Source organism: Castor canadensis, chromosome 7, assembly GCF_047511655.1.
Source record: "Castor canadensis chromosome 7, mCasCan1.hap1v2, whole genome shotgun sequence".
Classification (NCBI taxonomy): Eukaryota; Metazoa; Chordata; class Mammalia; order Rodentia; family Castoridae; genus Castor; species Castor canadensis.
The window spans coordinates 41,209,743-41,281,831 of record NC_133392.1 but is presented as its reverse complement, the minus strand read 5'-3'; the positions used below and the strand labels follow the sequence as shown (position 1 = coordinate 41,281,831).

The 72,089-nt window shown below is 36.8% G+C and overlaps 1 protein-coding gene across 5 annotated transcripts; it reads left to right on the top strand.

The window, feature by feature from the left end:
* The first annotated feature begins 18,022 nt into the window (after positions 1-18,022).
* Positions 18,023-46,857, top strand: Fas (Fas cell surface death receptor). Of its 5 annotated transcripts, XM_020170934.2 has the most exons (10): positions 18,050-18,157; positions 31,806-31,938; positions 32,283-32,445; positions 36,988-37,125; positions 38,249-38,357; positions 39,681-39,742; positions 39,902-39,958; positions 40,914-40,978; positions 41,959-41,983; positions 42,781-46,857. In XM_020170934.2, the coding sequence occupies exons 2-10, from the start codon at positions 31,894-31,896 to the stop codon at positions 43,110-43,112; spliced, it is 996 nt and encodes a 331-aa protein (XP_020026523.1). In that variant the 5' UTR covers positions 18,050-18,157; positions 31,806-31,893; the 3' UTR covers positions 43,113-46,857. The 5 variants fall into 5 exon arrangements, with proteins under 5 accessions (XP_020026524.1, XP_020026523.1, XP_020026525.1 ...); XM_020170935.2 differs by lacking the exon at positions 31,806-31,938 and having other exon boundaries at positions 18,023-18,157; XM_020170936.2 differs by lacking the exon at positions 39,902-39,958.
* Positions 46,858-72,089: the final 25,232 nt, after the last annotated feature.

The following is a 72,089-nucleotide window of genomic DNA, read 5'->3' as shown; positions in this document are numbered from 1 at the left end:
CTGCAAACTTATATTTTATCCAGAATTCAAACTTTAGTGTTCAGATAAACACTGGGTTGTTTTCTTTTTGCTGTAACATATAACAATAATTGGGATTTCATTGTGACCTTAAGGTGTGCCATGCCTTAACATTTATTCAGAAGTTTACTATTCAATTCTGTAGTTTCTGTGTTCATTGTTACTTGTATTTAGCTTGCATTTTGTATATTTAATTTGTATTTAGTCTTTGAAAACTGGACTTAGGTATAGCCGTCCTCATTTAATTGTTGCTTTTATGTTGGCAGTACTGGCATTTGAACTCAGGGCTTTGTGCTTGCTAGGCAGGAGCTCTACCACTTGAGCTATACCTCCAGCCCTTAGCCATCCTCATTTAACTAGAATATTTGACAAGCCAGAATATCTATTTGTGTGTGTGTGTGTGCGTGTTTTGTTTTGTTTTGTTTTTTGTATTGGGGTTTGAACTCAGGGCCTACATCTTGAGCCACTCCACCAGCCCATTTTTGTGATCAGTTTTTTCTAGATAGGGTCTCATGAACTATTCGCCTGGGGTGGCTTCAAACCGTGATCCTCCTGATCTTTGCCTCCTGAATAGCTAGGATTTCAGGCGTGAGCCACCAGCACCTACTTGTGTTTTTAAGTGGTCCCATCTATTCATTTAGTGAATGCTCACATTTTACAGTAAAGACAAATATTAATGATGGTTCCATGCAGGGACAGGACCCCAACAAATGTACATGTAGATATTTGGTTACCTTGGGTTTCAAACTCGTATTGAAACAATTGAAAACTATTTGTTTTTCTGAATCCATGACAACAAGAACTTTATCCAAAACTCAGCTGTGAAAGTTGGTAACACAGGCACACCACTGGTCTGAAAATATGTAGGCATGGACTGCATTTTGAACACATATTTGACTTTTTTGGTAGAGAGGAACAGAAAATTCTGGCTTCCTTAAAGAACTGAATGTAGGCAACCCCACCTCCCAAAGTAGTCAAAATACCACTGCATAGAAGCTTGACTTTATAAGGGAAGGCAGCTTCTGAATCATAGGCTTTTCCGGCTCAATTCTTGCTGGCTGCCTGGAATGAGGCTCTGCTAAAAATATTCCAGGCAACCACTGATTTAGGCATTTGTCTTTTTTTTCTAGAAGCATAATTTGTAAATGTTGAAAAGATTCTACAGGTTCCTTATGCCTCACTCACTCGTTTCAAAGCCTTCTTGGAAAGTAGTTGTAGGAGGATTTCTCAGAATTAGAAAAGTTTCTGTTTGTCAGAACTTTGTGTGAGTTTATTATTTTGGGTAACATGTTACATTATTTAATTCTCCATCCTAAGACTAGAGATGGATAATATCTCTATCCTTTTATGTGAGAATGGGTAGAAGACCCATCTGAAGAAGGAGAAATACTTTAGGAAATGTAAGATATTAAGAGTTCGGAAAGCTATAATGTGTGTTGTATTAGAACTTAGTATTTTTTTTTCTCTCTCTCTCATTCTGAATTGTGGTCAGAAGAAGCACTTTTATAAATAGAATCTTAATTGTTGAGCCAAAAAGTATAGTCCTGAGTGATCAGGGAAATCAGAATGCATTGTTATTTCCCTAGAACTGACATAATCGTGCTCATCTGCTTCTCTCAGTCCCCTTCCCTGCAAAAGGTCTTTAGTGTCAATGTTCCTCCTAAAAAATCCTTGGCAAGAAATTAGTATTTCTAGTTACTGCTATGTCCTGTGCCATCAGCTGGGCCCCCATGCTTGTAAGACTGAGTAGTCACTGTCTTTGGAGTTTCTAAATGAAGGAGCCTATAAAGAAAATCATGGCATATTCTGTATGTCTAAAAGAGATGTTCAGAGCTATCATCTCCATCTTTTTTAAAGCAGTCTTATGTTGATATAGCATCTTTATCATTTTTTGTCCTGTTTTACTCCTACTCAAAAATTTTAAATCTCTATGATGGCCGGTTTGTCAAGGAAAGAAGCTTCCTTTGGCCACCTTTGTTTAACAAACAGATCATTCAATTATTTTATTTTTTCCCACTTTTTTTCTGTTTCTTTGAGTCATAGTCTTGTTTCTCTGTATTGCTCAAGCTGGCTTCAAACTCCTGGTACCAAGTGGATTCTCCTGCCTCAGCCTCCGGAATAGCTCAGAAAACAGGTGTGTGCTGCCATGCCCAGTCTAGATCTTCTAATAGTCTTGGACGGCACTCTATCTCCCTCATATACTTACAATATTCTATATGTGTCACCATTTCATTAGTCCCTCCCTTCCTCACTAGGCTAGGGCAGGAACTCTGATTGTTCACCACTACATCCCAGTATCTGTCACAGTGCTAGCAGGATAGGTTTTAGTAAACATTGCGCACATAGATGTTAAACTAGAAAATCCACCTGAGCTTTCAAGGTGAATGAGTGAGTAAGTGAATGAATGAATGCCTCTAACTCTTCTAGGAACGGGTGTATTTTAAAAAATATGCTGGTGGTGGATTCAGATTAGTTGCACTGCTACCTGGAACAGAATGTGAATTTACATGAGGTTTTAGAAATAGAGCAGTTTCCAATATTCAGGCATTCCATAATTCCTTATTTTAATGCTAAACACTCAGGATATGATGCTTAGGAGTAAGTGTTTGATGTTCCCACATCAAGATTCTATCAATGTTTTCTTTACTGAAAGGCAAAGTCATTGCCCTGTTCAAGTGGATCCATCTCTCCAAGAAGCATCTCTCCAAACTCTGCTTCCTGTTTTACCCTCCAGAAGCACCTTGAAATCCCAGGAAAATCTTATTTACCTGATTGTCAGAAAGCAAAGGTAACAATACTAATCACTTGCACAGTATTTTTATTGTTCTTAAGTTAATAGGAAAAAGCATATTTAAAAGTAGACTGGTTATTTTTTAAATTATAGAACTGTATTCCTAATTAATGAGCTATGGTAGAAATGAAGCAATAGAATTTCTTGAAAATGTTTTTCATTAAATAAAGGAAAATATAAATAAGTGTATGGTGTTGGGTAGAATTGAGGCTTGAAAATTGAGTTGAATAATTCTTTCTTTCATCAAACACTATTATACCTTCTTAGAAGCTTAAGGCAATACCACTGTCTATAAGAAAGTTCTCTTGTGTTTGAGATGCTTAACTCTGGCTAAGGAAATTTTTGCCTATGTCCTCCAGATTCCTTTGGATAATGTATTTTAGCAGAATGTATTTTAGGGATCCATAGAGGGAGCATATTCTCTGCTCCTTTAGCATTTGATGAATTATTGCTTTCTTGAACTGAATTGTTAAAAAAGATAAACTCTTGATTTTCCCTTTCACATAAACAGATGGAGGAGAGAAAACAGCTCTGAAAATGTTTGCTCTTGAAAATCTATACAAGCTTCTATTTCACCTGCTTCAATCTGTCCAAAAGGGACAAGAGAAAGGAAAGTTTGAAACCCAACCTCAAGAGAAGAAATATCTAGGCAGGCTTTTGTTGAATGCTTGGTCTAGAAATAGTAGGCTCAGTCCATTACCATCAGTGCACCAGCTCATCTGACTGCCAAAGAAGACAGGAAGTCTACCCTGAATAGAGGATTTTTCGAATTCAATCTTCTCTGCTACTAACTCATACTAAATCATTGCACATCTAGTGGTAGCATCTCCAAAAAGTCCTCTATGATGCTTAAAACTAAACAAAATTCTTCCTCCCTTTTGCTGTTTTAGGATTTTACTTCTTCTATGTTACTATTGTTAATAGGAACTAACATTCATCAAGAACTTACTGTCTAGTATTATGTAGAAACTTTTAAATGAATTACCTCATACTACTCATTTCTAATTACCTTCATTAGAAGCACATAAAGCTCATTATTTTATCATTCAGTTTACAGAACACAAAACTAAAAACTAAGAAAAACTGAGTACTGATGGCTCTGACTTATGAGGGTCGACTTAGGATCTTTTAACTTGATGATGGTGCTGAAGCATACTCACACAATGATCTGGTTTTCTTCTCATTATAGTATTTAATAAATTACATGAGATATTCAAGACTAGTATAAAATAGGCTTTGTGAGGACAGGCATGGTAGCATGCAGTCCTGTAACCTCAGCACTTGGAAGGCTGAGGCAGGAAGATTGCAAGTTCAAGGAGAGCGTGGGATGCATATTATGTTCAAGACCAGCCTGGGTTACTCAGAAAGACCCTATCTCAAAAAAAAGTTTTATTTTAAATGATTTTTTCCAGTTATAGGCTGAGCTAAACTATGGTGTTTGGTAAGTTAGGTATAGCAAATGCATTTCAACTTGTGATATTTTCAACTGGGGTTTATCAGGATGCAGCCCCCATTGTAAATTGAGGAGCACCTGAAACACCCACATAACTAACATAGATGGAGTCAGACTTGATTTCAGGGCTCATGGTGTTAGCTCAGGGATTATATTGGCCTGCTTTGTGTTCATCTAAGGGACCCACATCCTTCCCATCTCTTTATCCTAATGTTCCTTTTCTCTTGTCACTGCAAAAATAGCAATATGCCCCAAATTTAATAAATACTTTTGGAATTCAAGTCCAGAATTGAATTGATCTTAAGCTTCACTCCTAGGCCATGGCAGACTGGCCATATGAAATTATTCCAGCCTATCTCTAGGGAATATGGAAGTACCAAATAGCTCTAGGTGCCACTTAGATACAGGACTGATAATTTTAAAAAGTTGTCTCCATAGATGGTTTTCAGATTATCCTAGAAAGTTCCTCTTCTCTCTCACCTTATTTAAGATGGAAAGTCAGTTTCACTCAGTCATGTACTGTATAAACACAGAATCCTACCATCTTCCATAGATAAAGAACAATCCTTAATACAAGGAAGACTTTGAAAGCAGGACATGTACAAAAATGCGTCTCTTCTGGAGAGAAGGTTTGGACCTAAAAGGATCCTGGCACTTGCTCGTCCCTCAGAGTTGATGTTGCCTGCAATATTTTATGATCTGATTTACATCTATATGATCAAGTTGTCCTGTCTCTTCTATAAACCAAAGATAAAAGTAGGGTGACCAAACGCAACGAGAAAGAGGAAGTAATGAATTAATTAAAAAATGGGCAAAACCTGGGCATTGGTGAGGAAAAATATCAGTGCCATTTTGGTTTATATTTTAAAACATTGTTCACTGCTGGAAACACTGAAAAATAGAGACTTTTTTAAAAAGGGAAAATTCAAATAATGGATTTCTTAGCAAGTTCTAACAGGTTACAATGATATTATGAATATGTGAGGGAGGTAGAGTAGAGCAAAGGGGAGAGATGAGAGCTAAGGGAAAAGGAAGAAAAATATGGATCTCAAGTTTCCAGACTCTGTAGCCAAGTGTTTTGCTAGACTTAGCTCCTAGGAAGTGAGGCCTTGTGATTTACCACAGACTAGATTCTTGTTGGCTTCAAAGAATGGCATTAGCAAGGAGAAGATGCCAGCATTCAGGAGGGTAAGAGTCTGGCCAAATACTTGTCAGAATCCTTACAATGCAGGTTATTCAGCGTGGGATGATTAGACTAGTAGGAGTAGGTGGCAAAGCTCTAATGATGTAGGAAGGGAGAACATGAGCCCGGCACCGAGGCTAACCTCTCTCTCTCTTTCTCTCTCTCTTCTTTACTGCTCCCTCCCTCCTTCCCTACATCTACCTTTTAATTGTTGATGGTAACATTTGAAGGTAACATTTTTCTTAACGTGTAAATCTTGAAAGATGGGAAAAGGTCAACATGGATGTAGGGATGTAATAGAGTCACAGCAAAGGTGATTTCAAGTGTCAGTGTCCTCCTCTAAAAGCTGGTTGTGGGCCCCAGAAATGTGCAGCAATAGAAGATATAGTTCCTGTTTTCAAGGTACTTTCAAGACACAAAAAAGGCAGCCCATTGACAAAGTCTCTGGGTTCACAACATGTCCAGGTGGACAAACAACTAAAGTAGACTTCTTTCTTCTTGAAATTTTATTTTATATTTTATTCATTGTTTCTAATTTTCCACTCTTTTGAACTGGATGAAAATATAGTTCAGTTTTAGCCATAGTAAGCATTTGAGGTGATGAACAGAAAGTGAGTGGGAATGAAGCATAATGTAGCTAAAATGTAAAACTAAGAAATGAAAGCATGAGGTACAGATTTGAACGTCTCCTGAGAAGAGGTAATTGTTGTTGCTTTAAGCACCTTTGAAATGAGAGGAGCATGAAACTGCATAGTGTGCTCTAGTAAGAAGCAGAACACTGTGTTCTGCTTAAATAGTGGGAAAGCAACAACCAGGGCAGGATAAGAACCAGAGCAAGAGGTCACCTGCACCAAATAGATTTCCAGAGGCAAAGAGAAGTCAGACCATCAAAGAAACTGTGGAGTCGGTTATTAAGTTTGGAGCCTCCATATCTGTGTCCCAACTCTAGCTGCAGCACTTACCAGTCATGTGTAAATTACTTAAACTCACCAAACCTAAGTTTCTTAATTTAAAAAGTGAGGCTTTTCTAGTATAGTTAGGCCCTTGATAAATATTAGCCATGTATTAATCACTAGGCTGGAAGAGAAATGGCTGTTTGTGAAGGAATTGGCCATTGTTTTCTCCTTCATCATTGTGGTTTATGGTCCTTACCTGTATTCAGAACTATAGGTAGATTGAGAACATATAAGCAGATAGTACAGTCTATTTTGAGTGAGGTCTAGACTAGCAGCCAGAGAAAGCAAGAAACAAATGAAGAGACGTAATCTTAGGACATGGGGTAAAGCCAAGGTTATGGCAGGACAGACACTTCCCTATTCATCTGATATCCACTTCTTTAAAAGATCTGGGGAGGGACATGATTGATGTCATAGGAAGAGAGAACTTTGGAGGAAGTGGGAAAGATGAGATGGGGGTGTGTGAAAAGTGGGAAAAATGTTAGGCAACATATTGTAAATCCTCCAAAAGAAAGTTTCTCAGTCCCAGATACTGTGTGTTTCAGTCTGAGCTTGGGAGCATGAGAAGGTTTCAGATGAGCTTGTTATATGAAAGAAAAAGAAAATAGCATGAGGCAAACAGCTTCATTCACAAAAAAGGCAGGAAATAGCATGCTATGATACAAAGAACACAGGCCTTATTCAGTCAAACCTACCTATTTATATGAATCAGAAAAGCTATTCTTTAAACATGGGGGTATGAGAATTAAATGAAATAATATTTGTAAAAGGGTTTGCAAGTAGTAATGCTCAGTTAACTACTATGTGTTAATTTAAGGTGATAGAACATTGCTGAGTGCAGGAAGCTATTGCCATGGTTCAATCTCAACTCTATAACGATTAGTGCAAGGCCCTTGACTACTTGGGATCCAGATTATTTCTCCTACACAGTGAGCATCATAAGAAGTTTATCTCACAGGATTTCTATGAGCATTAAATGCTATCATATTTATAAAAGCCCTTTGAATGGTACTTGACTCATATTAAGTACTCTAAATGTGTTAGGTATAATTATTAAGAAAATCAAAAGCTGCATTTTAATAGCTTTTAACATAAGAGACAATAGATTTTTAGAGCGAACCCAGTGAACTTAAATGTTCTTTTGAGAAGAGGAAAAAGTAAGACATAAAAGGCAGAGTATGTGGCACAGAAATGTAAGATACATGTCCCCAAGACAGAAATAAAAAAGACAGAGATTTACTGAGGGGGGAATTCATGGACATTTATGGTCACATTATTCTGATTGGCTAAGGGAACCCTCAGGCGTCTAGCCAGTTTTCTTTCTGTTCACAGAAATAAAAGCTCAGTGTGTTTGAAAATGAACTGAGTTTTTATTTTTCCTTTTTCTTGATAGGAAAAATTTATTTGTGTAGTGAAGGCAAATTTGTTTCTGTTAAGTGAAAATATGGCCTCAGTAGTACAATATTAAGCTAAATGGAAAAATGGATAAAAATATGCTTGTTATGAGCTTATTGAGTTTGTTGGTTTTCATGTTTTTCTCATATAATACTACTACAGAAATAATAGAATAATAATGCAACCAACAAAAATGTTAAGAGTAGAGGTAAAGTCGGTTTGTATTTCTCTGAATGAGATCTAATGACTGGACTGTGGGATAGTTTCGCTGAGCTAGTTAGACTCTTGCCATCTCTTGGGTCCTTCCAGATGGTAGCATCATGGGAGCTCCCTCTCACAGACTTAGTTAGTGAATCTGAATTTTGATAATATTCCTAGGTGACTTGTTTTCTTCTTGAGACTTGTAAGCCTCAGAGTGTGGAGTTATAGCCACACCATCTTAATTATACTGTCTTCATTTCTACCCAATTTATGTGACTGTGTGACCTATGATTCTTACAAACAAAAAGAGATATAAACAGCAAAATTTCTTACTCAGTGGATATATTCAGTGCAACAAAGTGGTCCCTTATCTCATTATGTTATGATCTTGGTTAATAAAGCCTGGATTTTAAGAATATGGTAAAAGGATGTTCTTATTAACAGGAAACCCTGTATTCAAAAGAACAACAAACAACTGGGTGTTGTACTTCCGTTGTGTGTGTGGGTTAATATCTCGATCAAAAGGTCAGTAATGTAACATTGTTGAAGAGGAAGTGGGTTCAGCATGGAGTAAAAGTTCACTTTTGAAGTCAACCTAGAGATTGTATGACCTTGTACAAGCTATTACAAGTTTCTTGTCTATAAAATAAGACCTACTTATTGGGGAACTGTAAAACTCTGATGAGTTGATGGGTATGAAAGGCATGTACACGTGCTCATGTCACTGTATGAGCACTCTGAGCTATACATGGTATCTATAGTGACTAACTCTAAACTACCTATTTAGACATATTTTCATAGTTTAAATAAAAATAAATTTGAAGATTTTTTTTTGTGACCTTGAGGGCTGAACTCAAAGCCTTGTGCTTGATAGGCAGGTGCCCTACCACTTGAGTCAGTCCATCAGCCCTTTTTGCATTGGTTATTTTTGTGATAGAGTCTTACTTTATTCCCTGACCAGGCTGGATGCTGATCCTCCAATTTTGCTTCCCTTCATAGCTGGGATGACAGGCAAAGGCCACCATGCCCAGCTATTGGTTGAGATGAGTCTTAGAAAATTTTTGCCTGGTGTGGTCTCAAACCTTTATCCTCCTGATCTCAGCCTCCCAAGTAACTAGGATTATAAGCTTGAGCCCATCCCCAGCATGAAGAAATTTTTAGAAAAAAAAATTGGATGACTTACCAGGTGGAGGTATGCTTTCCTAGTACCTTTTCTCAGTGTGGAAGTTGCTTTTAAAAAATCTCAATTTCCCTCTTAGTTTCTTATGATCAGAGAGTCAGGCTGTCTAGTTATCCTTGTCTAGATGAAAGATCAGGACTGCGCAGGGCTTGGAAGAACGCTTCAGATAGTAAAATGCCTCTTCCTACCTTGGACGTTATGGAGAGGCTGCTATCATCCAATTTTTATGGAGCAATTCCAGTTCTGTTTATATGTGGTGTTCTTTGCATAGTGATTGTTGAATAAACACTTGTCAAGCTACAGAAAGTTATAGCACCAGAGAGAATTTCTAAGCACTGGAAGATATTCTAAAGTAGAATAAAATGCCATGGAAAATGGTAAGAGCCAGTGCTGGCAGAATTCAAGCCAAGACAGCAACCAACTCCCAGGGCCATAGTAGAGGAGGCAGCCAACCCCCAGTGCTGGTTTACAGTAGGAGGTGTTAATTTTATGGTCTCAAAGGCCTTTCTCCACAGACTTCCTGCCTATTTAGCAAAGACTGTCAGGAGGGGAGAGGAAGATGTGCTGCCCAGGCCTCACATCTTTCAAGAGCCTTAAATGATACTACAGCACTAACATCATCTGTCAAATGACACTAACACCATGACACTAGCCCCAAATGTGATTCTGCACTGAAAATTTAAGTGTTAAAAGCATCAGTGTACTGCATGGAAAGACTCAAGACATCTCATAGTTTTTTTAATCCATTTCAATATTTGTGTTGATGTGTGTTTTACTAAGAGAACTTCAAAAAGCACATGTGATCCAAGTCCTCTGTGCCACACCTCTCTCAATTTCTAATAAATCTTGTCCTTCCATTTAGTTATTCACTAGGTTTGTATCAATAGACAAGTCACATATGGTGGAGGGGATTTTTTCTCATCTTCTGACCTGATCAGAGGCAACAATGGGCAAAGACCCTGATGTAATTATTCCTTTTTAATTCTTGCTATGTTTTGAATGCATTCCCCTAAAAGTTCATGTGTTGGAAATTCAAATCTCAAGTGCAAATATTGATGTTATTTGGAGGTAGGGTCTTTGAGAAGTTACAAGATTTGGATGAGGTCATGAGGATGGAGCTCTGTGACATTAGTGGTTTTGTAAGAAGAGGAAGAGAGACCTGAGTTTGCATGCTCTTGCTCTCTCACCACGGAATGCCTCTGCCCTGTTATGATGCAGCAACATTGTCTCACCAGCTGAGGCCCCTAGATGTTAGATTTCCTGACTTTCAGAACTATAAGTAAAACATTGTTTTCTTTTTAAATTACTCAGTCCATGTATTCTATGTAACATAAGATAGCCTAAGACAGTTCTTTGCTGGAAAGTTTAAAAATAGTTTCCTTTGTGGAAAAGCCACCATGATAGGCCATTGGCAATACTCTCTCTGCTAGTGAGGAGGAAAGCAGTACAACTAAATACAAGGGCACCAGTGTTGGTAACTGTGGGCAAGACCTACATAAATTGTCATCTATGAAAAGGTTCGGAAGCCACCTGGTCTTGACAAGATCATTTGGAAATTGCAGTAATAAAATAAAATGACAAAAATATAAGATGCAAATCATTATTGTTAAAAAGACTAATGTTTATCAGGTGAGAAAATGGAGACTGAGAGAGGATAAATATTATGTATAGTTAGTGAAATAATTGAAGTAAAACTTAAATCCCTGAGGTCTATCCTTCAAAAAAAAAAAAATCCTCATGTGGGGTGTTCTAAGGAAGAGAAAAACGTCTCCATGAGCAGTACTCAGATATTCTATTCAGACCAAAGCTCTCTATCTTCTACCTTCCCTCTCTCACCTGTCTATATTAGGTGACCGAAGCTGCCTTCTGCAAAAAAAAATCATCTACCTCTTCCTTTGACCCAAGTGGTCTTTGCTATAAATTGGCTTTTAGCTCCCCTATCCTTTCCCCCAAACCCCAACTCCATGATTTCTCTCTAGCTCTGCAGAACTCACTGTGGTCCTCCCCTCTTTTGCCCATCCACCACCTCCCTTCAGCTGTCACTCAACATGTTGTAATAGGAAAATGCTAGAGGTGACTCCATCCTATTCCACTGGTACTAGAAGGGGTTTGAGAGAAAAATCCTTCACTCCCCTGATGCTTTGACATCTTCTCATGCTCATTCACAATTCTTACCAGCAGTCTCCTGGGGAGGATCTGGGACCATAATTACCAGTTTTTCCTCTAAAGTCTTGGGACCAGGAAAGGCTACTATAGAGGGCAAGCACTACCATGACTGCCTTAAGCCAACATTTCCAGAAGCAGAATGCTCTTTACCAGTGGTAGTTTGGGAAACAATTTTTAGTGGTATGCAGGCAAATATTTTATTTCGATAGTGTATTTATTTCTATGGATACCCTTTATTTTTGGCAAGGAATGTTGACTTTCCATTTATGGTAATAATATAATGTTTTATTTTAAAAATTAAATTGACTGAAAAAACTAGGTTGACTTAAAAAGTATATATTACTGAAAGGTATATCTGATATATGCAAATGAATCACAGAAATGGCGAAAGGATGACTGAGGTTTAAGGAACATTCTCTTGAACTAGCACTCAACCTCACTCACACCAGGTCAGTAATCTTAAGGAGTGGTTCCTATCCCACCATATGTCAGTTCTTAGTACCTGGACTAGGCACATTTCTCTTGTGAGGAGTCTTGTAATTTCTATGCTTTCAAGGCACTCCTAAAGCAGAAATGATAGGGGAAGGGAGCCTGCTTGGATTATGAAACCATGTTCTAAAAAACAGCTATTTTTCTCTCTTACCTGTTAACTCAAATGCCACCAATATCCTAGTTGCTACGGTCTGAATGTTCTTTAGCACATTGTGTTTTCCAGGTTATTGCTCAAGATGTAGACTGGTCTCCCACCAGTTTTCATGGTGGACAAAGTTGGAAAATTAAATAGCTTTCTCCACATCTCAGTGGCCTGACATTCTAGCCCTGACCAGGAGGGTTCCCGGGCACTTTTCTTCAGTCTATGCTGTCCCTTCTTGCATACAAACATGCTCACACAGGAGGAAGTTCAGGAAAGGAGAATTTAATCCACTTGTCTTTCTTTCCATTTGAACTGTGACCTCAAATTAGAACTTTGTCCTTTGAAGCCACCTCATTAGGAAGATCACTGTGAAAGTAGGAACTAGTATTTATTAAGTAGACTGGGTTCTTTGCAAAAATAATTTCTTTACCCTGTAAGAAATAGTATGTTCCCCAGGAGATGACAATGTACACACGATCAGGATCCAGATTCCTATAAAATAAAAGCTCTCTTTTCTTTCTATTCCTTTTCAAAGAACTTAAATATATTTTAAGTTATAGAAGTGGTAGAAATAAAGTTTAAGGGCTGGCGGAGTGGCTTAAGTAGTACAGTGCCTGCTTAGCAAGCACGAAGTCCTGAGTTCAAACCATAGTACCATCAAAAAAAATTTCAATTTATCAGTTGGCTGGTATGGGCTCTGATGCCCTCTAGTGACAGAAAAAGAAAAGCTTTAGTAGAAATAAAGTCTCTCCCTAGATATTCATCTCTCTGTAGGATTGTGAAGGCAATTATCCTTATTTGAGCTTGAAAACAGAATAGCTAATTTGTAGCAATTAAATTTTGGTAACAAAGTATTTCTTGTGATAATCATAATCCTGATTACAATCAAGTAGGATCCTTTCAGTTGTAATAATTTGACTTAAGCAAAAATCAGAGAATTTTCTGAGTTGGCTAACTGTGGGATAGTACAAGTTTCAGTTTTAGGACCAAATCCATCCAGGACTCAGGTGATACCACTTTTGTGGATTCTTCTCAGTGTGAACAAACTCTGTTTTTAGCTCTGGCAGATCCATGAACTTCCTTCACAACAAACCACATCAGTTCTACCCTTCTATTTGCACTTCAAATGCAATGGAAAAGAGAAGTAGTTTGTGTTCTAGTGTTTGCAGCACTGATCCTAATGTTTACTCCAATTGTATATGATGAGTTTGTTGGTGTAGACCAAGTGGATTTCCCTGTCTCCTTCCTCCAACCCCTACATATAACCTGGCTCTGAGATTCCAATGCTAGCTACTGTGATGGCTAATTTTATGTGTCAATGTGGGTAGGCTCTGGTGCCAAGATATTAATCAAACACTATTCTAGATGTTTCTGTGAAGCTGTGTTTTTGAGAGGGTTAAATACCTAGACTTTGAGTAAAGTTGTTGCCCTCCATAAATGTAATGAGTCTCATTTGACCAGTTTCAACTTTTAAGAAAAAGACTGCCCTCAAGAGAATGAGCATTCTACCCCTAGGATGCCTTTGGATTTGAACTACAACTCTTTCTTGGGTTTCCAGCTGACTGGCCTACACTGGAGATTTTGAATTTACCAGTCTCTAGAATCATGTGAGCCAATTCCTTAAGATGGATCTATCTATCTATCTACCTACCTACCTATGTATCTGTTGATTCACATTAATTCCCTATTTCCTGGAGAGCCCTGGCTAAAGAGAGCAGAGGGAAATTTTTCAAAGCCAGTGTGGAAGTACTGTTACTGGGAAGAAAGAAAAAAGATGTAGGATAAGCAGTCATGAATGTCTACTGCAGTTGAGAATTATTAAAATCTATTTACTGCTATTTAGTAAAGACAGTTTGGTTGACAACAATTTTTTAAAATATTAGATCCATGGGGGAAAAGAAAAAAAACCAGTCTTGGTTGTGAAAAAGGTGTTGAAGTTTTTTTTTTTTTTTTCCCTCTCTTAAGATCAATGTATGCACATATGAATAAATGAATAAAGAAAAGAAAAGAAAAAAGATTTTATGTAGTTAGATATGTGTTTGAATTATATTCAGGGATAAACATATCTTTTAGAGTAGAAAAAAATGAGCTTTAATTTATATGGTAGAGTTTGAGTAAAATCAGCATGGTTGTCCAAAACATCTTCCCACAGCTGATAGAGTACTGAAATTCTATTATTAAAATTCATTTCTTTGCCAGTGAAGGCCTGGGGACCCTTAAGAATGTATTAGTAAAATAAAAATTACCTTTAGAAATGCCCTTTAGTTTCCATAAAATATCAGCATTCAGGAGGCATTCAATAGATGTTCTCCAGAGGATTTCATAGACAAAGGGAATTTGAGAGCTGTCATTATTTCTTCTTAGATATTTATAAGGCACATTAGCATACTAAAACCTCCAAAAAGTCCTGGGTTAAAAGACTTGTTTAAACTAACCCAGAATTTCCTAAACTCTTTTCATTTGACAAGAAGCCACATTTCTCCCCAAAAGCACCTCTACCCATCTCATTGAACTCAAGATGTGTGGGTGTGCACAGAAAAATCCTGGCATTGGGAGCAAGAATGTCTAAGTTCAGTTTCTGACTCTGTTATTTATTAACTAACCAACTTTGCCAATGCCTCTTAAAGTGTTTTGGGCTACAATTCTTTATTTGTAAGGTAAAGTAAGCTCAATAATCACTCACCTAGCCATAATGACACATATTTAGTAAGAAGGGGCTTATAATTCATACTCAAGAAATGTTGATTTTGCCAATTGTTCTCTTTCTTTCTCTCTCTTCTCTCTCTTCTTTCTTCTCTTCAGTCCATTTTCCATCCCTCTTTTCTTGGTATTTTTAAATTTTAAACAATTTTTTTAAATTTTAGAATAGTTCTAGATTTACAGAGAAGTTGCAAAGATAATATATAAGGTTTGCCATGTTTATTGCAGCACTATTCAAATAGCCAAGTTATGGAAACAGCCAAGATGTCCCACTACTGATGAATGGATTAAGAAAAATGTGGTATTTATATACAATGGAATTTTATGCAGCCATGAAGAAGAATGAAATGTTATCATTCGGTGGTAAATGGATAGAATTGGAGAACATCATTCTGAGTGAGGTTAGCCTGGCCCAAAAGACCAAAAATCGTATGTTCTCCTTCATATGCAGACATTAGATCAAGGGCAAACACAACAAGGGGATTGGACTTTGATCACATGATAAAGCGAGAGCACACAAGGGAGGTATGAGGGTAGGTAAGACACCTCAAAAACTAGATAACATTTGTTGCCCTCAATGCAGAGAAACTAAAACAGATACTTTAAAGCAACTGAGGCCAATAGGAGAAGAGGACCAGGAACTAGAGAAAAGGTTAGTTTAAGAAGAATTAACTTAGAAGGTAACACACATGCACAGAAATCAATACGAGTCAACTCCCTATATAGCTATCCTTATCTCAACTAGCAAAAACCCTTGTTCCTTCCTATTATTGCTTTTACTCTCTCTTCAACAAAATTAGAAATAAGGGCAGAATAGTTTCTGCCAGGTAGTGAAGGGTAAGGGAGGACAGGGAGGGGCTGGGGGGAGGGGTAAGGGAAGGGGTGGGAGAAGAGGGGAGAAATGACCCAAACATTGTATGCACATATGAATAAAATAAAAATTTTAAATATATATATATAGGGTTTGCATGAACCATCTTCCCTCCTGTACTCACTTCTCTTTGTGTCTGTTACATGACCAGACTGTGAGCAAGATGGACACAGTGAGGGGCTTCTTCATGGCACTACCCGTGTATTGGAAGGTGAGGCAGAAACAAGCAAATCAGTAACTACAAGACTGGGTGGTAAGTGCAGAGACAGATGCAAAACAGAGTGAGTGAAATTCAGGAATGCAACCTAACCCAGATTTGGGGGCCTGCACAGGCTTCCAGAAGAAAATATCAAAGAAAATGCCTGAAGGATGAAGAGTGAGTAGGTGCAGGGTGGGGTGCTTAATGAGATAAGTCCAGTTGGAGAGGAAAAGAAGTGAAAATGCAAGGTGAGCACTTAATGGAGGTTGCTAAGAAATACCCAGACAGCTTTGGTGAAGACTTCAGACTGCTTCCAGGCTCAGGCTCATTAATGATGTCTTTTTAAAATTTTTATTTTTTTAATAGGATATATTCGTTGTAAGGTGGAATCATAGTGACAATTCTGATTAGGCTTATATTGCATATTGCTTAGATCACCCCCATGCTCTCTCCCCCTCAACCTCCTCCCTGCCCCCACTTAAAGCAATTGCAGGAGGTTTTTTGCTCCATTTCATATGAATGTATGAAGTCCATCAATCATATATCCTCACCCTCCCTTTCCCAATAGTACCCTCCCCCACACACACTGTACCTATTTTACAGTCTTGGCTTTCATTAATAATATTTAAGTCAGATGTTCAAAGGGGTTTCTCAGTGTATCCCTGCTTTGAGTATATATTAATTTAGGTCAGTTCAACTCCTTCCATTACTCTCCCTTACCTCTTTACCTCCCACCCCTATTTTTCAACGGCTTTCAGTACACATCCTTATATCTTCTACCTTCACAGATGGTAAGTTTTACAATATTACTGATGCTATTTCTCTTTTCCTCTCCCTCTTTCCCCGAATTCCATAGTAGTTCCACTATTACAAACATGTTCCACATAGTGAGTTTCTATATAATCATGCTTGTTTTTGTGCATATGTTCATCTTTTGTATTTGTCTTCCACCTATGACTAAAAGTATGCTGTCTTTGTCTTTCTGAGCCTGGCTGACTTTGCTTAACATGATGTCTTCCAATTGCATCTATTTACCTTCAAACCACATGTCATTATGTGGTTGAGTAAAACTCAATGGCTGAGTAATACTCCATTGTGTATATATACATTTTCTTGATCCTTTAATTAGTTGTAAGACATCTGGGTTGTTTCTGTAGCTTGGATGTTGTGAATAGGGTTGCGATGAACATCAGTGTACAGGTGTGTCTATTGTATCCTGATTTAACGTTTCTTTGGGTAGATGTCCAGGAGGTGTATCACTGGATCATATGGCAGTTCTATCTTTAGCTTTTTAAGGAATCTCCATACTACTTTCCATAATGGTTGTACTAATTTGCATTCCCACCAACAGTGTCTAAGGATTCCTGCTTCAATGCATCCTCTGAGCATTTGTTGTTGTTATTGCCCTAGATTAATTAATTATGTCTTATACAAGCTTCTCTTCTGTAACATTCAGGCAAAACTATCTCAAGAGCTATTTACCTTTCCAAAACCAATAGCAATTTTTAGCACTGTTAACCATACCACTAAAGAATTACAAGATTTTTTTTTTTTTTAAAGAAAATCAGTCAGGAAACAATGAGTAATGAAGGAGAGGAAGTAATTGTGAATCTTAATTCAGCTGGGGCTGTGTGATTCCTTCTGTTGAGAAATACAGCCTCCCTCTTCAGAATCCCACAACGCAGTATCTGTACTTTTGCATATGATAATTGCCAATGCAGACACTATTCATGGCTCCAGTGAACCTCTGGTTGTAGACACAAACGCAGGAGCTAAATTGAAGTGCTGGTGGTCTGTGATTGTTCCAAGCAACTAGCCAAGGTTTCTGAACTCAGGCAGGATCTCACCGTTCTGACCTCCAGATCAGATTCAAGTCCTCCCCAACCTTTCCAGGTTGAACCACAGCAGACGTAGAGGAAGCACAGTAATCTGGCTCTCAAGGTCCTCACCTGTACTGAGCTTGCCAGCTCCGCTAAAACGTTCCAGGTTGGGGAATGCCCATTTGTGCAACAAACCCTGACTCTTTCCTCCACACGGGCTTTCCCCTTCTCTCCTCCCATTCACCACCTCGGGCTGAATCTTTGGGGTTCTCCTCCCCTCCCCCATCCCCGGGCATCCCCCAGAGACGCTTCCTCCAGGGGCTTTTCTTTAGGTGTGTCTGCACACACAGGTATTCAAAGACTCTTCTGGGGAAAGAGAGGAAAGCTATTGAACGCATAACTTTGTGGGATCGCTGAGGGCGGGCCCTCGCAAAAGACACACCCAGAGGCCAGCGGGAGCGCTAGGTGGGGCGGGCGGGACTGTCACTTCGGCTGGGTGGGTGACTCAATCGGCTGTGAATTGAAGAGGATCTTCCACCTCGGCGGATTGCTCCGCAGCCATGCTCAGGACCTGGGCTGTCCTGCCTCTGGTGAGCCCTGTACCGCCCTAGAAGGGCTTCTCTCTGCCTGGCCCGGGGCGGGCGCGGCGGGGTAGGCGCGCGACGAGCTCCGGGGTTGCGGACCACGGATGAGCGCGTGGGAAGCGGGGCGCGGCGGGTCCGCTGTGGCGCGATGTGACACACCAACTCCGGGGGCTGCTAGGACTTTCCCTTCCGCCTGGATGCTCTGGAAGCCGGGTGACTACTTTTTGGGGGGCTGCATGAGAAGTGCTGACCCCGCGAGGCAGGTGGGGCAGCGCCAGAGCTTTGGGGAGACGACTGTGCCCGACGAAGAGAAGAGGTGTGTGGGGAGCGGCCAGAGATTGGCAGAGTCCAGGGTGGCTTTGGGGCAGGTGGAGGGGGACTCCAGGGGAGAGAGGAGGGGATCTTCAGTACTTGTCCTTACATGTCAAGTCAAAGTTCCGCTTTGCTGTGGGTGAGGGTGATCGCCAGGGGAGTGAGGAACCTCAGGTCTTTGGAACAGACACCGCTTTTTTTTTTGTCCTGACAGTTCCCAAACTTAGGAAGTAAGTCCGCTCTAGGCAGCTGAGGCTTCGGAAGGAACCGTTTCTTTTTTGAGAAAGTTATCTTGGGCCAAATGCGCCTCTGTCTTGTTTACCTTCTTACCGCCGCATAGAAAAAGAAACTATTTTACTTCCCTTCCGGGAATTCCTCTCCTTAAGGCTGCAAGTCGCTGCTGCCTCAGTGGGTTTTTGGTTGTGTTGCTCTGCTCTTCTTTTTGCCTCTCTTACCCTTTCTCAGTTTGCTCTCACCGGAGACTGAATTTTGGCCTGGGCGCCAGCAGTGACTTCTGCTTCCACAGCACACCCACTCTGGCACCTGCACTTGGCCACAGGCTCCAGTGGCATCTTTTGGAGAGTCTCTCTCTCAGAAATGCCAGCTTGATGATGACTAATCAAAAGAACTGGGCCCTAAGAAGTTCATTTGAGTTTTGAGATTGAATGGATTCTTTTCTTGGGCCCCAATGAAGTCCTAGGCACAGTGATAGGTGTGTTTAAAAATGTGATCTCAAGTCAGTTCTCACAGTGGCGGTGTAGGGAGGAAGACATCCTCTTCATTTCATAGGGGCAAAATGTGCTTCAGAGAGTTTAAGTACTTCAGCTGATCACACAGCTAGTAAAGCAGCATGGTTGGGCTGGAACCCAAATCTAATTCCAAGGCCCAATTTTCTGGTTGCTCCTGATTTCCGGAATAGGCTGGGATGCCTGGGACAGTTTCATGACTTAGAAAAAAAAAAAATTCCAGGGTTCTTTCAGAAATATTGTGCAATATTGGACTCCTTTAGAAATTTCTTTAGGGGAAAATTTAAGAACAATATTGAGAAATTACCTCTACAACCTCAGCACACTCTTCCTTCTTGTTGACCTCTCTATTATTGCAGGGTGAGACAGCAGTGTTAGTGAAGTGTAACAAAATTGTTAAGGCCAGTAGTTGTGCAGTGTTTAACTTCTGTATCTTTTCTGGAGAATGCCTATTTAAAAGCACCAAGGAAACTGATTTTCTAAAAGTATGCCACACAGGCATGCAAAGATGTACACATGCATGTATTTTATATATATATATGTATATACACACACATACATATTATATAATATTAAGAAATAAGATTTAGTGTATTAATTTTTGCTACATGGCCTAGGAAATGACCATTTATTAATTAATGTTATAAATGCAGATGAGTGCAATTTAAAAATCAGATACAATCTTCTCACCTGGATAATTATTGTTTGCATTTTGCAATATGTCTTCCATTTTTTCCCCCTCTCAAATAACTTTTAAATTTAGTTACACAGACCCAGCCTTGTGCCAACCACTTGCCCAACAGCATGCCTCTGTTTTTCAAGAAATTTCCCTGGTGGAGTGGCTCAAGTAGTAAAGCGCCTGCTTAGCAAGCTTGAGGCTCTGAGTTCAAGTCCCAGTGCCATAAATAAATAAACAGATAAATAAGTACATAAAAATTTTAAATATATAAAATTTGTGGAGGTGTGCCTCAGTGGTATAGCAATAGCACAAGCCTAGTAACTGTAAAGCCCTGAGATCAAACCCTGGTACTGCAAAAAAAAAAAAAAAAAAGAGATTTCCACATTGTTGTGTCCCATTCTGTGTCTTGGAAATGCTTGCTTTTATGCCTCCCCACTTAATATTGCTTCTTCAGTAGGAGCAATAAATAAAATGAAGGCAGACTGTGAGTTACCTGGAACACAGAAGCAAATTTTGTTTATGTTAATTATGTTGGAGTATATGCAAGGGATGCTGCTTTATTTTCTCTCTTCCCTTAGTCCTCTTGTCTCTCGTACTAGTATAGATAAAGCAAATATCTCTTTTTCTTTGCCTCTCTTCCCTTTCTCTACCTTCTTGTAGCTAATTTCTAGGTTTTTTCTCCCCTATTTTCTTGATATTTTTTCCATGGCACTTAAGTTTGAAGTTCCAAAATAGTCACAGATTTTTAAAGAAGACTGAAAAAGAGTCAAATTTAATTTACATTTTTTTGAGAAATACCTGTGTATATTTCTGGGTTTTTTTTTTTGTTTGTTTGTTTGTGTGTTTGTTTGCTGTTGTTGTTGTTATGTGTTTGCTTTGTTAATAGTGCATGATCTTTACAACTTTTATCTTGTACTATTCAAAAATATGGCCAATTACTAGGCAGACAGTTTCCTCTCTCCTATTTCTTGGAACAACTGTTTCAAAATTATGGTTGGAGAGAAGGAGAGGTTATTTGGGAAAGAAATTGTATTTACAATTGCATTTGCGATTATAAAGAATGGTTTGGAGATGTAGATAAGGAACCAGTGCTTACTTTATAATTTAATCATTTTCTTTAAAACACTAGAAGTATAACACAGATTATAATGTTTGTATTTATTTATGTTATTATTATTACGTATTTATTTATTTATTTTTGTCTGTACTAGGATTTGAGCTCAGGGCTTTGTGTGTGCTTGCTAGGTAGGTACTCTACAGTTTGAGCCATGCCTCCAGCCCTTTTTGCTCTGGATATTGTGGACAGAGGGTCTTGCCTTTTCCCCAGACCCGCCCAGATCCCTATCCTCCTGTTTTACACTTCCTGCCCTCACTGGGATGACAGGCGTGTGCCGCTGCACTTGACTTTTTCCCATTGAGATGGGGGTCTCCAAAGTTGTTAACCTAGGCTGACCTGAAACATGGATCCTCCAGATCTCAGCCTCCCAAGTAGCTAGGATTACAGGCCTGAGCCACCAGTGTCTGGCTATAGACTTGAAAAGTTTTCTCAATGCAATGTAATGATGAAATAAAAATGTTAACAACCAAGATGGGAAAACATAATGTTTCTAAATGATGGCAAGACTGGGAGGCAAAATTTAAATTGATATTTGCAGACCCCATCAAGGCCCTCATTACTAGCTATAGTTGGACAAATGAGAAGTCCTCTACTTCCCATGCCTGAGATACACAGAAAACAATTTTATTTACTGCACTGAGCTTAGAGGGAGAAAAGGTGAAACAGAAGCAAAGAACCAGTATTTAGATACTGCCTCTGAGTAAGACTCTTTGGAACCGTGGAAGAGTAATTTACTCCTAAATAGTCTTAGCGTGGAAGTGTTAATATTTCAAGGAATCTCTCTGAAGGCTGTATGGGGATGTTTTAAGGGGAAGCTGACCACCATACCACAACTGTCAGTTGGAGAGAATCTCTGTTTTCTGAGGTAATCAGAAACTTGAGTAAGGAAATTCCCCCCTTGAAAGCCCCTTCTAACTTAAGTGATTTTGGTGAATTATCTTGGGTTCCAAAAGTCCCTTCCTGAGCACATGTTTTATAATAGGTACTAAAGACTGCTTACTTATAATAAAAAGTAATAAAAGGACATAACAAAACTTGATCCAAATTTAGAACAGTAAATCCATTTCTTTCCTTTTTTTTAAAGTAGGTAATTACTGAAAAATTAACCTGATGAAGTGAAACAAAAATTATTGAAAAAAATAAAGTCACTCAATATTTTTATCATTATTTTAGTTGTGGCCTTCTACCCCTCTCTATACCTATACATAATTGCATGTTTGATCAGTGCTATTTATACTCTACTTTTTGTCATTTTGCAAGTATTACAAACCTGTTTATGTTGCTATGTAATTTCCATCTTACAAGTTTTGTTTGATGTATTATAGAGAAGGCATTTACTAAATTAACTGAGATTAACATAATTTTAGTTGTATTTAATTTTTATTACTATCTTTATAATATACTGCTGTATATCTGTATACACATATTCATGTACATAATCTTTTCTTATTATGAAAATCATTTGTAGTACTATTGTATAAGTACTTTAGGGTACATTTTCCTATTCTTTTATAAACATACATGTATCACAAAAGTAGGATAACAACACTAAGTTACCTTTTTCTTTGAAGTGACACTGTGAGTAGTGAGGCCCAAATTAGAAAGAAGATGATGAATGTAAGATTGATCAACTTTGCCTTCCTTTTCAGAAAGGAAATGAGCTGGTTCTCCCCTTTAATCACAACTCCCTTTTTGATTTGAACTGTAGCACAACCAATAGCCCCATCTACGGGCATTTAGAAACCAGAGTCTTAGTTCTATTAGACAACTTGTCCAAGTCCTACTCAGTGAAGATAAGAGTGAAGATGACATTTTATATATTTTGAGCAAATCTTATAAATAAGCAAATTTGATTACCAATTCAATCAACAGATCTACTTGGCCCATCCAGGTGAATGACCTTTCTATAGTCAGTATTAAGCCGTGGACTGGGATAAACTTGCAAAATTAGGATAAACTTAGCATTGGCTTTATTAATGACATGCTGTACGTTGGAGTAGTCATGCAGCATTACATATTTAGTCACCTCTGTTTTCTGTGAGACCAGTGCTGTTTCAAAGGCAAAGATCTCAAACAAACAAACCAACCAACCCCAAAGAGAAAGAGAATGAGCTTAGAGTATGCGGTTAAGGTTCTTAACCTCTTGCTGAATATCAAGTCTTGTTATTTCCTCACCCTCACAAAAGAATCTTTGGTACTTGTAAACTGCTTTTTCACATGAATGTCTATAAGAATTCAGACTCAATTTTAAAAGCTGGGCCTATACCAATAAAATGTCACTTACATGTGAAATCATAAACACTTGAACTTACAGATGTACAGAGTATAATGGTGGACACCAGGTAGTTATCTTTTTAGAGGGAGAACAGGTAGAGATATGTTGGCAAAACGATTCCAAATTCCAGTTAGACAAGACAAATAAATTTGAGTGATCTATCATGCAACATGGTGACCATATTTAATAATAATGTATTTGTATGCCTGAAAATCAGAGAGTACATTTTATATGTTCCCACCACAAAGAAAAGTTGGTAAGCATGTGAAATAATACAGATGCTAATTAGCTTACTGTAGCTATTCCACAGTGTATACATATTTCAAAGATCATGTTGTACACCAAAAATATGTAAATTTTTGTGAGTTAAATTTTTTTTAAAGAACAAGATCTATACTGCCCCAGATGTTTTGTTTCACTTACATGGTGTTGACACAAAAAGTATATAGGTATGTGTAATGGTTTGAATATGAATTATCTACCACAGACTCATGTTTTGAACCTTATTGTAGTGCTATTTGGTAGGTTCTGGAAACTTTGGAAGGAAATAGTCACTGGAGGCATGCTTTTGAAGTTTATGCCAGGTGCCTTGTCTCCTCCTCTCTTTTTGACTCTTGTTTGCCAACTTTCCTCCACCACACTCTCCCACCCACCTCCATGATTTCCTGCCAAAGTGCATGAGGCCAACCAACCATGGACTGAATCCTCCAAAATCATGAGCCAAATAAATCCTTCCTCTCTTAAGTTGTTTGTCAGGTATTATGGTTGCAGCAATGCAAAAGTTACTAACACAGTATGAATTCTTTTCCTCCTTTCTTGACTTATTTATTTTTATTAGTTGCCACCATTTAAATATTGACGATTTGGTTTTCTTTCCAAAACAAAAGATCTGGGATGAGAGAACACATGGAGCTCTTCCCCTGATGCTCAGTAATGGCTGCCCCTTGGGTCCAGGTAGAATGCTCCAGTCTGGCAGGGCCCTCCCAGTCTTTATTGTTTATTACAGCCAACTGCTTTACTCTTGTGTTACCTATGTGGCATCTCTTGGCATTTAAGAGCTCTGGAGCTCTAGTTTAGGACTTGTAGCCTCACGTCACTCATTTCCTCTACCAAAAGTGATTTTTCAGGCTCATTTTTGGAAAGATCACTATTTCTCCATGAAAATTCAAGTGGTGATTTGCACATACAGAACACGGATTTTTTTTTTTAAAAAGTCTTATCTTCTCATATATAAATGTTGTAACCCACTACCCTCAGATTTTGCTTCCTATAGCCCAGTTGTTCTCAAGCATGTAAAAATCACTGTGGGTATTTGTTAAAAGTAAGTATGACAAGTACTCTATTCTCAGAGATCCTGATTCTCTGAGTCTGTGGTAGGGTCTAAGAATTTTTTTTATCCTAAATGCACTATGTATTATTCTGATGTCTGTTAGAATTTCATGCATCACTATATGATTCTGATGTCTGTCTGAGTTTGGATAACTATTTTTCTAGGGTGTTGTTTTGTTTTTGTTTTTGTTTTCATTTTCTTTCCTGGGAATTGAAGCCAGGTCCTTGTACAGGCTAGGCAAGCACTCTACTACTGAGCTATATCCCCAGCCCTGAAAACTATTTTTATAATTCTGGCATTAAACTCAAATTCTAATCCCAGGTGGAATGTCCTATGCTCTTCCATTTTATTTTATTTATTACCTGATCAGTTGTAGACATAACCAGTCAGTTATTCCTGCTGCTTCAATTAATTTTCTCCTGCATTCTCCACAGACTGGCCTTCAGAAAGAAAGAGGACTTTCCTGGGATACAATTAACTTGTATACTTTCATTTATATATTTTGAAAATAATAAAACAAGTGCAATTCTCACCTATCTCTTTCATGAAAAAAAAATTTGTTTTACTTTTATCTTAATCTTTCAAAAGCATAGTCATATAAAATGTTATTACTATTTTATACAAGAATATCAGAGATCTACTAGAACCCTGAGAGATATGAGAATCATGCAAAGGTACATTTTTTTAAAATAATAACTACTTATAGACTTTTTAAGAACTTTTCCCCTCAGGTATTAATAAGTAACTTAAAGTCTAATGAGCAGATAAGCAGAATCATTCAGTGGAACTTCATCTCTTCATCTTTTTTCGTCAACAGTAGAGGACAGTGAGATTTCAACCAGCCTAGCAGAGCCAATGGACCTAAGAAGAAGCAGTTCTGGTTCCTCATGGCTCCTGATTCCATTTCTCATGGTCACTCAAGGGATCACTTGAGATGAGAAATCCTAGGAATCAGCTTTACAGGAAGCCAAGTTTGTATGTACCATGGACTGCCCTCAAATTAAGAATCTGAGGGATGGGAAGGCTGTACTTGGATTCTTGTATCAGCGTGTGAGGGTTGCCACAATGAAGCCAGCCTGGGTGGCTTAAAAAAAACCTTTATTTTCTCACATTTGTGGAGGCTGGAAGTCTGAGATCAGCTTGCCAGCAGGGTTGGTTCCTTTGAGGGCTGAGAAAGAAGAATCTGTTGCAGACCTCTCTCCTTGGCTTCTAGATGACCTTCTTCTCTTCAGTCTTCACATCATCTTCCTCGTGGTGTCCATGTGTGTCCTATTAATTCTTCTTAAAAGGCCACCAGTCATATTGTATCAGGGCTCACTACTAACCTCATTTAATTCATTCGCCTCTGTAAGGCACATTTCAAGTTCTGGGTAGTTAGGACATCGGCATGTACACGTAGGGATGGGGACACAGTTCAGCCCATAACAATTTTGAACCTCTTGAGCTAGCTGCATGACTGTAGGCCAGTTACTGCACCAGCCTGAAGCAGTGCTTCCTCTATCAGAGAAAGGGCTCGGTTTATATCACCTTTCAGATTCTTAAATTGTAAATACAACGAGACACCAAATTTTGATTCCAATGTTGAAGATCTTAGGAGTTAACTGGAGGCTTTGTTGGTGCTGGCAACTTTAAAAAAAATTTCTCACTTTTGTTTCTACCATTCACCCAAGTACCTCTCTGCCTTCTGTTACCGCTTAACTGAATTCTGAAAGGTCCTTTGTGTAGTAATCAAAGGGATACTTTTCCCTGGAGCCCTATAATCTATCTGTTTTCAATAATCCACTTAAAGTTTGGATTCAGGGGTTAAAATTTTACCTTCAATTTGAGATGTCTATCATCCAAATAATTCTATTAACATGCATTTTTAAATGATTCTTAAAGTGTTTTATTATACTCATATATTAGGACAATTTGTATACTTGTATAATAGATATACTTTTTAAAATACTGGGTGCAAATATAAAACAATACTCCTGATGAGTTAAAAACAAATTTTTGAAAACATCTACATATAAATGAATGTTTTGCACTAGTACTACAGAGTAGATTCTGTGGGTAATTAATAACACTGCATTATTAGATTTGGTTTTTTTTTTTTTTTTTTGGTCAGTTTATAGCCACACAAGAAAATCAGCCAATGTCCTCCCTGTAGGTATACAAATAGGATTTAAAGAAATGTATCTATTTACCCATCTTTTCATAAAAGCACGGTTGTTAAATTTTAAGATACTTTCTGTTTGTCTTATTGTCTCATGGTAGCATAGCAGTTCAAGTATTGTGTTGTCAACCTAGGAATCTATCAGTCATGGTTAATATGATAGACTTTTCTGGTAAATATTCTTTAAGAAAACTTAACCTAGATTTCTCATAGGTGGACCTTTCTGGAAACTGTAGTTTCTAGTTTGTGGTGATTTGTATAACCTAGCTTTCGATTTCATAAATTAAACAGTTCCCTTTAGTGTAACACTTCTTTTTGTCTAATAATTTTACTTCAAAAATAAAATAGTATTTTCTTTATCATCAAACAATGCTGCTGTGATTGATGATGACATACTTAGTCTTAGTGGAATAAAAGGACATGAAATAACCCTGATCACATTAGTTTGAGGACATATAAAAAAGTTTAATATTTATGATGTTTGATCTAGTATACTTACAAGACTATCAAAGAAATATAACAGAGAAAATTAAATTTGTATGAAGGATTAAATGCTATTAATTCAAATATTTAGAATTTTTCAACCTTCTAAATACCAAACTGTTATTATAGATTTACTACCTTATTTTCCAGATTTCTAATCTTATTGAAAAAGAATAATACAAACAGTACATTGATATGGATCTTTAGGCTTAACACAATCCCACTACCACTAAAGTTGTCCCTTTTAATTTTTGTTATTAGACAATGAGCACATAACCATGGTAGAAAAAACAGATGAGTTAAGCAAAATGAAGGAAAAAGTTACCCATATAGCATTAAACACTATTAAAATTTTGATGTGCTATGAGTGTGAAATGGAGACTGTTTGGGGGTGGGGAGGAGTGCAAGTGGAAGATGAAAGAAGGGGGCGAATATGGTCAAAGTACTTTATAGATGAAGGAAACCCATTAATGTTGTTCAAACAAGTGTGAGAAGGGGGAGAAGAAAGAGTAATAGAAGAGGTGAATTTGATCAAAGTATACTATATGCTTGTATGAAAATATCATAATGAAACCCTTTCAGACAACTGATACATGCTAATAAAGTGTTTTTGAGTGTTAAAATACCATTTCTTGTTGATACATTTATTTATTTTGGAGATTGAGTCTTGCTATGTTGCCTAAGAACTAGTAATCTTTGTGCTTCAGCCTCCCCGGTAGGTAGGATTACAAGCATGGGACAACATGGCTGGCTCATAAATATTCTTCTATTCCCCTTCCTTCTAAACTTTTCTACCTCTAACTTCATAGTGATGCATTGTCTGGACACTATTATATCCCCTCAACAAGAGAGCATTTTTCTGTAGTAGCTGGTCTTATTAAAGAATCTGCCTTGTAGGCTTTGGTTAGAAGTAAAACCCTTTACTGGGCATGGTGGTACACACCTATAATCTCAGCACCTGGGAGGCTGAGGCAGGAAGGTTGTGAGTTTGAAGCCAGCCTGGGCTAACACTTCTTTTTGTCTCATAATTTTACTTCAAAAATAAAATAGCATTTTCTTTATCATCAAACAATGCTGCTGTGATTAATGATGACATACTTAGTCTTAGTGGAATAAAAGAACATTAAATAACCCTTACTAGTCAGTCAGATGCTTGTGCTCAGTATTGAAAAATCTCCAGCTGTTCCAGGCATCTGTCTATTAATTGTTGCCATTCAGAGGGCTAACATTTTTTCAATGCCCAACACTTCTTTTTCCTTCCTGATGCTTTTTAAAGGTCTTTTCCTATTTATTTTGAACTTCAATGAGAACAGGAAAAAAAGTGATTTTTTTTTTAAACTTCCTTCTCAAATTGTAGCTTTTCCCCCAGGGCCAATTGCCACACTGACTCTGGAGTCATCCTTACAGGAGTCTCAGTTTCTTCAGTGGTTAGTTTACTCAGTCACTGAGCTCTTGCTCTGCTTGTAACTGCCATGTTAGTTCTTGAGGCTTTCCCATTCTTTAGAAGGTGGGGAGCCTGTCCAGTGGGATGGCATGGGGATGGGCATTTTCTGGGTAGGTCCATTCCTATATCATTTTTCTATTCAATAACTTGGGTGGCTGCAAACAATGAATGAATGTCCAACTGCTCTCTTTTACTCATCATCTCATAAAAGGGACAAATTCTCATGTGCCCTTGATTCTGGGAGGCTCAAAGGCAGTAAAAGTCAATATTTTGCTGTGGGATGGTTTCCACTTTCTATTTGTGCATTCCAGATCCCTGCCCCTGCTAGATACTCCACTCATGGACATGTTCCCAGAAATTAAAGTTCCCAACTGGAAGAAGGGAGTCACAAACTCAGATTGATGGCAAGCTTGGCCTTCTCTGCAAGCCAGAGCCCTGGCTTTGGGGGACCTACTTTGGTTTTCCCAGACAGATGGCTTGGGGCTGACTTAACAGTTATCAGAAAAATCCTTCCAAAAAGTTTCCTTTCCTCCAAAATTAATTTGTTTGGAATGTTCATTAGAAGATTAACATGCTGACTTCTTGCCAACAATTGTTTGAAAACAAGTTGTTTATGTACATAGATAAAGTAAAAGAAATTAGGAAACTAATTAGCCCAAATCTGTACAGGAAGTATTGAGTTTGAGTACTTTCTTAGCCACTCCTAATTTTGAGTAACCCAATCCCTATAAATTCTACCCCACTAAGCTCAAATTTGAATCAGTTTCTTATTTCTAGTAAGAAACAAGAATTGAAAGACAATGAAGCAAATCTGACTTTCTATTAACTATATTCTCCACAGGAATAAAGGTGGCTGACAAAAGAAAGTAATTGCTCCTATTCAGTTTTGTTGTATAGGTTAAATTTTGATTATGTTACAATAGGACTTATTGATCTCTTGTAGCTGATGAGGAATTTTTCCATTGGTCTGAGAATTTTCATGTGCTGATAATGCCTGGAATGTGAAAGAGTTAGTATAATCAACCCCCCACTCTCCAGTAGAACTTTGATGCTGCAGAATAAGGAGCCCTAAAAATTAGAATGACTTTCATTTGAAGGCCTCTCATATCTTAGCAATGAATCCTCTGGTATACTTGCAAACAAATTACTATTTCCTAGAATACTCAATTTTGTTACCATTTTTGAGCTATTGAGTCTCCAATCTGAAAGAGGGACTAATATTAATAGGATAACAGCATGGCAAGGAGTAGGAACAGTCTTTCCTGAAAAGAGAGATTGGTGCCAATTAAGGATATTTTGCTCAGAGCTGCATGTTTGGGATGCATTTGATAAAAGATCATAAGTTTGAAAGTGGAACTAGAAGTGTAACTTATGGTAGAGCATTTGCCTGACATGTGTGAAGCCCTGGATTTGATCCCCATTACCAAAAGGAGAAAAAAAAAACCCATGGGAAAAAAAAAAGTGCAAAACAACTCCACGTTATTAATTCATTGCACCGTCATAAACTCTTGCTAATCTGCTTTGGGAAACTTAACATTTTTTTCCATTGTAGTCGATCGTAGTTCTCTTTGTAATCTCAGATCTTGCTCAACAAATGTCCGCTAGAGTGAATTGGCAGTGGTTTGGACCAGTGTAATTAGGCATAGTTCTCCTCATCTGTGTACCAGTTCTCCTTGTTCCTTCCATAGAATTGATCAAGTATAGAAAGTAAGCTATCTTCTATGATGCGTTCACTCATCTGCAAATGTAGGGGAAAGGATACTATAAAAGAGTTAGGAAACTTAGATGTGTCCTAGCTCTTCCTTTTGCTAGTGAGTGACATGGGGCAAATCAAATATTTTCTTGATATTTTGATGTCATTTTACCTCTTGGAAGTCTGGATGTTAGAAATACATCTTAAGACTCATCTACCACAGGAGGAAAAGTGGGCCACCTCATCTCTTCATCCCTGCTTCCTCAGTAAGAATCAGAAGGCCCATGGTATCCTGTAACCTGAAGGGGAGAGCAGCTTTGGTGACGAAGGGGTGGTGGTAGAGGGAAGTGGGCTGAAGGAAGGGAAACTTGTGTGGTAGTGATATTTATATGTAGAACATTTGTTCTCTTGACTCAGAAGGTGCCAATATTATGGTCATACCATACAGTAGGGGAAAAATAACCAAAGAATTGAAGGAAAACTTTGGGAAATGACCTTGAAAAAACAAAACTCAGAATGGATAGCTTTAAAAAAATTGATGATTGGCAATATAATTTACATATAAATGCATAGGAAACTCAAGAAAGGACTGAGCCAGGGTTACCTCTAAATGCTTCTGTACATTTTTTTTCTCATTTTCTTGCTCATATTTTCTAAGGAACTCTACTGTATAATGAGCTAAGATACTACTATCTGCTTAATGTAGTCAGTTAGAATTATGGGCTTTTTTCTACAGAAGAGAGGAATCAAAAATATAGAATTAAAGATTGGTTCTCTAAGCTGGGTGCCAATGACTCATGCCTATAATCTTAGTTACTCAGGAGGCAGAGATCAGGAAGATCAAAGTTTGAAGCCAGCCCGGGGCAAATAGTTCTCAAGACCCTGCCTTGGAAAAAACCATCACAAAAAAGGGCTGGCAGAGTGGCTCGTTCAGTAACAGCACTTGCCTAGCAAGCAAAAAGGCCCTGAGTTCAAGTCCCAGTGCCATGATTAGTTCTGTAAGAAAAGTACATTTTTCCTGAACAAGGGTGAAAAAAATCCTATTTGATTCAGGGGGAGATTTATTGTGTCATTAGGTGAAAGATGTAATCAGAACTTCATTTTGTGATTGCATATTAAAAAGGAAGAAATAGTATGCCATAAGCTAAGTATCAGGTTTGATTAAAAACTACCACTTTTTATCTTCTTAACAATCCTTTAAGATAGAAAACACTATTCTCACTTAAGAAATGAGGAAATTAAGGGTCAGAGAGTTTACATCATTTGCCTAAAGTCATAGTGTTGGTAGCAGATCAGGGATTCAAACTACAGTGATTTTGAAATTTCTGTTTTCCTGCTCTCTTATGCTCTCCCTCACTAGAACTTTACAATATTAACAATAACACCATTTAAAGGGCTCCTATTTATTTTGTAACAGGCACTGTGCAAGAGCTATATGCATAATTCCATCTAATTATCACAACAGACATAAGGAAAACCTTATTTCCACTGTACAGATAAAGAAGATGAAAGGCTGGAGGTGTGATTCAGCTGGTATTAGCATTTGCCCAGTAAGTACAGGGTTTGATCTAAGATCAAACTGCAGGACCACCAAATTAATTAGTAAATTAAGAAGCTGAGATTTGAAGAACTTAAGTGACTGCACCAACAAACACAGGGCAATAAGTGCCCTCAAAAAGGAATTGGGATCCTACCATGCATGATCCTGCCATTTTTAGTGTGGCTTAGAGAACCTGTGGTCTGCTGCTGTGTAGTGGGTGTGTTGGTTCCTTTCTTGGTGATTAGTTCATAGGAAGATGAAGCCCCTGTATTGACTTTGCCTCAGGTGATACCTATTTCCCAAGTTGCTTGATTCAGAAATCAATAAAATTCCCTTCATGGTTTTCTTTTACAGTTACTTACCTTTCTGGCTGGATCTTTGTCAAGTGTCACTGCCCTAGTGACTGATATCAGATCTGATATGTTGGAATTGAGAACGAATGTTACTAAAACTGAGACTCAGTGCCCAGAAGGCCAGTATCGTGGGGGCCAATTCTGCTGTCTGCCATGTCCACCTGGTAGGTTATACAAAACATCAAGAGATCAGCATGAACATCAGGGTGAGGGTAGCATATGATAGTAATTAATATAATATTTTTATAGCCTTTGGTTCTCCTGTAATCTATAGTATTCCTAGATAAAAAAAACCTGAAATTATTTCCCAAAGACTTAATTTTATTCATCATTGACTCACTTGTTTGATGTGGTTACAAATATATAATTTACAAATAGCATATACTTCAGAAATGAAAAGAGCTCTCTACCTCCATTTCTCATGAGGAAGAGTAGACTCTTTTGTGGGTATTGAAGCAAATCATCTCAAAACTGGCTAGGATATGTCATACTAGTGGTGGAGTTTGGAAAGCAAGGGACTTCCACTCTTAAAGGATGTGTTTCAGAACTTACCTTCAATCAAGTCTCTAAGAAAAGTCTTTTTGCTTGCACTGAAGCCTGCAAAATTCATTTGCATTTTGTAGCTGAATAACTAGATGAACTAGAAAAGCAATGAACAGAAACCAACAGATTTTTTGAAAAATCAGCATTTTGAAATGCAAAGTAATTTCAGACCGGAAATCCTTCAAACACTATCAAATTACAGCTAAGAAAAATGCATTTGTGCAAACTTTTTTTCCAACTTGAAGTTAATTCCTATTATATACAATTATGGACCTCTCTCAACTGCATTGTGAAGAAAGGAAGGTAAAAGAAAATACATGGGCTTATGCAACAGACTTTTGCTGTAGACTGATAGACTCTAAAAGAACTGTAATAGGTTTCATGGTTGGTTTCCCAGGAGTCCTGCACTCAAAGTGCAGAACAGGCATGGTTCATGTGTTTAAAAAGATTCTAACAGTTTCTCTTGGTCCCCCATTCAGATTTTAATAAACGTTATGGAGAACTCTCCCTTACAATAAAACTCATTTATACTGAAACCCCTTTACTGTTATGCTTTTTCAAACAGGAATAAAGAAAGGTTTCCTGGCTTTTTTATAACTTGCTAAACACAATCAATTTGCTCTATGATTTGAAATCTTCGTTCATATTTTTTATTTTTGTTTGTTCATATTTTTAAAATCTATCATTTTAAAAATCATATTTAAAAATTGTAATATACCACAAATAAAATCAAAGATAACAGACTTTGCACATCAAACTGTCAAGGATTTTTTTTTCTTTTTTAGTTTTGCTTTGTTTTATTTTCATTTGCAAAGTGATCTTGCCCTTGGTGGAATAAATGGGTGAATAAAGGGGTCAAAAACGTAAAAATGTTTATACCCTTGACACAGTAATTAATCTATGGGGCAATGCCTCAAGAAACTAATTATCATGAATTATTACAAATGATATGGAATTAAATAACTGAATTCTGGAGTAGGCTGGAACCATATGTATCAAAGTGTATTACTATTTCTAAGAAATAGAATTAACCTATTTCTTTTTGTTTGTTTGTTTGCTTTTCATACTGGACTTGAACTCAAAGCCTACAACTTGAGCTTCTCCACCAGCCCTTCTTTGTCAAAGGTTTTTTTTTTTGAGATAGGGTCCAGAGCCTACACCTTGAGCTACTCCACCAGCCTTTCTTTGTCAAGGGTGTTTTTGAGATAGGGTCTCATGAACTGTTTGCCTGGGCTGGCTTCGAACCATGATCCTCCTGATCTCTGCCTCCTGAGTAGCCAGGATTACATGCATGAGCCTCCTGTCCCAGCTGTAGTCTGTTTTTAAAATAATCCTCAATTATAGAAATCCCTTTGGTGACTGCCAAAATTTTTATTTGGTTTGCTGACTGGATTAACTGCTTCTCTCTGACTGCTGACTGGATTAACTGCTTCTCTTTGCTCCTTCTCTAGAATATCCTGGATAGTATCAAAATGCAGGCCACTTACTCTTTCCACTTTTATTCCCTCTTGTGGAATTTTAGATCTTTCAATATTCAATTTACTTCCAAAACTGTTAATATTCATTGGTGTTTTGCTATTAGTGTATCATTTAATTGACTATTATATAAATCAATGAAATATAAATACTGAGAAAAGATGAATTGTATTTCCAAGAAAACTAGGTTGAATATTTTGGAGAATTTCAGTCATCCATACAGACTATCAGTGTGTTTAAACTTTCATTCAATCAAAAAGGAAGGAAAGGAGTGAGTGAGGGAAGAAAGGAAAGAAAGAAAGAGAGAAAAAGAAGGAAGGAAGGAAAGAAGGAAGGAAGGAAGGAGGGAGGGAGGGAGGAAGAAAGGAAGGAAGAAAGAAAAAGATAAACAGGAAATCACAGGAGATGCATTATGGATGTGATAAGTAAAAAAGAACCTGGAATCCTAATAACTTGGCTGTACAGCACAAGATTGACAAATAACTATATAGTGATTCTTTATAAATTAAAATAAAGTACAGTATTTTTCAATTATTCTGTATCTGAACTAACATTTTTGATTGATTAAAAAGTTCCCACTATATCATTATCATAGGCAATAAGAAAGTTTCACAGTATATTACATACACATTATATATACACACACATCCATTGCATGTGTCTGCATATCTATGTATATTTATATGCATAGGAGTGCAATAAAGTAACTGCCTATAAATATCTCAAGGTAGTTGATATATATATACTTTCTTGCCTTTTCTAAACTTTCTGCAATAATCTGTTAGTATACTCAGAAAATAATGTATTTTAAAATATTATTTTCAGGAAAATGACCACTCATTTTTCATATTTTAATAAATTTAGGCTATATACTTTAGAAGAAAGAAAGAATCCTATTTATTGTATCCCTGTCATGCTGAATGCATTCTGAAAGGTAATTCATTAAGCATTTCAATTCATTTAGAAACCCATGTAATACCACCAGCTAGAAATATAATTTTCTTTCGCTCTGTTTTCTTTAAACATAGCTACAATGTTATATAGCCCTGATGCCCTAGGTTTTAATTTTGTTCTGGGTTTCCATGGTTTGCTTATTTTTTATTAGCAAACTAATGTCTTTATTTGCTAAAAGATCACATACATTAGCATTTCATAATTTGCTTATGTAGTGTGTGTTTTGTTTTATCAGAAAGAATGCTAGGAGATTAAGTGAGTCATGTATGTAGGAAATAGCATTAGTTATGTTAGCTATATGTGCAAGTGGAGCTGATTCAACTTTTCATATCTTTTTAATTAGTTATACCATTAAGAATTAGAGTTGCTAATAATGCTTTTCTCTTACATTTCCCTTCATATTTTGAGTCTCTTTGTTCTTCACTCTGTATCCACTTACACTTATCTAATTTTCCCATAGCACTTATCACCACTTGACATCAGGTATTTATTGGTGCATTATCTGCCTTGGTTTCTAAGACCTTGTGTTTATTCCTACAGTATCCCCAGCTTCTAAAAACTGATTCACACACAATAAGCATTCACTATACACTTGCTAAATATGTGAATTTTCCAGAAGAAAATGCTTGGTAATAGTAAAGTACTTATTGTACTTTAAGGTAAACTATAGCAATATTATTCCTTTACTTAGTTTTTAATATTTATAATTATATTATGAATATTATTTAAAACAGTTTGTATACGAGTGAATATGATCAAAGTACATTGTATATGTGTTTGAAAATGCTATGATGAAACCCATTAAATGTATAAAAAAATCCCAAAAGATAGCAAACCTTACAATGAATTTGTTATAAATATGTTTGTACTTGCCCACCAAAATGTATTTTCTTCCTGGACAGAAAAGAAATCTAAAAGAAGGAGAGAAAAGAGGAAACTAGGCAGGATAAGTGCAGTTCTAATAGCATCGCAAGAGAAGTATTATCGTCATTGTACGCATGACAAAATTTAAGCTTAGAGAAACTAAGTGCTTTGTTAGAAATTTTATAACTACTAAAGATTTGAACAACCTTAGAACTTCATATGTTCTTTTCCTTAATCTGCGCTGTCTCTTATCAGGATTTGTGAACTTTGGAAAGTAACATGAGAAGTCAGAACAAAGTGAACTAGCTTGATAATCTCAGTGGTCAGTGACAGCCGTATTCACAGGAATACATACATACCTTCCAACCTCTCCCTTTCCCCAGAGAAAATATTTGATCAAATCATTTCTTCTAGGGCATTTGATCAGTCTAACCTTCCCCCAACCTCCACCCCCTTTAAAAAATTCTGCTACCGTTTATCATCCTAGCTCTGTAAGAGTATTCCTTCACTCATTCTGCTATCTTTTATCTTGGAAAGCTTCCTGGCTCTTGAGATTTTTATAGTAACTCTCTTCCTCATTTTATTTATTTGTAGGCCTAACACTCCCTCCTAAGCAATGGTGGGGTGTTTTGGTTTCAGGACTGCTTATGCACTTGAAACTCTGCTAAATGTTTGCTTGGCATTTCAACCTGATACTGACTGCTTTGCTATTAAAAACTAGTTATGTTACTGAAAATGTGATTGTATGAATGTTGATAATAAATAATAGATCTCACACATATGAATGTTTTATTGTCATCCCTGCATACTTTCCAGGCTGTTACAGGGCTTCCTCCCCTTCAAAAATTGCCCTTTTTCTTCATGGACAGGCAAACGAAAAGATGCTGACTGCTTAAACAATGGGGAGAAGTCAATCTGTGTGCCCTGCAAAGAAGGGGAGGAATACACAGACAAAGATAATTATTCTCCCAAATGTAGAAGATGTGGATTTTGTGATGAAGGGCATGGTAAGTGTCTTAGGGAACAACTGAAAGAGACCAATCCTGGCACTTCATGTAGAACCACTTATAATACAACTTGAGATTGGAACCTACTCTGGTGTTATCTTGGCATACAGGAGTGGGCTAGCTGGAGTAATGCAGGACTGACTAGTGGGTCAAGTCTCAGAAAATTCTACCAGATGAAGACAAATGACTAAATATCAACCCTATGAACAAAATGTATCAGCTTCAATCAAAGCCACATAATCTATTTTTCCCTCCTTGTTTTATCCTTGTATGATGGTTTTTGTTCATGACCAGAGAGAGAAAACCAAGATGTGAGTAGGATGTTCCCTAATCTTTGTGGATCTGGTTTGTCCTCATAATTCTGCTTGGGAACCTAAATTTTCATGTATTTTTCAACCTATTCTGAACACCCATAATTAAAATTAAAATTATGTTACCCATAAGTAACAGAAATACTCCTCTTTTGTTTGACATCAAGAAACCTCTGAATATAAAGCTTTTCTTTTCTTTTTTTTTTATATTGGTAGGGCTGGGGTCTGAACTCAGGCTTCATGCTTGCAAAGCAGGAGTTCTGCCACTTGAGCCACACCTCCAGTCCAATAAAACTTTTCCTGTGCCTATTCATGGTGTAAAGTAATATTTTCAACCCTGGCTGTGCATTAGAATTGCTTAGGGAAGTATTACAAATTCTAGTATTTAGGTCTCAGACCACATCAATTAAATCAGAATCCCTAATTGGGGCCTTGACATTGGTCTGATTAAGGCTAAGGTATGGCTTGACATTCCAACCAGCTCTGGGTGATGCTTCTGCTCACTCTGTGGGCCACATATTTGAGTAGCAAGGCTCTAGACTAGTGGAACAAGAGAGCCGTTTAAACAATGACAAGAGAGTGTTTCAGTTTGGAATTGTCTATCTGCTTAAAATTCTGCTACATGTTGCCAGTAATTTTAACCTTGTGCTGCCTGTTTTGCTATTAAACACTAACTGTTACTGAAGGTGTGGTGTTATGACTTTGATAATAAGTAGTAGATCTCAAAAATCAATGCAACACTTGCTCATTATTTTTAACAGCTCATTTATAACTAGTTGTTGTAATTAATAGCCTGAAAACTGGTTTTCTAGGATTAGAAGTGGAAACAAAATGTACCCTGACCCAGAATACCAAGTGCAGATGTAAAACAAACTTTTATTGTAACACTTCTCTGTGTGAACACTGTGACCCCTGCATCACGTAAGTTTTGGTCTTTCACTGATTTAAACTCTAAACATTCCTTGAGAAATGGTGCCTTCCTAGAGAGAAACTATCCTGACTGAGAGCCAAGAATTAGAGGTCTTGTCATATTTTTCCTTCAAGCCACTAGATGACCATTTGCTCATTCAAACATCACTGAAGAATGAACGTCATTGAAGACTTTTCTCATTAAACATTATTGAACACTTTCTGTGCACTTGACACTCCATGGCTGCTTATGCTAATGATATGAGCAAGACACATTCCTGTCATCAAGGTCTCAGTTCTAGAGATAAAGGTAGCCAAAACAAAGCAAATGGTTATTGAATCTTAGCACCATGTAACAAGCATAAGAAGAAACATGTGCCCAAGGTGTTATAAGTCATCCAAGAATTCAACCCTGTCTAAGATAGCTATGACACATAATTTGAGTCTTAAGGAAGGAAAGAGACAGCATTAACAGTGCATGAGGGTGGACAAAATAGCCCAGGAAGGGAAAATCAGCTGCAAAGAGATAGAGAAAGCACTGGAGAACAGGGTACCTTGCTGGAGGGTAGACAAGACTGGTAAGAAATCAGGGCTTACTTGATTCCCTGAAGGGCCTTTTATGGTAAATTCCCTGGTTTTGATCCAAAGCCAGAAAACTTGCCTGTGCATCTCATGTCTCTGCTGATTAATTGAGTTAGTTTGAACAGATCACTTAATCTTCCTAAACTTCAGTTTCCTCACTAATTGGATGGGCATAATGTGTAATTGATTCTATCTGTCACGTTTCTGTAGCGATAAGTTTGGGTAATCTGTGTTGTAAAAGCAATTTTGGGGGCTGGGAATGTAGCTCAGTGGCTCAGACATAAATGTGACATGCTATCTGAAAAATACTTAAAGCAAAAAGAGCTAGAGTCATGGATCAAGTGGTAGAGTGTCTGTCTAGCAAGTTCAAGGTCCTGAGTTGAAAGCCCAGTACCACCAAAAAAGAAAAATCAGTATTTTAAGCGCTAGTATTTTGGGTCCAGTTTATTACCAGTTTTGTGTTTATTTTTGTGTCTACTTCATCCTCTGTCTTGTAGGTCAAAACCTTATCACTTTCTTATAACTCTTGATATCTTAAAACATAGAGTAACTCATTTAAGATAATTTTTTCATCCAAATCTCCAAATTATGTTATTAATTTCCACTAGCTTTATATGTTAGTCTAGAAATATTTGAGAGAAAATGTTTTCCACTAATGCAAAGATGAATAAAGTGGCCTCTAATTTATAATGTGCCATTGGAAAATGATGAAGGCTGTCCAGGGTTTTTGAATTTCCTGTCTTTTTTTTCTAGGTGTGAATACGGAATCATTGAGGAATGCACACCAACCAGCAATACCAAATGCAAGACAGAAAGTAATCATTTCTTTGTATGATTATATTCCCTCTCCTCTCATCCCCACCATCAAATATGAACAAAAGTCAATTGGTTTTGATTATCTGAGAGCACACTACTTTGTTTAACCTTAAAAATTCCTTATTTTCATATAAAATGTCCAATGTTCCATGCTACAGGTTCCAGATATAACCATCTGTGGTGGTTGCTCTTAGTCCCGATTTCAATAGTTTTGGGTGAGTTCTTAACTTTTCAAACTGTAGATTGAATAAGACTAAAATACTTTATATGTATGTGTGAAAATAGAATGATAAAATCCATTAAAAATTTTAAAAAGGAGGAGAATAAGAAGGAATAATAGAGTAAATTTGATCAAAGTACATTTTATGCATGCATGAAAATATCATAATGAAAACTTTTCATACAATTAATATATGCTAATTTTAAAAAGAAGAAATGAAGTGGAAAGTAGCTGTTCCCAAGAATTTTCTACTGTTGATCTCCTGCCACTGAATGCTCCCCTGGGAGCTCAGGGGACCCTTTTCTGAAGAACAGGTTTCGGGAATTGAGCCATATTCCCACCCTCCTCGTGAATAAGAATTGTCTGCAGTAGCACAGTTGGCCAAAAATCAGAAGTAATCCTTTGCCGTGTATTTAGATTTCCCCATGCATTTAGGAAACACAAAAAAGCAAGGGCCTTCCCTGGAACTGCATATCAGAAGATACTTGATAAACTTATTCCTCTTTGTGCCTCTTCTTCCTTATCCAAATTCCATGTTTTTAACAGTATTAATACTTGAGTCATTTGTGAGTTGTGGACTTGAATTTCTAAGCATTAAATTTCCATGGCAAGTTGATTTCAATTGTCCATGTCCTTTGGTTCCTCTACCTTGCTGTAGCCAAGACACCCACCTTGCAGGAGAGAGTGTTAATGGCCATACAATAGTCAAAAGCTGATTCACACTAGGACAGAGTGTGGTAATTGGATGACCCAATTAAGATGAAGCTTGTATCTAGAACACTTGACTCAGTGGGGCGAGATTAGCTTAGTGCTTTTCCTGTCATGTTTGGCAATTTTAAGTTTCAATGATCCTTCTTCCTTCTTACACTTCTCTTAGTGTGAAAATATGTTCTTACATGCATCTACCAGGCTGAGAGCTGAGTCTGATAGAAATTTCTTTGGTCTTTCAGGGATACTTATAAAGCGCAAGTATCAAAATTGTGGACACAATGATGAGTCTCCACCCTCAAATCCTGTAGGTATTGAAATATGCATCAGCTTTCTTGAAAAAAAAAAACAAGAGAAAGTAGCAATTCAGCTTTTTATTACTTTCTTATTTTTTTGTTGCTTTCTTTTAAACAAAGGTATTCTGTGTTTGTATATACATGGGTTAGAGCAGCATCAAAAATGAATTAAGACAGGGTAGCTAAATTATAAGTAAGCTTCTACACAAATACTGTAAGAAACAAAGGAGGAAGTGGAAAAGTCCTGAATGTGAGCTAAAAAAGGATGTGACAAAGCTCTATGTTTCACATTGGTGTTATCCCTGCAGAGAGCCACCATTTACCAAAGTATGGATTCAGTATCCAAGACCAGGCAAAGAGATTGCTCTCAAAATACATAAAAAATGCACAGGTCTCCCCAGTAGTACACACACACACACACACACCCAGCATAGCTCTACTCTCTCCAGCTAACTTTTAATCTCTTGCTATATCTATTTCTAATACAGGATGAAAGCAGTTCAAATAGCAAAAAGATACATTGGGAAGAGAAACCAGTTCCAGTTACTTGGATAATTTTCTTATTGAGTCTAGTGTTTAGGGGAAATTACAACTCTTTAAATCAATATAATACAAAAATTTCAAATTGAGTCATTTTTGGTGTCAAAAACAAAAATAATTTTAGTGAAGTAATTTTTAAAATTATTATGTTTATTATTTTAATAAGTCCATGTGAAAAACAATCTCAGCTCATTCCCCCATTCCATGAATTCTTAGGTTCCTTGTCTTTGTGAAAAATGAGTTAATATTTCTTAGTTTTTGTCAAGGATGGAACTTTTCAAATTAAAACTTTGAATGATCAAAAGAACCCTTCTTAATCACTTAGTCTAATTTCCTGATTTTATATATCAAACAGCTGATCGTACTTCATTCAGAATTAAGGAAAAATTAGATGATGTTTAAATATGTTTTTATTTATCTTTCTCCCTCCCTCTATTTTTTTTCTTTCCAGGAAACAGTGCCAATGAATTTGCCAGGTAAGACTTTTTATCATTTTTTATTTCATAAATAGATGTCTTCTTTTGTAAGAATAAGTCAATTTTAGAGTAAAATAATGACACTAATTTCAGTGATATAATATGGATTTCGCTATTCCTTGAGTTTATAGTTCTTCTTGCTCACCATCAAAGATTTATCAGGTGGTTTGTTTAAATCTATAAAACTAATACATACTTGAAAATAAAAATGCTAGAAATAGAACAGTGTATTTCCAGGCCTAAGAAAATTTTCCTTCATAGTCAGTTAGAAAGATATATTACAGAGTTCCTGCCTAAACTAACACAGGTATAAACTGAATCATAAACTCAGTTATTATTGGTGTACCCAATAGAGGTTAAACGAATTATAGCCTTAGCTATTATAAATGAACCCAACTCTGAAACTACACATATGACTTGTTCAGTTCTTTCTTTTAACCTGTGATTCAGCTCAATCATCATAAACATATCCCTTTAGGTTTGTGAATCATTAGTCATCAGATCTGTAAGGAACAATGGAGGTGACCTTTTTTTAAACCTCTTATTTTAAGACGAGATAGAAATATACAGAGACTTTATGTGTCGTGCTCAGTTCAGATACCAAATTCCTGGGGACACAGCAAGAGCTGGAATTACAGCTCAAGGTTACTTTGCTTTTTGTTTTTTCATCATCAGCTGTTTAGACCTCTAAGACACACCTATATTCCTAAGAATGATAAGGGGAGATATGAACATGGTTTTTGGTAATGGGAATTGCATTTAAAAATTGTTTTCAGAGATGATTTTCTGTTTTTCAGATGTTGACTTGAGTAAATATATCATAAGCATTGCTGAACAAATGAGAATAAATGAAGTTAGGGAATTTGTCCGGAAGAATGGTATCAGTGAAGCCAAAATGGATGAGATCAAGAATGATAATCCCCAAGATACAGCTGAGCAGAAAGTCCAGCTGCTTCGTAATTGGTATCAATATCATGGGAAGAAGGATGCCTACAAAACCTTAATTATAAATCTCAGAAAAGCCAATCTTTGTGCTCTTGCAGAGAAAATTCAAGAAGTAGTCCAGAAGGACTTTGAAAAATCAACTTCAGACCTCAAAAATGAAAATGAAAGACAAAGTTTGGTCTAGAGTAAAACTAACTCGGTTCTGACTATGTATAGTCAACAAATACAGCAATGAATATGCAAAAGTTTTTAATAGCTGAAGGCTGTAAATATTTCTTGGCTTTTTACTTGGTACATTTTATTTGTTCATTTGTTAGATTTGTAAAATTCATATATTTATAAATTTTCAGGATCTTATGATTGTGCCTTCAAGAATGTTTAAAATCCAGGTGGTAAAGTCAGGCATGATCAAGAACAAATGCAATTTCATGTTAAGCCCCCAAAAAGAAGTGTATGCAAAGGGGAAAAGTTTAGGATTACACTCTACTTTCTAAGATGATCCTATAGGTATGAATATAATTAGTGTGTGTCAATCCCTAGGCTGACCCCATTCCATGAGTCATAGAAGCTGTGACCTTTTGTTACAATGCTATAGTCACCAGAAAGGCCGCTTTACTTCTACATTACCTCCTCAATGGTTACCACTCTGAAAGGAGCACATTCAGGCAAAGCTGGCATATATATTTCAGTGTGGAATTTAATAAAGTGCTACCTCAAAGATTGTTGCACATATCACTGGCATTTTATTGTGCAATACTTCATTATGAAATTGCATGGAAAATGCAGGTAGAATTATAATGCTTGAAAACTTGCTATTTATATGCCATTTTCCTGAATCAAAATATTCTACTTCTTTCTCAGGTACCACAAGCGTTTTGAGCAGGAGAATATTACTACAGCTTTACTACCCCTCCATTTTTTCCTTGGTATTCATCTTGATACAGCTTCATGCACTGCTAAACCTGGAAGGATTGCTAAAGAAATTCTTAATGATCTCATAAAAATCATGACTACTCTTAGAAATGCTAGCCTCATCCTGAGAGACTAAACTAGTCTTATAGGAGGTAGTTTATGGCATATCAGGAACCCATGCCTGTTCCCACTCTACAGAATATTCAATAACTTCCTATGTGTTCTCTCCCTATGGTTGCAAATGGCTGCTTATACCTCACAAAGGCAAAATCACCATCAGGTTTTAGGAACTGTTCTTGTTACTCTCTTCAGGTTCTTAGACAAATGAACTCTTCTGCCTACCACTACTTTGTTGTTTTTACATTCAAAATTCCCTGAAAGTTTGTGTTAAATGTGAATTTTAATATGTACTGTTTGTATTTATATTGATGTATAGTGAACTGAAGATAGTTATAAACTGAAGTAGATTCTTGAAAACTGCCTAAAGAGCTTCTATGGATGGAGGATTATTTTTCCCCTGTGTTTAGAAATATAAAATATAGGTAAGGTATTTAATCAACATTTTTGGTAATTCTAGTTATCTCTTTTTTGGTGGGGCATTGCTTTTTGTTTTAGTTGTACTTTCTCTCTACTACTACTACTACTAAATGTAGACTATTTACAGTATCTATAAAGCCTTTTCTTTGATCTCTTAGAAGGTAGTTCCTTTATAAAATAGTTAAATAATTCTTACTAGTTAAATTTTTCTTTCCATAGATTGTTACTGCCAAGAATACCTCTTCCAAATAGCACATGTTATTTGTTAGACAGAATTGTATTCAAAACACTGAAATGTGAGTAAAGGGGTAGGTTTCAAGGGGTAGGTTTTGTTGGTAATTTGGAGGATTTGAAATGGTCCATTCTAACTACTTAGTGACCACTAGATTCTTTCTTTCTTTCTCTCTCTCTCTCTAAATGTATTTATTCCTTTGTTTTTCTTATTGGCAAAAACACAGAAGTCACACAATAGTTTTTACATTAGCCTTAAAATAAGCTTAAACTATTTAGCAGTCAAATAAAATGAGTAAAATAATATTCCTTTCCTAACACTGACTTTTCTTCCATCTCTCTTTTATTGGTTTACCTCCAGCCAAGCTTTTCTCATTTGAAAGTCTCCCCATCAACTCCAACAAACTAAGTGATTCAGTAACTTGGACTCATGAGTGCCTCTGCTCTTTACCTTTACTTAGTCTGCTTTTGACCCAGAATTCTCTTCTCACATCCGAGAAGGTAAAATGCCACCTCTCTTTCAAAGCTTAGTTGAAGGCTATCTTTTTAAGAAGCCTTCCTTGGTGTCTCAGGCTAAGCTCACCTGTTTTACTCTAGCATTCTTGCAACTGAGGACACATCTAACTAATGATACCCCCCTTTTTAAGAGGATGTATTAAAGATGATTGTGTAAAGTACCTAGCAATGACTATCTCCTTAAAAATGGTAACTCTTGTTATAATTACCACTCATCATAATTAATTATATAGAGAGCTTATCTCTCTATCTATCTAAATCTATATCTGATTTATATCAGATTAATCTTGCATGTCTAGGCATCCAAGAAAAATTTGCTGCACAAATGAGCACACACAATGAGCTTCTAATTCATCCCTAAAACAACATAAAAAGAAAATGATTTCTTGTGGGTTTCTTTTGTCATTATCAACCTGCTGCATAACCCAGCAAACACATGATTTCCTCAGTTTATGCAACCAATATATGGTCATTTAGAAAATTCAACCAATGCAGAAAAGGAGTAAGAATAAGATTAATCAAAATCCTACTGATCACAGGTAACTTTTGTGAACTTCTAGATATTTACAGAAAGAGAGACTTAAAGAAAGATGATCATACCATAAATGTTTATAACCTGCTTTTTACACAATGAGTCATAGATGATTTTCCATGTTTATGTATTTAGGTAATTCCTTTTAAATATTCCTTCAAATCTTTTTTGAATACATAGTATTCTATTGCTTTGGGGTGTCACACTTTGTTAAGGCACAAATGTTATCATAATTTCTTTTTCCAAAATGTTAATGTTATGCAGGAATGTGAGAATGATTAACACAATGGGGCATTATCACTTAGTTCCTACTCAATTTTTTTGATCATGAAGACTTGGTGGGGAAGTATAAGGAGGCAATGCCTCAGAAATTGGACATAGGTCTACTAGGTCTGTAGACCAGGTAAACAGTGACTATAGGAAACTGATAAAAGGGGAGGCCAGTACAAAGAATGAAGGAGAATTGATCAATATTGGAAATGGGCTTACGTAGGTTCCTGATTTGGGAAGTCCCTGTCTGGGACTTTGGACTATGTCAGTCCTCTGTCCAAGCCTATGCCAAGTTCAAAGGTGCAGGTTCCGAAGCTGTCCCTAGCAGAATGACACTGATGCATTACCCAATGCTGGCCAAACAACCAACCAAGAGGAAAAGACAGAGGAAGTAGGTAAAGAAATGAAGTCTGTTGAATATTTACTATGCAGCATGCTATATGCTCATACAAAAAGGTGTTTGACAAAATTTATTACCCATAATATTTTTTTTCACAAAACTAGGAATAAAAGGGAACTTCCTTAACCTGGTAAAGGACATCTAGGGGAAACCTATGCCCAATATGTTACTTTCTGGGATGGGTTACATGTACATCATCTTTATTCTTCTAATGATCCTTCACTTTCCAGATGAAGGAGGTAAGGACTGAAAAGATCAACTAACTCATGTAAAGTTACAAAATCAGTAAGTCAGAACATTCTAAGAAATCGGTAGGCTGTAATCAAGAAAAATTCTAATCTTTCAAAGTCTGTCTAGAACTCTAAAATCTTGTGTAACTTCTCCCTGCCTTGAAGTTTGAGTTTGATAATTAGGGACATATCTGACACCAAATAATGTCAGATTCACTCTGGAGACTGCAGCAGGCTGTTTATCAGATATGATTTGGGGATGCCATTTAAAGGGAATAAAGATGAAATGGATGGACCAGGATGAGTCGCCTTTAAATGTTCACTCATTAATTTATTCAATAAATGCATATTGAACTTCTACTCTGTGCCTACACAAACAGTTAGTTACACGTTGGAGCTTCCATTTAAGAGGCAGGTAATATTAATGGGATAGTGACACAATCAAGTGTAACATCACAACTTTGACAGACAACTTTAGCAGAAAGGGGTAGCATGGGAGAGGATTTTACCTAGTGTGTGAAGTCAGGAAAATGACCAATGATCTGAGATCTCAAGGAAGGAAGAGCTTAAGTTTCCTGCAGCAGGAGCAAGCAAGAGGAATGGAAAGAGGACAGAGAAGTGTCACTGCATAGAGACCATGAACAGCCTAGAGCCTGGGAGTTTGTTGTCACTGATGGTGGTTCTACACATATAGCAGTGTGGAAAGTTTTCCATTTGAGCAGGGGGAGTACATGTGAAGATCTGCAGAACTGAAAACTGATCAGTATTTACCAATTTGTGCAGCTGCCTAGGATGGTTTAAGCATCTTTTTATTATCTTAAAGGCTCATTGTTTAATGTCTGCCTGGCCACACAGTACTGGCTGTGTTTGGGGCTCTGTGGCTAGTTCTGTGGTCTCAGTGATGTGTCTACCCGGTAGGAGTCCCTGTGGAGATTTCCCTGTGAGTCTGCAGAAGTAAGTACACTGGAGTCAAAGGAGAAGGGTTCCCTTATCTGTATATTCCATGCAGTGAGGTGGGAGAGATTAAGTGCACCTCATATGACTTCTTCCAATGGTCCTGTTATCTCTACTTTCCAGATGAAGGGTAGTTCTGTTCACACTCCCCATCACTAAAATCAAGCCTTGACCTCTCCAAGATTTTAAAATCATGAAAAACTAACAAAAATTTAAATCTGAGGATCTAGAGATCTAGGGATACATTGGGTCTAGAAAGTCTTCTACCATGGTTCCTTGACTTGGTGGTTATTGCATAGCCCTAATGACCTTGTGCCCCTGCCATAGATGAGTAAGTTAACATTGATTAGGAGAAAAAAACTCTCAGTCCTAAACCAAAGGCCAAAGTGCAAAGGACCAGTCAGTTGGTCCTTCAAATACACCAGTGAAGAGTGAAGCTAGCGCAACACAAATCCATCACTGAAGGATGCACGAAGGCAATGAGAGGAAATCACCCTATGCCCACAAGCTACGCTTTACTTCCAGATGACCACAGGGTGGCAGTGTTTCCCCAGTACTGAATCAAACCCTGCTTGTGTAAAAGAATCTTACGGAAACATACAAGTTATTTCATATTTTGATTAACTCTTTTCCAACAGATTATCAAACAGCAAAGAGCAAGTCAAGGATTGGATCCTGAAGTAGGCAAGTTCATGTTCAAATTCTAGCATTTCCATGAATTAACTATATAACCTTGGATTTAATACCTCTAAATTTTGGTTTCCTCATCTATAAAATGAAGATATAACTCATTGGTCCTTCATAAAATGTGTGGCATAAGAAGAAGATATATGTGTGAATGTAATAAATTATAGTTTACACTGGTTCTAATGCATTATAATGTAGATAAGAATTGCCTGAGGACATTTTTTAAATGCATACTTCTACTGGTGATGTAGTTCAGTGGTAGAGCACTTTCCTAGCATGTTCTGATGCTCTGGGTTTGACATCCAGCACTCTAAAATGCATACTCCTAGGTTCAGATATAGTTCAGTAAGTCCATCACCTTGTGTTAAAATCTGCATATTGCTGCATATTAATCTGAAGTTATCACTATGTGGAAGGCCCATGATCTCTACTATTTTTAGGTTAACTGAGGGCAGAAATTTATATTTTACTTATTCTCTTACATTCATAGAAAGTACATGGAAATGGTTCTTGGGTGATAACAACCTGGGACAATCTGTAGCTGTCCTCCAGCTACTACTGTTCCCCCAGCACTGTCAACTCATTCATAGGTATATTCAGGTAATATTGACAGACTCAATAGAATCATCCTTGGACCCTCACAAGCTCAATTTTCTTCTAAGCAAATAACCCAGTGCCTTCTGGTAAAGGTAGGAGCATGGGTCTCACTCTGCTGATACAGCCAGTCAAGCAAGAGGTGTAGCAATGAAGTTCCACAAACCTCTTGGAATTCTTCATCACCATGGTTCTACATCAGGCTTGTTGACTAGTGCTAACTGGGTTTTCATGATCTCCAAGCAAAACTGAACCCTGCTACTCATCAGAGGGTGTTTCTTGCTCTACTGTTGCCCCAGAAAAGAAGGTCTGATTTCAGGGTGAGTATAATAAGAGAGACATGCAGTCTGGCCCTTGGATCTGTGGCCAGTGTACAATAGCTTGAATGTCTTATCCTTAGCACCTGGATGTGGGTGTTCAAATACCATCATAGGTAACATCAGTCATGGCCATTAGCAAAGTTTTTAGAAGAAACTGCAGAAACTTGCTTCACTTGGGCTTTATTCATACTTCATACTGATCAAGAAAAGAGGATGTTTACATTGAACTACAGGATTTTTAGTCTTTCTGTAAATATTTGTTGGACAACTCTTAATTATTCGAGCTTGGCACCATTATAGGTACTTAGCTAAAGTGTTAATAAAATTTCCAAAGACTTTGCCATTTTGGAGCTGGAATTCTAGGAACAGGAGACAGACAGGGAGTACACATAATGATTGCATAAGACATTATGTGTTAGAAGACGATGAGCACTGTAGTGAATGAGCACTTAACAGGGAATAGAGGGGTCGGGGCAAAAGCAGAGAGGAAAAAGCAAGGAACAGACAGGAGAGGCCTCAGTGGAATTGAGCAAAGGCTTGCAGAAGAGTGGTCCCAATGGCCAGAATGGCTAGAACAAGGCCCTAGAGCCAGAGCAAGCAGGACACATAAAAGAAACAGCAAAGAGGTCAGTGTGGCTACAGAGGTCAGTTTAGATCAGAGGGAGGAGTGAAAGGTAATGAAGTGAGAGAGGTAATGGGATCCAGACCACATACATCTGGTTCTAACTATTAGAGGTCGAGACCTCACTAGAAGCATGTTTGTGTCCTCATTGACTAATAGGAGGCTTGAATATTAGATGTTAAATTGTGTGGCCTAGTTATATGACAAAACCTGGAGGAGTCTGAGTGACAGGAAAGCACTGCAAAACTGACCTCAGGGAATGAGCTCTCCTTTAGGAAAAGAGAGATTATGGGAAATGGGTACTGATGCAGATGCAGAGCTTCACTCCCATTTGGAGGTCCTATAAAGAATGTTTGTAGAAGTAGCAGGAGCCTGAATCAGTAAATGATTCAGCATGTTCTACACCCCATCTGCCTAAGTTTGTGTAGAGAACACACTCTGTCTGTGGGCATTACTCCACTCTTATCTCCTCCCCACCCCCAGCACTTGGTTGACCTATGCATCACACCTTACTCATCCTTTCACTGAGAAAGGACTTTCTTAAGAACATGAACTTTGGAAAGTCCCTTTTTTTTTCTTCTCCCCTTTTGTTTTTTTTAATACAGATAAAATTCACATAACATAAAAACTAACCACTTCATATAATTCAGTGGTATTTAGTACTTTCAATATTGTGCAATGGTTATTTCTATCTAGTTCCAAAACATTTTCATCACCTCAGAGGAAAACTGGTGTCCATAATGCAGTCTCTCTCCACTCTCCCCTCTATCTTGGGTTTAATAATTTTGGATATTTCATATAAATGGAATCATATTCTATGAGCCTTATATGTCTGGCTTCTTTCATCAAAGGACATTTCTTGATCCTAAAAAAGATTAAATGAAGATACAGATTTTCTTTACTCTGCAGTCAGAAGAGGGATGAAATGCAACTAGTTACTGTCTGACAGCATCAATCAAAGACTTGGATTTCTACAGCTTTAGATAGGCAATGAGGAAAATGTAATTCATTTAATGCTTGTCAGACTTTTATTTTCTAGGGCCCATTTGCTATGGGTAAAGATTCAAACCATAATGATAATAGTTATAGCACTGATAGATCATCTTTTGGTGTCAGTGTGTCTTTGAGGATGAGGATGTTCCTTTCCTCTGGGTATAGGGAGGATACCTGTGGAATGAGAGTCACACCTGCTTCAGGGAAAAAGGCAAGGGGAGGTCAAAAGTAACCTTTCCAAGTTTTATGATCTACTTCAAAAGAGAAGAATGTGGAAAATGAGAGTGACCTTCCTCCGTCTGCTGTTTTCTCAGAGCCAAGGTGCCATATTTTGTGGTGGTGGGTGCTGAACCCCATCAATATCTACAAGAAATATTCTTTATTTATTTTTAATTTTTAATTTATTAGCATATTATAGTTGCACCGGAAGTACATTGTGACATTTACAAAAGTGCTTACAATATATCTTAGTTAGATTCACTCCCTCCATCTTTTTCCTTTATGTCCCTCCCCACTTACAACAGTTCCAACAGCTGTCATTGTTCCATTTTTATACATGAATCCATAATACTTTCACCATAGTTGCCTTCCTTCACCCTTTCCTTATGCCCTCATCCTTCCCACTGGTACCAACCCTTGGGAAGGACCTGTTTTACTTTATTATTTTTTAAGATGTTTTTATTTGTTTATGATGTAACCATTATATAGAGAGTTTCATTGTGATATTTCCATATATACATATGAGAATCAACTAAAGGTAGGCCTTATTCTGTCAAAGGAGTTAATGTAAAACTACATTGTATAGATGACAGCTAAACCCCTGCCCCCCAAAATGCTGCCTGCATGCTTTGTGAAATGTTGCTTGACCTTGCAAGGTTCTTGTGGTCAAACAAAGAGCTGTTAATCACCAGTTGTCCTAATCTCAAACTGCTTGCTTAAAGATGAATATTGCCCCCCAAAATTTTCTTGTTCTCCCTGCTTCAAGGTCCCCCTTACTCCACGTGCCCCCTTTTCTATGTAACCAATTGTGAAGATTGTGAACCCAAACCAGTTCATCAGGTTGAGGGGCAGAGATAAAAACCAAGCTGACTCCCCACTCACTGTATTCTGCCTATCGCACAATGGTCTGCGGCTGCACCCTTTTGCAGAAGTAAAACTTTTCTTTTTGCCTTGCTGAGTGACTCCTGAGGGTTTCTTTGATCATTGTTTCATTTGGGAATGGCATTTCTAGCAATTTGGTGCCTGTAAGTGGGGCAAACTTTGTTGCTATGGGGATCACAGGCACCCTCTTCTCAGAGGAGACATGTCCTGCTGCCTAGTTGCTGTGGCCTCAGAGGGGGAGATCTGCCAGTTCCAGGCGAACAACAAACCGGAGAGTCACTCAGCAAGGTGGGGAAGGGGTTCTTATGGAAAGCACCATGGCGGCCAGGGCAACTCTGTGCACAGAGCAAGGTAAGGATTTTTCCTTGGTGGCCAGGACATCTTGGAGGTTGTGGGTAACTGGGACTTGTCTCAGACACAAAGCAAGTGCTGACTTTGAGAAAAAGAAAACACTTTGGTTAAAATGCAAGAAACCTCCAGTACTGGGAGGGCTGAGCTTTTCCCAGGGAAATAAACACAACTGAGGTTACAGGATGGGGAACAAAATTCAGTTCCAAAGAGGGAGACTTGCAAGAGATGAGATGCATCATCCACCATTCCACCAGATAGCCCTCTGGCTATGGTTTAAATAGTTTTTGTTTCTGAAAGTGCACCCTAATTTGTGTGTGTGTGTATGAATTTGTTTATAGCATTGGGCAAAATTTAATTTGCTCCTGGAATTCCAGCTCATCTTATACATGATTAAGTTGACATTTTTTTCTGGCATGCATGCTTAATTTATAAAAGTTGTGTGTGTGTGTAAGCATCTTTGAAATGGTTCTTAAACTGCTGTTATAAGGTTAATGTGATAGTCAAGGTAACAAAAAGCCTGGGGTATTTGTGTTAAAGATCTCTGTTTATAAACTGTTTAAGCTGTTTACATATGAATATGTAAACATCTTGAGGATGGCTCTTATTGTAAAGTCAATGTAAAAAAATTGTTACTTTTACTCTGTTCTGATACTACTTCTGAAAACTACTTGAAGTGGTTTTCAAACTTAATTCAGTCAGGTCTCACTAAGATGCAGGCAGTCAGCAGTTAACACTCCAGCTCAGACCAGAGAAGAAAAGAGAAAAGGGGGCCACAACCTGCAGCAGGAATCTTGAAATTTGGGAATTTAAAGAAATGACCTTAGCATGTTTCATTCCATCATAAATATAGTCTGGAATAATTCTGTCTTATAATACATGGGTCTATTAACAAATGGGCTTTCTATAAATTGTTTTTATACAAAAATAATTTTAAGGTTGCTTTCTTTCTTGTTTTTTTCATGCACATGTAAGGCTCTAAGTTAAAAGATTTTATGAGCAATTTTCAACCAGTAACAAAAATATATAAAAGGTATTAAGGATATGATTTTTAAAAATAAAAATTAAAAATCACTTTTGGATTAAAAAAAAGGATTATATCAAAAAAAAGTTTGTCCTCAAAGTTGCCTCAAAATAAAAAAAAGAAAGGATAAAGACAAGCTCTGCCAGAGGGTACATATTAAGTTGTCACAAAGGTACAAAGTAAGTTGTCATAAAAAGATGGATCTTATAGATGCTTATGTAAGTGATTAAGTTGACTAAAATCTAAGAGTTACATTAAAGGTTTTGTAAGGTCCAAATTTAATGTACTGATACTAAACTAAAACTTAATTCTCTAAGCTCAAAACAATAAGGCTGTCTTAAAAATATTCTGTTCTTGATAACATTTACAAAAAACTGCCTTAAAAATGGTTTTTGTTTTGTCAAGATAACTGTCAGGAATTTTTGGTGCTATAGGTTGATCCAAAAATTTATCAAGACAACAAGAGTATTAAAACACAGAGAGGCAATAAGCAGCTAAGCGCAGGGAGTGCTGCTGCAGTAATATAAGGGTTGAGACAGATTTACTTATGTAAAGCAAAGTTAAAAAAACAAAAAACAAAAAGCCAAAGTGTACCCTCCAGATAGGATAAAGAGAAAGCTCAAAAAGGAGGACTACACTGGGAGGTCTTGAGACCTTCAGTTTTTATCAGAGTCAACAGAGTGGAAGTGTTAGTCCTACTCCTTCCACATGTTGGATGGAGGGAATTTCTGGCCTGGGATGACCAGATTGGACCTGTTGTTTTAGGAGGGCTCCATTGACTACAGACTGGTGGGATCCTGCTATATATCATGAGCCATCTGTTAATGTCAACAATCTGGGATATGATCCCTTATCAACATCTGAGCCATGATTCTTGGCCATCAGGGTTTCCTAACTCCATACGTAGTCCCCATGAATGTATACATGTGTTCTCTGGTGATTTTTGTCAGGGTTCTTGACTACTGAAGTAATTGAGCATAACTAAATAAAAATTCATTTAAGAGTTGGTTTATGTAAAAATCATCTAGATAACCTCATAATCATGGTTAAACAACTATTGTCTTGGGCGATTCTAATGTAGTCAGTACCCTATATGTATCTGTGATTAGGCTATTTGGGGTCACTGCCACTGCCCCCTCCAACTGATAGGAAATTTAAGATTTTACTTCAAGAGTAACAACTAAACTAATATATATATACAACCTCTGTAGAGCTATGATGCTGTTGCTATTTCCTGTATATTAAATATACTTGTGTCTTTCAAGTATATCAAGCCTTCTAAAATACAAAATTTAGATAAACACTGTAACAAAAGGTTAATGGTACAAATACACTCGGTTAGTTGCTAAATTGTCCATCAGAATTTTAACCATGGCTCTTTTTAAGTTTTTGTCATTACAGTTTTGATCCTTCTGGGGCATTTACAATTGAGTCCATAGAAAGTGACTCTCATAAGGACTTACGTGTCAACCAAGTAAGCTTTTTGGATGGCTGCTTTTCTTGGATTTTGTTTGTATTGTCCTTGTCTAGAACTCACTGCCTAAGAGGCACTCCTTCTAAGCCTCTTTGTTGCTTAAATTTGGCCAAAAGGGTCTAGTTCACACTGACTACCACCTGATCTGCTCGTTACCCCCACCCCCAATGTAGGACCAAAACCAACCAAACAAACAAACAAAAATCAGGAAAACAAAGAGAATCCTCATGATGAAGGATGAAAATGACTAATCACAAAAGATCTTCAGTCTATGGCCATACCACCTTGAAGGTACCCAATCCCATTTGATCTCATAAGCTAAGCATGGTTGGGCCTGGTTAGTACTTGGATGGGAAACAGATCTTCAGAAGAGACTGCTCAGAGACAAGCAGTTTGGATACAAGGGGGGAATGCCATCAAAGTTCAAATGGAGTCACTCATGCCAGACCTCTCAAAAATAACCAAAGCTGAGAAGACTGAGGAAATGGTTCTTAAGCATGTGTGGCTATCTGGCATTAAAGTCCTTTCAGACACAAACTCACATTTTTAGCTAGGGTCCTCTACTTAAATAGAGACAAATTGACTATTTTTACTGGCTTTAGATATGTCCTTTGATACTTAAAGATGGTGTTTTTAACTTTTTTTTTAAACAACAGGTTTTTCTTGGACATATATATTGATACTGTGTTATTGCCATGATAATTCTACTCAGTACAAAAAACCCCACAGGTCAGACACTTAAAAAATGTACTATAGCCAACACCTCCTGCTACAAGTATAAGAAAAGAAAATTATATCTTGACTATTGTCTCTAACCTGGTTCTTCCTTCTACTTGGCCCCTAGTCTCTTAATCTGTTGTTAAATTCATTTCTTCAAGGTTAGAAACAATCAAGCTCCAGACGGTAATGGAGACAAAGCCACACATGCTGGAGACCTCCTCCTGGTACTCTGGGTGCCTTGACAGACCCTCCCTTCTACATCTTGATGGAGACCCTGACTGACTGTTTGGGGACCCCTCAAGTCAATGCCTGTTTTCCTGACAGAAGTCAGGGATACCTCTGGAGAGGGGGAATATAAGAGGACAAATGTAAGGAAAAATAAAGTAGCAAAAATGTCCCTGGAGAGGTAAATGTAAAGGGACAAAAGACAAAAGTAACTTTATTTTAGATAGAGGAGACAAAAAGACATACTTAAAAGCAAAACATTTAAAAAACACAGCTTCTCATGCAGGTATTGAGACACAACAAACTCTCCCAAAATTAACAAAAAGGATCTCACCAAATAATGAACAGTAGTCATAAAATATAGGTAACAAGCCTCAAGGTCAGGATGGACTAACAAGGCCCTCTTGGAAGGTCCAGTGTGATAAGGATAGGGGCAACTAGATGGTCAGGCTTAACCAAAAGTCAATCAATACTAGCTAAGTTTGAAGAAAAGAACTGTAAATAAAAGAAAAGGGGGGAAATTGTGAGAATCAACTAAAGTTAGGCCTTTTCTGTCAAAGGAGTTAATGTAAAACTATCACTGTGTGGATGCCAGCTAACCTCCCCAAATTGGGGCCTGCATGCTCTGAAAAACATTGCTTGAACTTGCACGGTTCTGTGGTCAAACAAAGAACTGTTTATCACCAGATGTCTTAATCTCAAACTGCTTGCATAAAGATGAATATTGCTCAAAAGAAATTTCTTGTTCTCCCTTCTTCAAGGTCCCCCTTACCCAATGTGTCCCCTTTTCTAAATAATCAATCATGAAGATTATGAACCCAAACCAGTTCATCAGGGTGAGGGACAAAGAGAGAAAAACTGAACTTACTCCCCACTCAGTGTATTCTGCCTATCAGACTATGGTCTGAGGCTGCCCCCTTCTGCAGAAGTAAAACTTGTTTTAGCTTTGCTGAGCAACTCCCGAGTGTTTCTTTGATCATTGTTTGTGAATAGCATTTCTATCATATATATGTATTATACCCCAAATGGATTTACCCCTTCATTTTTCTTCTTTCTACCTTAGTCTTTTTCTTATGATAATTTCAACTGGTTTGAATGTTTTATATTCATACTTGTATAGAAAGTACACCAACCATATTCACCTTACAAGAAATATTTTTAAGCTCGGCGCTGGTGGCTCATACTTATAATCCTAGCTACTCAGGAGGCAGAGATCAGGAGGATCATGGTTTGAAGCCAACCCTATCTGAAAAACTCTTCACAAAAATAGGGCTGGTAGAGTGGCTGAAGGTGAAGGCCCTGAGTTCAAGCCCCAGTACCACCAAAAAAAAGGAATATTTTTAAAAGACATTTACTGTGAAGATAAAGTACCTAGACATTTATTTAAAATTAGATTTAAGCACAATCAAGTCAAATCTACAAACTTTGCTGATTTTGTATCTTTGTGGGTTTTACTAAATAAGGTACTATTTGATAATCACAAAAGGTCTTGGGGAATTTCAGATGTTTCATTTTCCTGAAGAATATATTGTAAAATATTCATTACAAACTAAAATACAGATAGTATCTGCTGGACTGTATGGAAGCCATCACACAAGGTTAATTTTGTTGTAATACCAGAAAGTCTGTCTCCTTTTTGAAGCACCTGCTTAGATCAGATCATCTATATCACGTGTGGATGCAAAGGAAGATACTGGGTTGAGTCTCTACTACCTGGGAGCTCGCTTTCTAGTGGAAAGGGCAAGCCATGCATATAAAAACTCATTCTAAAGTCATATGGCCAGTGGTCTTAGCCCACAAAGGAATCCAGTGCTTCAAGCAAGACATCTTTTCTGTATTGCTTATTCTTCAGAGCAGTGAGTGTACATGAATCACCTAGCATGGGAGGTTTAAAACCCATAGATAGTGTTGTGCTCTATCCAGAGGGTCTAATGCAGAGGGGCAGCACACAAAGCCAATTTCCTACTGTACTTTCCATAGTAACGGATTCTAGTGATGATCCTCTGGGAAACACTGACCTAGAGCAATATAGATGGTTTATAGGAGGCCTGGAATCCTCTAAAATTATATATCAAATTGGGCTGGTGTGTAAATTTGATTAAGAAATATCACTTCTGTGCATAAGCATCCCTAAACCAGTGTTGAATATGGACTCAAATCTCCTTGGATAGTGAATGTTGCTAGGCACAAACCAAAAGCCAAGTCAGCTGAGCACTTCACACACATTGTTTCATTCCAGCAAAACCTAATGAACTAAGTATTGACGTCTCTACAAGTGATGAAACTGAGTCTCACAGAACTAAAATATTCTCTCTTCCCCTTCTCCCTCTCACCCTATCAGTTAATACCTAATAAAGTAAAGCAATAATTTGAATTACAGTCTTCTTCTACTTTTTTTCTTTGTGTATCTGTGTATGCAGCTAATTTAAAAAACACCTTTATTGTGATACAATTTATATACATACAACTCATGAATGTAAAGTGTGCAGTTCATGTTAGAGGAAAATTTAGGAAAAACCCTTGAAGAAAAGCCATAGGTAATGCTTTTCTAAATAGAACACAATTGCTTGGAAAATAAGAATAAGAATTGAAAAATGGGATTGCATTAGATGAAAAAGCTTCTGCACAGTAAAGGAAATAATTGCGAGAATCAAAGAAAACCTACAGAATGGGAAAAAATCTTTGATAGTTATTCAAAGTGAAGGGTTAATATTCAGAATATTCAAAAATTAAACACCAAAAATAAATAATCCAACTAATGAATGGGTAAATGAATCAGTTTTTGAAAGAGGTACAAATTGCTAACAAACACATGAAAAAATGTTCACCATTCTTAGCTATAAAAGAAATGCAGGGCAGGGACATGGTGAAGAGGTGGAGCGCCAACATAACAAGCACAGAGCCCCTAGTTCAAGCACCAGTATTGCCAAAAAAACAAATAACGATAATAAAAGAAAGACAAAGATAAAGGAAATGCAAATCAAACCATCACTGAGATTCCATCTAGCCCTGGTCAGAATGGCAATCATCATGAAAACAAACAAAAAAAATGCTGGGGAGAATGGGTTAGGGGACAGAAACTTTATACACCATTGTTTGGGAATGTAAATTAGTACAACTACTATGGAAATCAGCATGGAGGTTCCTTAAAAAACTAAACCTAGAGGGGGTTCAATGGCTCAATCCTGTAATTTTAGCTATTCTGGAGGCAGAGATTGGAAGATGACAGTTTGAGGCCAGCCCAAGGGAACAGTGAAGACCCCATATTAATTAATGGTTGGATATAGTCGTACACACCTGTCATACCAGCTGCATGGGGAAGCACAAATAGAAGGATCATGGTCCAGGCTGGCCTGGGATTAAAGTGAGACCCTATTTCAAAAGTAACCAATGCAAAAAAGGGATGGTAGAATGACTCAAGGGTTATAGTGCCTGCTTATCAGGTATGAGGCCCTGAGTTCAACCTCCAATTCTACCAAAATAATCCCTAAAGACAGAACTACCATATGATCCTGCTATACTGCCCGTGAATGTAAGTCAACTGACAGTTGAGATACCTGCATACCCATGTTTGTAGCAGTAGTCAAATGTGGAATAGTCAAAATGTGGAATCAGATTAGGTGTTCATAAATGAATGAATGGTTAAATAAAATGTGATCTATATACCCCATGGGGTATTATTCAGCCATAAAGAACAACAAAATTATATCAATTTCAGGAAAATGGATGGAACTAGAGAACATCATGTTAAGGAAAATAAGCCAGATTGAGAAAGATGAATATCATATATTCTCTCTCATATGTGGAATCTACTCCTTAAAAAATGAATGATGGGATTGTAAAGCAGCTTCTTTTTGGTACCCAAGAGAGAGGGGGGGCAAAAACAGGGTGAAGGGAAGATAAGTATGATTGAAGTACTTTCATACATGTGTATGTATGAAAATAGATCAATGAAACCTGCTCAAACTTTTTAAGAAGACGGAAAGAAGTGGAGGATGCTGTCTACTGGGCCAGGGTGTCGGGGAAGATAATGGAAATGTTCTAAACAGATGGTGGTGTTGGGTACACAATCCTATGAAATACTAAAAAAATTTTAAATAAATGAATTGTATATAGATTAATTTTATGATCTGTATAGTAATGAGAGAGATATGAGGGAGATTTTTCTTCAAGCCTGGTAATTTAATACTGTGACATAAATTCCTTCCAAATCTTTCTGCCTTTCTTCTGCATCAACCAAGACCATCACAGAAACTTGTGTAAGGAAGGGGTTTCCTAGCCTTCTGTTCTTATTCCTTCTTCAGAGCAAGAATTGCCTTTGACTTAAGCCTTACTTGCCTTTTCTCCCCCCATTCCAACCCCAAATTTAGGATGAAGTCTGCAGCTCGGTGACTCATTAGTGTATGTATAGCTTCATGCTGTCTGGTGTCCTTCAATTCTCTTCATAGACAGATTGGAAAAAGATGGACAATTAGAAAGTAAAACTGTGCAAAGAGCCATTTTTAGCTGTGATTATATTCCACTGAGTTCATCACCCATGCCATGTTACAACCAGTCTGGATACAAATGTTCTGCTTGAAAATAATGATCAAAAATGATAGAATCTCCAAGTAAAGTGTGACGCTTCATACTTATGCCTTCAAGGAGTAACCATGGATAAAGGCAAAAGGAGTCATTATCTTGAATATCTGCACAGAATACTCCTAAGCACAGAAAACTATATGCTTCTCATGAACTGGTAGTCAAATGCAGTTTTTTAAATAAAATATGTATATTATATTAATATTTCATGTAATTGTACAACTGATTCCATGTTTGTTATCAAAATAACTTTTTAGTTATTTAACTTTCTTATAGTAACTCCAATATTCAAGCAAAGTAAATGATTTAGGAAAATACATTATACCATCTGACTGATTTTCATAACTTCTGGTGGCTCTAATTTTGATTTCAGTTCTGTTCAAATGAAACCAAGAGATTGCCACTTTATCTGAACTTCCCTCCTCAGATCTCCTCAGGCAGCTCAAAGTGACTTACGTTTAGGGGAGGTTATCAATGTTAGGGAGTTGCCAGAAATTATAAATTTTGGGAAAGGGAAACCCCACTCCATATATAGTGCACGTGCATGTGTGTGTGTGCCTCAACCAGCAATAATTACATGACCTGTGGTGTTAGATTGTGAAGATATGAAAGGAAGACTGGAAGTTGGGTGTTAGGTATCTTATGAACCATTCAACTAAGTTTAAAAGCTAGACTTATACATGTGATATATATGGACTTATATAAATGACCCTTTTTAGAGATCACAAAAGTTTTGGAGAAGGGGTAGACAGAGCAAGAATATGTGAGGCTAAATCAGGAAATTATTGAAATGCGTTTTAACAACTAGATTCTTTCTTTGAGAATATTTATTTAATTCTTTCATTCAGCTGTTCCTCACTCAACAAATGCTGATTACCATCTGCACCTTGTGTAAGCCACAGGAATTAGCCACTTGATCATTTTCTAGTAGTTACTGACCAGGGCTGTGAACTTATCTGAAGGCTCAAATGTGCGTGTATGTTTGGGGGTGGGGGGTACACCTTTAAGCTCAATCACATGATTGTTGGAAAAGCTGCACTTTTTCTCTGACTGATTAAAAATTTCAGGTCCTTTTCACATGGACATCTCCATAGGCTTTTTGAATGGCTACACAACATGGCAGCTGGTTTTCCCCAGATTGAGTGATCCAAAGGAGGAGAAAAAGAGTGATAGAGAATCCCTAGGATAAAATTCACAGTCTTTTTTTTTTTTAAATAACTTTATCTTACAAGCAACACACTATTGCTTTGCTGTGTACAATTGGATGTGCCTTGGTATATGTGGGAGAGAATGCATGAAGTTGTGAATACCAGGAGGCAACAATAACTGCCTCCATCACAGAAGTTGCCTACCACAAAAAACCTCTGTAATATATTATAATATTCAGTATTTTTGAATGAATGAATAGATAAATGAATGAGAACTCTATGCTATTTGCTACATAAAAGTTCTATAGTGATGTTTTCAGTGATATCACTGGGTACTATAGGAAAACTAAAAGCCTAAAGCATTCATTTGTGAGGAAATTCTTGAGGGAAAGGTATAGAAATCACAATATCATAAAGTTAACTGCAAGTAAAAAGAAAAGTATATTTAGAAAGTTAGCCAATATGCAGTAAACAAATTAAATATTCTGATTTCTACAACCATAAGTGAAATACAGCATTTAAGAAACTTAAGATCATATTTTTCTATTCTGACATGTGTTTCAGAATAGCTTTTTGCGTTGCAATTCCTTAATAATTACAGAAGCCAAGAATCATTGCACATGCACAATGACTCTTTCATTCATATCATATAGATTCCTACTTCATTCCAAGAGAAAGTATGAAGATATCCAAAAGTTGAAACATTAATTTGAATTCAGAAGATTCAAAATTTTCTGAAACATTACATTTTATGGTAGGAAAAACATGTTCTAATAAAGCTTTTAAGAAGATGAAAACATAAATTTGAGCTTCACAAACTTTTAGTTTTCTACTAGATCAGGGTAAACGAATAGGAAAATCTCAGGTCTTAGAACAGTTATGGTTTAAAAGTGATTCATCTCCACCAAAATTCATGTGAGACTTGGTCCTCAATGTGGTAGTGTTGGAAGTTGGTGATTAGGTCATTAAGAAGGATTAATACTTTTGTATTGGAGTGAGTTCTTCCTCTCCAGTGACTGGATTGGTTACCCTGAGACAGGGTCATTATAATGCCAGTCCAACTTCCTTAGTTCATTCTTCCTTGCTTTGGCTCTCTTGTATATGTGCTCCTTCTACACTGCCTGATTATCTGCCATACTGTGACATAGCCAAAGCCATCACCATACACCAGCACTATGCTCTTTGGACTTCCTGGACACCAGAAAGAATCATGAGGCAAATACATCACTTTTCCTTCTGAAATACCTAGTCTCAGGTATCATGTGATAAGTCAAAATAAACTAAGACAGGAGTCAAGGGAATCTGGATTCAAACCCTAGCCTCAACAGTTACAGCCATGTGTTCTTGCCAATGCATGTAACATTCCTGAGTGTTAATTTTCTCAGAGGTAAAATGTGTCTAGGTTCGTAAATCAAATATCTAGGATGGTACCTACAGCAATGACAAACAAGGAAGGATTGTATATGGGACACACATCTTATGCTTCTCTTCAGATTCCTTCATCTCTACTTATCATCACAAGTATTGCTTCACATTTTTCTACTGTACCCTAAACTCTGCATACCCCTCATCATTCCACAGTCTAAGACCACCCAGTAACTTGCCCCAAGTGTATTGTGTCTTCTACCTTGGCTGACTTCCTGTACACTTAGATTCTAGGCCTGATCATGGTCTATGGGTTTAAGCAGAATATCACACAGTGAGGTTAGGGATTGAGTTCCTAAGAGGCCACTGAAGGGATTGGATGATATAATCTAAAATCACAAGGGCCTTAGTTCTCTATGGGGGAAAAACGTGACCTATGGAAAATAGAGGTTGGGAGGAATCTGGGCAATGAATCCTCTCTTCTTCCTCTTTCCTTAAAGTTTCTCCCTGGCAAGCACATGGAGATGGCCCAAGTAGAAATGGCTGCTGAGCAATCCTCTTTGTCTTTTCATGGCTTCTTGTGGAGCAGTGGGCAGCATCATTTCAATCACATCCTTCCTTGCCAGAAATTCTTGGACATACATTTCAGCAGAGTTTAGGTCTACTTATTATTGTCATCATCTTCTACCCTGGTCTAATTTTTTTCTCATGCATAGTTTGTATAAGAAATTCCTAGGACCTATGACACAAACTTTGGTTAACTAATAGATAACTCATATCTTGCACAAATGCCAGTTCCTGTAAGTTTCTTTTGCTAAAGATCAGACTTTCTGGAAAGCTAGAAACAGTAACACAAGAAAAGAAACATCTCAGTTGTTCCATGTTAATGACGAATCATTTACTCTAGAAATCTCCAGCATCCTCACCTTTGTTTTCTCACTCAATTTCTACCTCATATTTGTCACCCAGGCTGATCAGTGCAACCTTCCTAAGAACAGGGAGTGTTCTTTGTCCAATTGTCCATATAGTTCAGACTCATCAGTGTTCTGGACAAGATCCTCAGAACTGTTGTTTTTCCAGTCTCCACTCTCACCCTCTTGAACCCATTCTCCAAATTGCTACCAGATCTTTCTAAATTAGAAGGCAGATTATTTTTGCTTTCTGTTTGTGAATCCTTAGTATTCTCTCATGTCTTTTAGAGAAAACCTTTAAACTCATTCTGGAATCATTTTTTATCCCTTACTTACCTCCCTTGACAGTATGGAGTAATTATAAAACAATATGATAAATACTAAAGAGACACATGTCAAATACTATGAGAACAGGGAACAGCCTTATACTTCCTCTTGATGGGATAGCTGACAACAATTTAAAAGATGTGTTTATATTTGAACAGTGTTTTTTTTTTTGAAACTAGATTTAGAAAGCATCCAACTCATTTACTGTTTGATTGTTCTCTCCTATGTAAGAATGTTTATACTGGCTTATCACATTATCATTCAAAGTACCTCAATTACAATGAAACCAAAATCAAATCAACCTAATAAGAAAAAAAATTCAATTCTCCCACAGTGAAAAGTGAAGGAAAAAAATAAATTGAGAAAGTTAGAAGGAGAAAGTAACAAATATTTGTCATTAAAATGACCATAGAATTGTTTAATATACTAGAATTAAATAGATTTGTTTAAGCCAATCAGTCAATAAAACACCTGAAGATATATATTATCATCTAAACGCATCGTGTGACAAATTTGAAAGAAGTTCAGAAAGATGTCAGAGGTCTAAACCCAGAGGTCAGGGTTTAGAGCTAATACTATATGATGAGTACTAACTTGGAATTGTTTTCATAATTACATAAAGAGAATGGAGCAAAAGGGCATAGTGTTTCTGTTTATGGCTCAAGAAACTCATCTTGGAATTATGCAGCCTCCAATCCTCTGTGCTGATCCACAATTTTAATTAATAAATAACTTATAAAATTTATCAGTTGTCGACAGTATCTGCAGCCTTCTTGAGATAACTGCTATAGACAGAATTTTTCTGTTCTGAACCAAATTTAAATGGTGAAATCCTACCCCCTGGTGGTGGAATTAGCAAGTGTGGCTTTTGGGGGCAGGAAGGCGGAGCTCTCATGAATGGGGCTTGTGTCTTAAGGACTCCCAGTGAGCTCTCTCACACCCTCTGCCAAGTGAGGCCATAAGAAGAAAATGGCCATCTATGAACCATGAGGCAGGTCCACAACAGGCACTGGATCTGTTTTTAACTTCATCTTAGACTTCTCAAACTCCAGAACTTTAAGAATAAATTTATTAGCCACCTAATTTATGATATTCTGTTACAGCAGCCCAAACAAGCTAAGACAATTACATCAACTTACCCAGAAAGTAGCATCAGCTCTTCCTACAGGTAATGCCATCTTCACATTATGACTCTGGTTTTCTTAAAATAAGTGTTTTTTTCATCCCTGGAAAATTGGTAATAAAATGTAAATCAGACTTGTAAACCTGTCATTTGTATTCTAGCTTTGAGAATAAGTTTTATTGCTGGCATGGGTGATAAATGCCTGTAATCTCAGCTAATTGGGAGGCAGAGTTAGAAGGATGACAATTCAAGGCAAACCCTGGCAAAGAATAAGTTTCGTCGCCAGTAGGATCATCTCCAGATATTTAAATTTAAAGTGTTTTCAGTGTTTAAGAGATTTTAACATGTAAGCCCTATGATTTCTAATAAACTATGAGATTGATTTTAGAATTTGGATTTAATTTGAATGTTATAAAATAATTTTCCAAAATATATAAATGGTATTGTGATATTGAAGTTAGTTTAAGATTAGTTACATTTATGTTAATTTATTGGGTGGATGATTGTTCAAGTACTTGAAAATGACGATAGGCCTGTACTTTGAAGTATTTAATGACAAAATTAAACATAATAATTACAAATGCATTGAAATTATTTTATTTACTAAGTTTATAAATAGTTTAAAATGTTTAAATTGAGGTGATTAAAGCCTTTCCCAGTAATTGTTCTTATTTATATAACATTGACTCAATTCATAAATTTATAAAACTGACAAAATCATGAGATTCTGAAGAAAACTAGGTTGTAATTTTATTACTTTAATAAACTGAATATTGACTTAAAATCCAAGCAGCTTTAAATAGTTTGTTTAAACTTGAAAGCTCTTCTATGATGACAAAAAATGCAGGTGAGAAACTAAATGTCCAGTGTGACAGGCATAGAGATTTCAAGTTGGAAACCACTAAAACTACAGTCAAAGTAATATCAAGCATGACTGAATTAAGCTTTCTCAATTTGGAAAAGCACCTGATTAGGGTTGTTCAGTGGAAAGCAAAAACAGTGAAGCAAAAAATAATAAATTAAGAGGATGAGTATTCAAATAGGGGCAGTTTTTTACTACCTAAAAAACATGAAAGGTAAGGTGTCCTTGTCAACATTAAATGTCCAAAAACATTGGAAAGAAAAATAATGTCCTAATGCCCTATACTTTCTATTCCCAAGTAAGTCATCTTTCATTTATTGATGCTACAGGATAGTCTGAGTGATTTTTCAAGGGCTCAAAAAATATAACATTGATAAAACCCTAGAATAAATAAAAAGCTTCAAGCTATGGAATCAGCAGAGGTGCCCAGCAACCAATGCATGGCTAAAGAAAATAGGCATATATATACGTATACATATATATATATATATATATATATATATATATGTATATATATGTGTGTGTGTGTATGTATGTGTGTATATATATTATATTAAATATGACATATATCATTAAAATATGATATATATCATATTTTAATACTTTAATACATACATATAATACTGTATGGTATATACTCAGCCATAAAGAAAAGTGAAATTATGTCATCTTCAGGAAAACAGATAGAACTGGAGATCATTATGTTGACCAAGATAAGCCAAACTCAAAAAGCCAAATATTGTACATTTTCACTAATCTGTGGAATCTAAACTCAAACTGAAGATGATAATGATGAGATAGGAATATAAAAGAGATAGTGTCAGGATATGAATACATGCAGCTATGCCCACCTGACTTTTGACAAAGGCACCAAAAACACACAATGGAAAAGACAGCCTATTCAACAAATGTTGAAAAAAACTGGATCTGCATGCAGAAAACTGAAACTAGATCCATGTCTCTCACCCTGAACAAGTATCAACTCAAAGTGGATCAAGGACTTTAATATAAGACCTGAAACTTTGAAACTAGTGCAGAACAGAGCAGGGAATACACTGGAATTAATAAGCATAGGCAATGATTTCCTAAATAGGACTCAAATGGCTCAGCAAAAAAGAGAAAAGATTGACAAATGGGACTACATGAAATTAAAAACCTTCTGCAAAGCAAAGGAAACAGTCACAAGAGTAAAGAGACAGCCCACAGAATGGAAGAAAATCTTTGCCAGCTATACATCTGACAAAGGATTAATAACCAGAATATACAGGGAGCTCAAAAAAACTAAACTCTAAAAAAATCAATGATCCAATGAAGAAATGGGCAAATGAAATGAACACAGCCTTTTCAAAGGTACAAGTCCTAGTGGCCAAAAATCACACGAAGAAATGCTCACCATCCCTGGCCATAAAGGAAATGCAAATCAAAACTACATTAAAATTCCACCTCACTCCTGTTAGAATAGCTGTCATCAAGAACACCAACAACAACAACATGTGTTGGCGAGGATGTGGGGAAAAAGGAACCCTCATACATTACTGGTGGGAATGTAAATTAGTACAACCACTATGGAAAAAATGGAGGCTCCTCAAAAACTAAAAATAGAACTCCCATATAATCAAGCAATTCCACTCCTATGGAAATATCTGAAGGAATGTAAGTCACCTTAAAATAAAGGGACATGCACACCCATGTTTTTTGCAACATTATTCACAATAGCTAAGCTATGGAAACAGCCAAGATGCCCACTACTGATGAATGGATTAAGAAAATGTCATATTTATACATAATGGAATTTTATTCGGCCTTAAGGATGAATGAAATTTTGTCATTTGCAGGTAAATGGGTAGAACTGGAGAACATTATATTAAGTGAAGTTAGCCAGGTTCAAAGGGCCAAAGTCACATGTTTTCTCTCATATGTGGAATATAGACCTAATGCAAATACAGCAATAGTTTGAAAACAGGTCATGCTAAGGGGAGATCACATACAAGAGAGGGAAGGTAAAAGAAGGAAGTTAAGAAAGTGAATATGGTTGATGTACTTCCTATATAAGAATTAATATGGGATTTTAAACCTGTTGAAATCACCATAAGAAGGGGACAAAGGTAAGAAGAAGAATAGAGATGAACCAGTTCAGGTTATAATACATATATACATGGAAATGTCACAAGAAAACTCTTTGTACAGCTATCTTAAACAACCAAAATGTCATTTTTCTTTTACAAAATTGGGAGAATGGAAGGCAAAACAGGTCCTGTCTTGGGGGTTCATACCATTGATAGGGAGAGAATATGGGGAAAGGGTGTAGGAGGGTAAATATGATGCAAATATGATGTACACATATATGTAAATGGAAAAATGATACCTGTTGAAACTATTCCAGGAATGGGGGAGGGAGGATAAAGGAGAATAATGAAGGGGGTGAATTCAAGTACGATATATTTGATATATGGTAAGAACTTTTGTAAATGCCATGCTGTAACCCTAGCACAACAATAAAAAAATAAATTAAAAAATAAAGTAAAGTAAAGAAAACTGGCCAGTTTAAAAATAAAAAAGGACTGTTGTGGGGTGGGGGGAACCAATAGGAAGGAGGCAGGGGAAAAGGAAAGGGTACTTACAGATGTAGAATATGGAAATATGTTACATGTATATGCATTAAGACAACATAATGAAACTCACCAAACACTGTTTGAAAAAGAGGGGAGAAGGAGGAGGAAAATAGAAATGTAATAGAGGGGGTGAACTTGTTCACACTGTATACATGTATGGAATTATCACAATGAAACCCTTTTGTACTATTAATGTATGCTAATTAAAAAATAAAAATTAATCAGACTGACAATGGCAAAGAGGTGTTATCAAAGCAAAGAACTTGATAATAAGAATGGAAGGCTACAAATGAATTACAGGTCTTTTTTATGTTCATGATTAATGTAAAATTCAAAGTTCAAGACCCTGCTAGACAGATTTTAGCAGTGACTTAGCTTTTTCTCTCCATTTACTTTCTTCTCAATACTGAGGAAAATGGGGGTTTGGGCACCATATTCTTTATTCAATGAATTGGGTGGAATCCCTTACCATTTTTTGAGTAAAAGTTATAATAATTCTATGGGTAATGTCCATTAAGTAGCTATATATCAACAATGACTTAGAATTTTATATTTTTAAGTATTAGTCTATAAGAATTGCAAGAAAAAAGATGCATAATAACCATTTTAACTGCCAAGAATTGCTCAAATTATTTTTATAAAAAAAATGTTACAGGAGTTCGTACATAGGAAGATGAAGGATTGTGGTCTGAGGCTAGCCCTGAGCAAAAATGTGAGATCCTATTTGAAAAACAGCCAAAGCAAAAAAGTGTTGGGGAAATGGCTTAAGTGGTAGAGTACCTGTGTAGCAGTTCAAAACCCCAGTACCACTAAAAAAAAAAAAAAAAAAAAAATGGGATTTTGTAATTGTTAGCCCAAGAGGTTTTTGTTTGTTTGTTTTGGAAAATAAAGTTATTTCTATAAGTGGTTTTATTAAGGTATAATTGAAATGCAATAAACTACACATGTTTAATGTCTACAATTGATACATTTTGGCATGCAAATACATCTATGAAAACATGATTGAAGTCATCATGTTTTCATATCATGACTTCAATCAAGATCTTCAATCAAGATAATGGGACATCAACACCCCTGAAAGTTTCTATCCTGCTTCTCTCCTGTTCCCACCCCTCTTATTTCTAGGCTACTAATGTCACTCTATTTTACTTTGCTTTCTCTAGAATTTTATATAAATTCTATATAAATGCAATCATAGACTATGTATACTTTTTTTCTGGCTTTTTTTCACAGCATAATTATTTTGAGACTAACCAGATTTCTGCATGTATGAAAAGCTCATTCATTTTTATTGATGAGTGCCGTCACTGCATAGATATAATATAATTTGTTTCTTTGTTCACCTGTTATTGGGCATTTGGGGTTTGGCCTATTACAAGTAAAGCTGCTATGAACATTCATGTGTAACTCTTTGTTTGGGCATATCTGTTCTTTTTTCTGTGGTAATTGCCTATAAGAGAAATGGCTGGTCAGTATGCTAGGTGTATGTTTAACATTTTAAGAAGCCACCTACCAGGTCTCCAAAGTAGTAATACTATTTCAAATTGCCACCAGCAGTGTATGAAGGTTCAAGTTCTTGCACATCCTCACCAACGCTTGGCCATTGTAACAGGTGTATATTGATAGCTAATGTTTAACTGAATGACTTATAATGTTGACTATATTTAGATTATTTTAGTTTCCTCCTCTTTACCATGTAGGGTTTAAGTTATCCTGGGTTTTGCCTAATTTCTTGGTGCTGGACACTGAATGTTACTGTGAGCTATGCTCCTGGTGTCAAGAATTTGGGAGTACAATAAAGGGAAAAAGTTTAGTTCTATTTTAAAAATTTTAAGTGCAATCTAATACTACATGTATGTTTCATATTTGTATAGTATTTAAAAATATAATATAATAATAAAGTATTCGTGTATTTATTAGTCAAGTATAATAAATATATTTGTTATATTTATCTGAGATTTTAATAAAAGAAAGAATTTGAGTGTATGCTTAGGAAAAAAACACCATAAAATTACACAAAATTCCATTCTAAGAATTTATCATTGTGCCTTGAATTAAGTAGGAAGTTAAGATTTACTGCCTCAGGGAAAGCAAAATGACAATTACAGTACAAACCTCTCAGAAATAGGAACTTAATAGAAGTCTGTACACTTACGAAGAAAGGAAAATATCACGAGTTTCCTTTTGTAGTGTCAGGAAATAATTTACAAAAGAAAAAAACACAGATGGTCTTGGGTCTACCTTTCTTGGAAAAACACAATCATGACACACTCAACTGCATTTCATGTGTGCACACACATACATTTGCTCCAGTGTTTTTTGGGTTTTCCCCCCTTTTTTGGAATTTCTAAAATCACAAAGACCTCAAATTCACTTTGCTTGGCTTTTTGACTCTTAATGTCTAAACAATCCTCACTTTATCATTTGTTATCACATTCCTTGGTTTAAAGAATTGAATGGCCTATCACACAATTCCCTAATGCTGATAGGCTTTATCATTAATCACTTTATAATTTCACATCTTATCTCTCCAACTGGGTTGTAAATTCTTTAGTAAGTTCCTGGGTATAATTCTGATTTGGGATATCAAGAAACAATGATTTAAGAAGTTGTGCACAATGCAAATCTGGAATAAAAATATTGCTTGAGTGAATGAACAGGTATTTTTGACATGTAATCAGTGGGTTCTTTTTTGTTGTTAGATACCTAACTTTATTTAAATTTAACCATAATTTACTTTAATAATTCTATCAAATAGTTATCACAGACATCCTTAAAAACACGTAAAATGAAGGATTGAAGTCTCAGAAAAGGATTGAAGTCTCTACCATACACATTATTTTTGTGTTCTGCTTTTTAAAAACTTTCTGTATTAACTTAGAGCAGATGCTCTAAGAGATGGTCTTAGAGACCATCTTTAAATCTCATTAGTATTGAGTCCATGCTTCTGTATGAAGCCTTCTACGACTCTCCAAGCCATAGTCATTGACTTTGAAAAAACCATACAGTTTATTTGGAATTTTACCAGATACTATTTGAGAATAACTCATTTTTAGTTTGCAAAGTGCATTGTAAATTTTATTTTCACATCTTTACATTTTAAAGTCATAGTGTGAACAATTTGACAATAGAGATCCTAGAAAACTTGCATCTGGAAGTCAGAAGCCTGGCTTGGAATCATGGTTCATCCTCTGACTGGTTATAAGATTCTGACACTGTGTTTGGTAGGGGTTTCATAGATATTTGTGGGATAAAAGAATGAAAAATTGTCCTTTCTGAGCTCAAAAGGGGGATGATCTGAGCAGAAGGAGAGAGGGAAAGGAAAGTTATTGATGGTAGAAAAGGATCAAAATACATTACATGTATTTATTCAAAGGTAACATAAAGAAACTCACAAAGCACTGTATAAAAAATGGAGGAGAAGGAGAAGAGGTAATGGGAATATGATGGAGGGTACAAACTTGTTCAAAGTAAACTGTACACATGTATGGAATTATCTCAATGAATTTCCTTCATATTATTAATGTTTACTAATGCAAAAT

Excerpts from the sequence above, each read along its gene's own strand:
- Fas (XM_020170934.2), top strand. The coding sequence starts at position 31,894 with ATGAAAGGCTGGAGGTGTGATTCAGCTGGTATTAGCATTTGCCCA. Across the intron at positions 32,446-36,987 it reads CTGTCTGCCATGTCCACCTG|GCAAACGAAAAGATGCTGAC; the intron begins GTAGGTTATACA and ends CTTCATGGACAG. Across the intron at positions 39,743-39,901 it reads TACCAAATGCAAGACAGAAA|GTTCCAGATATAACCATCTG; the intron begins GTAATCATTTCT and ends TCCATGCTACAG.